Source organism: Haliotis rufescens, unplaced genomic scaffold (genome assembly GCF_023055435.1).
Source record: "Haliotis rufescens isolate VD_foot unplaced genomic scaffold, xgHalRufe1.0.p SCAF_4, whole genome shotgun sequence".
Taxonomy (NCBI): domain Eukaryota; kingdom Metazoa; phylum Mollusca; class Gastropoda; order Lepetellida; family Haliotidae; genus Haliotis; species Haliotis rufescens.
Window position 1 is genome coordinate 15,951,663 of NW_025964112.1, and position 68,794 is coordinate 16,020,456.

At 39.2% G+C, this 68,794-nt stretch overlaps 1 protein-coding gene and 1 pseudogene across 6 annotated transcripts; one reads left to right on the top strand and one right to left on the bottom strand.

Moving 5' to 3' along the window:
* Nucleotides 1-3,183: 3,183 nt before the first annotated feature.
* Nucleotides 3,184-11,465, bottom strand: LOC125372461 (annotated as a pseudogene).
* On the top strand, nt 9,705-52,942 carry LOC124140517 (nuclear receptor subfamily 4 group A member 2-like). Of its 6 annotated transcripts, XM_046508134.2 has the most exons (11): nt 9,705-9,783; nt 9,895-10,114; nt 16,624-17,066; nt 40,389-40,549; nt 42,476-43,269; nt 44,373-44,556; nt 45,222-45,351; nt 47,066-47,226; nt 47,830-48,032; nt 48,928-49,106; nt 49,928-52,942. In XM_046508134.2, the coding sequence occupies exons 4-11, from the start codon at nt 40,529-40,531 to the stop codon at nt 50,185-50,187; spliced, it is 1,932 nt and encodes a 643-aa protein (XP_046364090.1). In that variant the 5' UTR covers nt 9,705-9,783; nt 9,895-10,114; nt 16,624-17,066; nt 40,389-40,528; the 3' UTR covers nt 50,188-52,942. The 6 variants fall into 6 exon arrangements, with proteins under 6 accessions (XP_046364090.1, XP_046364092.1, XP_046364089.1 ...); XM_046508136.2 differs by lacking the exons at nt 9,705-9,783; nt 9,895-10,114; nt 16,624-17,066 and adding an exon at nt 23,573-23,721; XM_046508133.2 differs by lacking the exons at nt 9,705-9,783; nt 9,895-10,114; nt 16,624-17,066 and adding an exon at nt 27,576-27,901.
* Nucleotides 52,943-68,794: the final 15,852 nt, after the last annotated feature.

The window sequence follows — 68,794 nt, forward strand, 5'->3', positions numbered from 1 at the left end:
TTATAGTTAAATGTTGTTTCACGCGGGCTAGATAGCACGGTATGGAGATTGACATTGTTTTTATAGTTGAATGTTGTTTCACGCGGGCTACATAGCACGGTATGGAGATTGACATTGATTTTATAGTTGAATGTTGTTTCACGCGGGCTACATAGCACGGTATAGAGGTTAACATTGATTGTTGAATGTTGTTTCACGCGGGCTACATAGCACGGTATGGAGATTGACATTGATTTTATAGTTAAATGTTGTTTCACGCGGGCTAGATAGCACGGTATGGAGATTGACATTGTTTTTATAGTTGAATGTTGTTTCACGCGGGCTACATAGCACGGTATGGAGATTGACATTGATTTTATAGTTGAATGTTGTTTCACGCGGGCTACATAGCACGGTATAGAGGTTAACATTGATTGTTGAATGTTGTTTCACGCGGGCTACATAGCACGGTATGGAGATTGACATTGATTTTATAGTTAAATGTTGTTTCACGCGGGCTAGATAGCACGGTATGGAGATTGACATTGTTTTTATAGTTGAATGTTGTTTCACGCGGGCTAGATAGCACGGTATGGAGATTGACATGGATTTTATAGTTGAATGTTGTTTCACGCGGGCTACATAGCACGGTATGGAGATTTACATTGATTTTATAGTTGAATGTTGTTTCACGCGGGCTAGATAGCACGGTATGGAGATTGACATGGATTTTATAGTTGAATGTTGTTTCACGCGGGCTACATAGCACGGTATGGAGATTTACATTGATTTTATAGTTGAATGTTGTTTCACGCGGGCTACATAGCACGGTATGGAGATTTACATTGATTTTATAGTTAAATGTTGTTTCACGCAGGCTACATAGCACGGTATGGAGATTTACATGGATTTTATAGTTGAATGTTGTTTCACGCGGGCTACATAGCACGGTATGGAGATTTACATGGATTTTATAGTTGAATGTTGTTTCACGCGGGTTACATAGCACGGTATGGAGATTTACATGGATTTTATAGTTAAATGTTGTTTCACGCGGGCTACATAGCACGGTATGGAGATTGACATTGATTTTATAGTTGAATGTTGTTTCACGCGGGCTACATAGCACGGTATGGAGATTGACATTGATTTTATAGTTAAATGTTGTTTCACGCGGGCTACATAGCACGGTATGGAGATTTACATTGATTTTATAGTTAAATGTTGTTTCACGCGGGCTACATAGCACGGTATGGAGATTTACATTGATTTTATAGTTAAATGTTGTTTCACGCGGGCTACATAGCACGGTATGGAGATTTACATTGATTTTATAGTTAAATGTTGTTTCACGCGGGCTACATAGCACGGTATGGAGATTTACATTGATTTTATAGTTGAATGTTGTTTCACGCGGGCTACATAGCACGGTATGGAGATTTACATTGATTTTATAGTTAAATGTTGTTTCACGCGGGCTACATAGCACGGTATGGAGATTTACATTGTTTTTCAGTTGAATGTTGTTTCACACGGGTTACATAGCACGGTATAGAGGTTAACATTGATTGTTGAATGTTGTTTCACACCGGTTACATAGCACGGTATAGAGGTTAACATTGATAGCTGAATGTTGTTTCACACGTGTTTCATAGTACAGTTGAATGGTATTTTTTAAGTTTTACATATAAAGATGAATGCTGTTTCAAACGGGTTACATACCACGGTATTAAAGTTTACATTAATACTTCAGTGTTGTTTCACACGGGTTACATAGTATGGTATGACAGTTTACATTTATAGTTGAATCTTCGTTTACACGGGTTACATAGTATAGTATGTAGGTTTACATTTATAGTTGAATGTTGTTTCCCACCGGTTAAATAGCACGGTATGGAGGTTTACAATGATAACTGAATGCTGTTTTACAAGGGTTATACAGCATGGTATGAACTTTGATGCATGGGCACGTATATTCCTCGCCACTTGAAATAGAATCACGAAGTATCACGATGATCAATTAACGAAGATACCTGCCCGTGTGCTGATACTTTTAAAGTGGCTACAAGCCATTCCGCCGATAATGAACATTACTTACAGTAATGACAAACACTGCAAAGTGCGATTTTCAAGAAATATCCATTTTGGTCGCTATAAACATCATCATTGAGGTTTTGGTCACGTGGTTACAATCCGGCAAAAATCGACAGTCAGGGGACTGCGAGCGACTTTGTGAAGCAGTGAACTTGGCCAACAGCGCTACAAATACTATATCTGCGCGTCTTCTTCTTTCATTACGTGCTTTTAATGCCCGTACGCGACAGATTAGGCTCAATATAGTCACCTGACTGCCGAAGCTTACCCGGAGAGTGATCACGTGATCAAAACTCAATGATGATGTTTATCGCTGGCAAACCGGGTATTTCTTGAAAAGCAGACTTTGCAACTTTTGTCATACTATAAGTAATATTTCTTATTTCACCGTTGGTTTTTTTTACTTTTATAGTATTAGCGCACATGTAGCTAACTTCGTCAATTAATCAACGCGATATTGCGTGATTCTATTTCAAGAGGCGAGAACTATAGTCGATTGTTGTACGTTAACTACACACACGTAACGTGGACAGTTGAATGTTGTTGCAGGCAAATATGTAAAGAGACATGGTATTCAACTTTTACCATGCACAGTTGAATGTTGTTGCAGGCAAATATGTAAAGAGACATGGTATCCAACTTTTACAATGGACAGTTGAATATTGTTGCAGGCAAATATGCAAAGAGACATGGTAACCAACTTTTACAATGGACAGTTGAATGCTGTTGCAGGCAAATATGTAAAGAGACATGGTATCCAGGCTTTACCTTGGACAGTTGAATGTTGTTGCAGGCAAATATGGCATCTTTCACCAAGGACAGTTGAATGTTATTGCACGGAAAAATATGTAAAGAGACAATCTTAAATGCTTTTACAATGATAAATCACTGTCAAGGTTTGGTCCAGCATTAATGTGAGTGAGTGAGTGAGTGAGTGAGTGAGTGAGTGATATTCAACGTGAGACACTATAGACACATTATTTTATGGAGTAATGTTTCAGAAATCTACAGTCGTGCCAGTATTCAAGCTGAAACAAACTATTAGTTACACATGTGTATGATTGTGATTTTTAATAAATGAAAGTTTCCAGGGAAGATTAAAAAAACAACCTACTGTGTGGTGCCTTTCAGCTGCAACACGAAGAAAATACAAACAAACGTACTGTCAAGCATTGAAACCCTCACGCCATCTACACGCTGTTCTGACAAATGAAATAGTTTTAGTAAATGTAGTGAATCAGTTGTAACCTTTCCCGGTGTAAATTAATTAAATACGCCTATCAGACAACACCTAACCTAACCATACTACATACATAAAGTACTTTCTCACCAAACAACGGATTGAATACAAGCGATAAAATCCATTTTCATAATCATAATTATTAATAACAACCATAATAAAAACATCTAAAAAGGGTCCATTGTACATGTGTTTATGAATCACTATCCAATAGCGATGATACCAAGTACCAACCGGTGGCACCCGTCACAAACACATGCAAAGGCATTTCAACAGTTCACCTGAAACACTCTCATGATACAGATAACTGAAATACAGCCATCCTACAAAGAACTGACATATTCTCATCGTAAATCGGACTAAACACCTTCATCGCACAAAGGATTGAAACCTCTCATCTTACATAAATGAAAAAAAAACAACCATCGCACAAAGCCCTCTCACCGTACAACGGATTAATACACTCTTACCGTACATGTAACTGATTGGCTGTCATCAGACGAAGAACTGAAACAATCCCACCATACAACAGACTAAACACTCTCGCCATACAGTGCAATGAAACGTCTTTTCATATAATGTAATGGAACATTCCCTCTATAAGGCCCAATAGTAAAAACAACGTAGAGGAAGATATTAACCATACAACAGACTGAAACACACTCACCATACAACAGACTGAAACATTCTCTCCATACAACATACTGAAACATTCTCCCCATACAACAGACTGAAACATTCTCTCCATACAACAGACTGAAACACCCTCACCATACAACAGACTGAAACATTCTCTCCGTACTAGGTAATGGAATAATCTCACATGCAATGTTATGGGATATTCTTACCGTACGAAGTATTCAAACATATTAACCATACATGAAATACTGTGACCATGAATGGGACACTGTAACCATACAACGTAATGGAACACTGTAACCATACAACGAAATGGAACACTGTAACAATACAACGTAGTGGAACACTGTAACCATACAACGTAGTGGAACACTGTAACCATACAACGAAATGGAACACTGTAACCATACAACGAAATGGAACACTGTAACCATACAACGTACTGGAACACTGTAACCATACAACGAAATGGAACACTTTAACCATACAACGAAATGGAACACTGTAACCATACAACGTAATGGAACACTGTTACCATACAACGAAATGGAACACTGTAACCATACAACGAAATGGAACACTGTAACCATACAACGTAATGGAACACTGTAACCATACAACGTAGTGGAACACTGTAACCATACAACGAAATGGAACACTGTAACCATACAACGAAATGGAACACTGTAACCATACAACGTACTGGAACACTGTAACCATACAACGAAATGGAACACTTTAACCATACAACGAAATGGAACACTGTAACCATACAACGTAATCGAACACTGTAACCATACAACGTAATGGAACACTGTAACCATACAACGAAATGGAACACTGTAACCATACAACGAAATGGAACACTGTAACCATACAACGTAATGGAACACTGTAACCATACAACGTAATGGAACACTGTAACCATACAACGAAATGGAACACATTCATCGTAAAACGTAATGAAACACTCTCATCACACAACGTTATGGAACAACCTCATCATACAACGTAATGGAACACTCTAATCACACAATGTAATGGAACACTCTCATCACACAACGTAATGCAACACTCTCATCATACAGCGTAATGGAACACTCTCATCATACAACGTAATGGAACACTCTCATCATACAACGTAATGGAACACTCTCATCATACAACATAATGGAACACTCTCATCATACAACGTAATGTAACACTCTCATCATACACCGTAATGTAACACTTTCATCATACAACGTAATGTAACACTCTCATCATACAACGTAATGTAACACTCTTATCATACAACGTAATGTAACACTCTTATCATACAACGTAATGGAACACTCTCATCATACAACGTAATGGAACACTCTCATCATACACCGTAATGGAACACTCTTATCATACAACGTAATGGAACACTCTCATCATACAACGTAATGGAACACTCTCATCATACAACGTAATGGAACACACAAATCGTACAACGTAATGGAACACTCTCATCATACAACGTAATGAAGCACTAACACCATACAACATAATGGAACACTATCACCATACAGCATAATGGAACACTATCACCATACAGCAGAATGGAACACTATCACTGCACAACGTAATGGAACACTCTCATCACACAACGTAATGAAACACACTCATCATACAACGTAATGGAACACTCTCATCACACAACGTAATGGAACACACAAATCGTACAACGTAATGGAACACTCTCATCACACAACGTAATGAAGCACTATCACCATACAACATAATGGAACACTATCACCATACAGCATAATGGAACACTTTCACTGCACAACGTAATGGAAATCACTCAATATACAACATGATAGAACGTCACTCTCACCAAAGGCCCGTGAAGGTCCGGGGTAGAATAGGTCTTCAGCAACCCATGCTTGCCGTAAAAGGTGACTTAGCTTGTCGTAAAAGGCGACTAACGGGATCGGGTGGTCAGGCTCGCTGACTTGATTGATGCATGTCATCGGATCCCAATTGTGTGGACGGTCGATGCTCATGATGTCAATCACTGGATTGTCTGGTCCAGACTCGATTATTTACAGACCGCCGTCATATATCTGGAATATTGCTGTGTGCAGATAACAAACAAACAAACAAACAAACAAACAAACAAACACTCTCACCAAACAACGCAATGGAATACTCTCATCATACAACGTAATGGAACATTAGTAATAGAACACTCTCACAATACAACGTAATGGAAAACACTGACAATACGACGTAGTGGAACATTATCACCAAACAACATAATGGAACACACTCATCATGCAACGTAATGGAAAATTCTCATCATATAGCATAATAGAAAATTCTCAGCTTACAACAAAATGGAAAATTCTCATCATACAACGTAATTGAAAATTCTCACAACACAACCAAATGGAACCTTTGCATCGTACATTGTAATATATCAAGCTCACCGAATGTGTGTGCGTGTGTGTGTGTGTGTGTGTGCGTGCGTGCGTGTGTGTGTGTGTGTGTGTGTGTCTGTGTGTGTGTGTGTGTGTGTGTGTGTTACATCTAGGCCTTGTCGTGAAAGTGTGTGTTTGACATATACCCTTGTCGTGGAACTGGGATTTGTCACAACAGCCCTTATCGTGGAGCTGTGTATGTGTGTGTGTGTGTGTGTGTGTGTGTGTGTGTGTGTGTGTGTGTGTGTGTGTGTGTTTTATGTGTCATCCTGCCCTTATCGTGGAACTGTGTATGTGTGTGTGACATATAGGTCCTGTCGTGGAACTGTGAGCATGTGAAATGTGTGTTTTTGTGTTTGTGTGTGTTTTTGTGTTTGTGTGTGTTTTTGTGTTTGTGTGTGTGTGTGTGTGTTTGTGTGTGTGTGTGTGTGTGTGTGTGTGTGTGTGTGTGTGTGTGTGTGTGTGTGTGTGTGTGTGTGTGTGTGTGTGTGTGTGTGTGTGTGTGTGTGTGTGTGTGTGTTACATCTAGGCCTTGTCGTGAAAGTGTGTGTTTGACATATACCCTTGTCGTGGAACTGGGATTTGTCCCAATAGCCCTTATCGTGGAACTGTGTATGTGTGTGTGACATATAGGTCCTGTCGTGGAACTGTGAGCATGTGAAATGTGTGTGTTTGTGGGTTTGTGTGTGTGTGTGTGTCATCTAGCCCTTATCGTGGAACTATGTGTGTGTGTGTGTGACATATATAGGCCCTGTCGTCGAACTGTGTGAATGTGACATCTAGGCCTTATCGTGGAACTGTGTATGTGTGTGACATCTAGGCCTTGTTCTGGAATATTGCAAACAGCGGCGTAAAACCATACCCACTCACTCTTCCATGCCGTGGCAGAAGATAATATTTGTTAGCCTTCGGTGCATACGTTGAGCGATGTGAAACGTTGTTCTTATGTACATACTTTAAAACACATGTGTACAGGTTCTAAATTATTATTGATTTATGACACAATGGCTACAATAGTGCCGATGTGACTGCAATTTTAACTCGCTCACTCACTTACTCTTTGACTCGGACATCGACTATAAAACTGACCTCAAGAGTAACAGTCAAAGAGATACTATATATCAAATATTTCCTGATCATGTCATGAAGTGTTAGTGACTGAAAAATGATTAATTTGTACTTTTCAGAGCCAAAACGTTATCCAGTCAAGGGATCCACACTTTGATTCACTGAGTAATAGGTTCATGCGCAACTGTCGCCCATTATCAGATTTTTGGACATAAAATCGATAAAATGAGGTAAATTGAAAGTCGGGTGCTTAGCTATGTTTAGTTCAACCTTTCCATAAATAACGCAAACCCGCCATAGTTGTTCCGGCATAAGGATACGAAGAATTACCGCCAATAATGGCTGCAGTAGCTCCCTGATGCTGGTGTATTTATAGTCGATAATTCACTTGTTTTTGAACGATCGTTGGTGCAGAAGGTTTAAAAAAGGTCAATGTATCTTTTTTGTAATATAACAATAATAATTGTAAGAAATGATTGTAATAAATGATTGTTTTCTTATTTTCAACCACAATTAAAACTTTGGTTGTGGGTAGGTGTGGATATTCGATTTAATGTAGAAAATATCAGATTAAAAACAAGGCTTTTAGTGAAAATTGTGTTATCGCTTCGAAGTTTGTTATAAAATCCCGTTATGAAGTATCAAGAGAGATACTCCGTGTTGTTCACTTACAAAATGTCACACTGATTAACATTGCCCAGTGACCGCGTTTGCTATATCCTTGAGCGATGATATCCCTCAAATAACCGAGTAACACTCCCAGGAAACCGGCCTCAAATAACTAAATAACACTGCCATTTTAACTCACGTCCTCTGGCTGCGATCCACTGACCAAAAAAACCCGTCAAACGTAAATTGCTAAAAACTATTTATTATCTCCCCTTGGGGAGAAGTCTTAAAAACTGAATTTTTGATTCACTACTACTTACATCAATAAGTGAAAAAAACATGCATTTGCACTTAGATTTCACATATTGAAATTCATTATCAATAACATATTGTATGAAATATATAAATTTATAGTTTATGACTTGTCCTTGTTCAGAAAAACACATTTATATATTCACTGCTGTAAACATATTTGAAGTTTTAATATCTTCTTAGCTTGTCTATTGCGACATACCCTTGTCCTTAATTTAGATTGACTTATCACGATTGACATTTTACAAACCAAAAATACTTTGTTTTATGTGCGCGGGTTGTTTAACGCAGTAGAACTGCGGATGAATCATCTGAATGTCAAGTACTTCTTCATGAATTTCGTGAAATATTGACTTTTTGAAAAAGGAGAAAAACAGATTTTTATTTTTTTTCTTCACCGAAACCGTTTTCTTAATCTGATGTCGACTGACGCCAAGAAGAAGATGGCGTAACATATCTTTTCGATCAAACATTAAATATTCCACTTCATAAAAAATAACAAAAAATAATAAATTTATATAGAGAATTCCCGACAATGTCCGGTTTTGAAGACAATCAATATATCATAAGACCTTCACAATAAAATGAATATGGAATTTTACAATATCATAGATAAAAATCCATCAGAACACAATAAAAATTAAAAATAACAGAAATCCCCGCATGGCGTAATCTGAAAAAATATGAAGGTACTGACACAGGAGGTAGACTATCCAGATCGTCTACAGAGGCATCATCTGGACCAACTGGAGGTATGTTCCGATTGAGCAAGACGTGATTCGGCAGGTTCCTCCGCCGCTCTCCCTCAGCATAATGAGTTGATGTACGTCTACTCTCGGCTTTCTCCTGAAACATGTACGTCTGTAATGACGTCTGCAACCGAAGACGTTCTCAAAGTTCTAAAGTTTGAATAAGACTTAGGAGTCATTGAATGCTGCGCGTGGCGTTCAATAGTCACCGTTATGCTGGGAGTCTGCCTCTAGGTCCATCACCTCTATAGACAAACGACGCTTCTTCGAGACAAAATTAGCCAGAGATCGATCGCACTGTTTCACTAACAATCGAGTTTTACTCGAATAATAACTCGCTTGCAGAGGAGTATTCCATTTTGGGAACTCTTATGACGTCAGGGTATTGATTCGCGAGTGTCACCATAGCAACTCTCGCGTCACTCATGACGTATGGGTACAAAACATGGCGCGAATGGTAATGAAATTTTCCTCCTTTTACGCAAGCAGCTCGCACTATATATACATTATTTGAACGTGAAAACCGATTTCTTGAATTAGAAGCCTTCAATGCTTAGCAACAGACGCGAAAGCCTTGGCGCGAAACATTCAGCTCTGACGACATGTTCGGAGTGTCGTCTGCTATAGACCAACACTATACACGGTATTTCGCTGCAGTTGATCGTATTTGTAATAAGTGATTATTCTTATCTAATTCATCGTCATAACTTCTCGTTATGTCTTCCACATAAAATCTACGTTTTCTTTCAAACAGGATGACATTTGCCATGGAGGACTTTCGGGATGAGGAACCGGCTTCTCAGGACGTTGTTCCAATGCTGTGGGATAGTGTAAGGATGTTTCATAGTGTATGGACATACACAGCCTCTTTGGATACTCTTAATGAAGTATTTGTGATTGATTCGGTTGGAAGGTATAGTCAGTTTGACTATGGTTAACAGGCTGCAGATGTGGACATAGCAGATTCATTGAAGGTAAGTTGGCATCTTGTTATGTAATAATTTCTCCTTTACATTAGCTTGACAGATATCCCAAAAGTTTTTTAAAGTAATTTTCTCAAACCTGAAAGATATATCCGTGAAATACACTCAGCAAATTTCTGAATACTACCATGACATTGATGTGTCAGATGAGTTAGTATTGAAGAGGACTGGGTCTCAGACAAACATGTTTGAAAACTGTGAAAAACAGAATTGCAAACCGTGACAGTGTTTCCAATCGTGTGGGAAGGGTCTTAAATATCTGTTAACCCAGCATCGCATTTTGGAAGGATGTTGGAAGTCTTTATAACAGCTTTGATAGTGTATGCCCAAGTGTTCATTTATGGCTGTTGTCGTCTCTCTACAGGGACAGGATTCAAACATGTTATAGACATTTAAGCAAACGAAAGGACGTACCGATGAAGGACAAGACATGGATATATTGTGCTTATTACTTTGAAATGTCATACAGTTCAAATTACGTAATGCCACTTTCGTGTTAAGGATATGACAATGAAGATGGATTTATAATGGCAAATTACTGGATAAAAGGACCAAAGTGGAACATTTTCATCGTCTTATGTGATATTTTCTTTAGGACTGACATTGTTAAAGTGATGTGAAAGTCGTTTACTTATCATTGAATCTCACCTACTCGTCACAGACATGGCGCGCATCCGGGTCGCTTCAGCAGACGATTCTAAAACGACGTGTGGTGGATGTTCACTTATATGTCATGGCCACCCTTTCGTTGGAAACAAAATGACAACCGATTCAAAGGATTACATTGTGTTCAATATTGACAAATAAATTCAATGGATTCAAACTTAAATCAAACTGATTCATCAGAAGCAGACGACAACCATCCACATCAAACGACATTTCAATGGATATAGCAGCATAAATCAAGGATTACCGGCTTCTGTTCTCGTGACTCCGAATGCAGGATATCGTGCATAAAAATCATATATAGGGGACCAACGGTACCAAATCTGCTCCTACTATTGATGACGTTACGGATACTAGTATATTCATGGAGGAACCCTTAGTGTTATATCAACGATGGTACGTGGTAGTATAATAACAACGCTACAGAGAGATCTTATATGACTTGGACTGGAAGGGATACTTCGAATCTGAACAGAGTTCTACCCTTTATATATCAGAAGCAGATGCCAATCTAGCATCGCCCCACCCCGTCTTCTGCTACAATGTCCAAACATGGTCGTCTGTTTGTGGACGTGGGAGGTGGTCTCCGATAGCTGGCACTAAATGATGCAGCCTGCAGGACGCAGACGATACGATCTGCTCTATCTACATCAGCTAAAACCTGCACGACGGTCATGTGGATCTATGACGTCACAGCAAAAAAACCAGGTTCCCTTGACAAACATTTTGATGCTGCGAAGAGGCGATTGTTTTGGAAATTACGAGCCCATTATGGTGACAAAACAAGCTACGTCCAGGCAACTAAGGGCAAAACCAAAAACAACTGCCGATCCTGTCTGCAACCAGGCATTAAACAATGACCCAGATATGACCCAATGCGCCATTATACTGAGATTGTTTTGGAGTGGCGCCGCCCTCATCCATCAATATCAGGATATTAATCGCAGTATTGATTCCACTTTTTTGTCAAGATGTGCTGAAAGTGTGATTCGGGTACAGTGAATTCAATATCAATACCCCCCAAGAACCATAACTCTGCAAGAAAATATTTTGGCACTATGCGTTGTTTTGCGCAAATCTACAGAGTCAAGCAAGCGGATGTAAAAGTAAAATTCTAAATCGATACACCCTGGAGATGGAGACATAATCAATACGCAGAACCATATAATAATGTACATCCAATCCTTCTAGGACACACTGGAAAATTAACCAATTTATTTTAATGTACATAAAAAAACAAGATGGTAGCTGATAAAACTTTGCAAAGCAGGAGTTTGTGGACTGGTCATGTCGGGGCCGAAACCTACGAAAATTGCAAGTTTGCAATTTATCATTTGCACGCCCATGCAGTTATTGATTTCACTTCACTGTTATTATTGTGGGAGCAGTTAACACCATAATAGGAATGTTAGTAGGACAACTATTTTTAGGCAAAGTCAATGAAGCCGTTTTTTATCGAGGTGTCAGGAAACCCACTGTGACTGGGCACTACAATAGAACGTTTTACGTCACAAGGCGCGATTCCATATACGGAAATATACATCAGAGGGAGCTCGCAGCGTCACTGCCTACGTCATATGTTAATCAGCAGACGAGTTATCGATCGGGCAGCCGACAATCACGCAATCTGACGTTGTGCGCATGTCCAGCAATGATTGCTAGGGCACGAGGCCACACGTGTGACGTCAGCAGATTGATCAACCTTGGTGGGTCTCGCGTCATCGTTATGACCTTGTTACCGCTCTGATGGCACACTTTAACGTGTAATAGAAAAATTGCGTGGGACAACATATCCGAAAGACCTATTTTGGTCAATATCTAACAATTCTTGACCATTTATGGTAACATTTGGACAAAGTGATGCACAATGGATGAAATCATGGCGAAAATTGCAAAATATTCGCTTGGAGTCTATTTTGTAGGAAGAATTTAGTTTATTTTGACAATGATGCACACAGGACATACGTCAAAATGAAGAAATAATTTTGAATAAAGAGTCACCCATTGTCGAAATGTTCATATTGCCTATGTTCTTCTATCCTGCTCCACTAAGGACGAGAAATGACGGAGTCAACTGGTCCAAGCACATTGGGAACAAGACTGAACGAACATTCTTGAAACCTTCCTGGAATATCTCAAAATCAAGAAACAACATTCCTGTAGAACGCGAGATTCGACAGCCGGTGGAACAGCACCAGGGTGGACATTTTGAAGGATAAGCACAAGTGTCACTGAACATGTGAAGCCAGGTTTGCTCACGTGGACAAAATTTCACATCCCCGACAAGGACGTAAAGAATTTCAACAATTATTGAATCAGATTTGTGGCATTGTTTCGTCAATATGGCGACCCCCCGATGTTATCATGATCAACGCTGATCCCCCCATAGTTCCAACTCATCTGGCAGAAATGTTTTGGGGAGAACGCAAAACATCCTTCTAGCTGGGCATAAGCAAAATAAACGCAACAAGTCTGTATATTTATGTCTAGTTTGGTGGTCTGCCCGCTCGCAGATTCAACAAACACAGCTCCATCCAGGTGGGAATGGGGTGTTCAGGGTTTATCATTATTGTTTCATTAGCCTCAATCCAAAGCTGCACGCGCACTGCTCGCGGGGTCCCCGTCTTGCACGTGCTTTCACTAAACTAGGCGTGTCTGTTGTCCCCCATGCGCCACCCCAGTCTTTACGCATCAAGACATGTGCTTGAGAATCCACGATAATCGTTCGCTTCTGTTGGTTCTATATCGTCATCCGATTTCAATTTCGCATCTATTTAACAAATATTACACCATGTGGAAGAGCTACTATAGTTTCCTGGGCCAAAGTGGCAGACTTGGCAAAGAAAAATAGCAAATCTGACAATCTGGTAATAGGAAAGATGATGTGCGTGTTAGACGATACAGAGACGCCGCGGATGGCTCTACTCTTTGGAAAAATACGCATGTCGGGGCTTAATACTGGAACCATTACCATTTTTTATGTTTCATGGGGCATTCTTGGATTTCAATCCATGGTTCAGACTTAAGACAAATACACAAGCTTGGATCCGTCACTGGAATGAATTTCAACGTTTTATAATATTTGGGAATTCGGTAACATGAGTATGGGAAGGTATGTATTGACATCTCCGTGTACTTATAAGAACGGGGGTATTTACCTGACGGGTCTGTCCCTATGGGGTTATGGCAATAGCAGGACAGGATGCGTCCCGGCGAACTGTGCCCCCGTCTTAAAACAATTAGATAGGCCTGGTAACAATACGAGGGACTGTCGTAGGGAATCAAACAAAAACAAGAAACATGATAGTTTGGAAGGAAAACACTGACAACTGGTCTCACGCCCCGATAACTCCTACACGTAAAATAACATTGGAAACTGGATCCATGCCCTTTAAGCAAAAGACGCAATAAGGATTTGAACTGATACGTTTTAAATCTTCTTCAACCGATTCCATAACCTCCAACGCTACTCTGGACGAACCCCCCTCCTTCTATGGGAACCTGCAGCTGTCTGATCGAAAGTTGACAATGGTTCCTTGTGAAGGAACACGCGGACTAAGTGTCGACTTCCTTTCGGAGCCAATTGACCCTTGACCTGATGTCATGAGACATTATTGTCTATTTCCTGTTGTATAAAATTCCTCAGCAATTGAGCACCATTAGGGCGTGATGACATGCTGGAGGGTGAATATAAATTTGGTAATGTTAAATAAAACGAACAACCATGATATAGGTGAAATAATTAGCGCTGGTGTTCCCGTGCGTGTACTCGGGGGTTATGGAAAACATTGATAGGGCCGTGTAGTAAAAGGATGGAAATTTCTTTGCCCTTAACATGCTTCATTCATTAATGGTGTGGACTTCCCACGAGAGGTGCGTGAATAGATGGAGGGATTGAAGACTATCACCTGGGAAAGAACAAAGAAAATACCGACACAATACCAATTCCCGACGTTCATGATGAAGATGGGCACCCCTCCCTAACATCCCGCTCCCCCTGTCAGCGTCTTAGCGACGCCATCATAGTGCATTGAGGACGATCGCGCTCAAAAATCGAGTTCATCTGTATCTACAACTCAACCGACTCAAGAAGCCAGCACATCCTAGTCAACCGTTCCGCTTGTTTGTCCATCTGGAGTTGCCCATCCTGTAGTGATACCTTTCGCGCCATTGTCCAAAATTGGCAGAAAATGGAAACAATAAGTTGTGTGGGCTGCTACCTTTGATGTCTCCTTTCTCCCATATCCTGTGCCCTTAATTACTCCGGGCGGTAAGCAACGACAAACACATGCACCACATGAAAGCATGGACATGGTCATTTCAGCGCGATAGGACTTGGAAGTGGTACTGAGATGTATCCGACCACGTTCTGAAAAAGCAAAATGGCTTTCCTATTGTCTTAGAGGTTGGGTGTCATTCAAACGGGGCGGTATGAGTTTCTCTTCACGGAGTACTTATCGGTGAAACTAACGCATTAGGCAACGAACCTATTGAAAGTAATGGCGGACAATACCTTGCAGGTTCTCTACATGTATCAAGATGGGTGCGATTGGGTACAGTGTAGGGGAGTTATTACTTAACGGAAATGCCTTCGCTTTATTGTATAGTCACTTAGGGTATATTGGGCTAGAACAAGGGGATATGCAAGTATGATGATGATGAGGAAAAAGCCTAATACAGCCTCATTGATTTCTTCTATAATTACTAACTATAACTACAGCCAAAGGGACACACCTCACTCTAAGAGCTAATACGCCTATAAGACTACATGAACTGACGCATGATAAACCAGCATACTGCTTTCTATTAAAGATTGAATGGAATTAGTCTTAGTCGGAGAATTCTCTTGTGTACAGAACATGTTTATCTTATCGCTTTATTTGCAACACCTTAAAACATTATCTTTCTCTGTACTGTTTAACCAGTGTGTGTTACAACATAATGGTTGATCTGGTCAACATTTGTTTAAGATTCTATCATTATATAAACTTTACACAGTATTATTTCCATGGCAAGAGGAGAAATTCGATAAAATGTTCGATGGGACATATTGAGAGGGCTGTCCAAACAAAAGTATTAACTCCGGGGACAAATGATCAAATTTCAATAAGTTCCAGCCAAAACAAACACTGACAGTAGCAAATTCATATATTTATACATTATGAAGCAAGAGAAACATGTAATCTGGTTTCTATACAATGTATTTAAAGAAGTGGAGCTTTTAATGTAAACCCGAGTTTGCATATCGTTTATTTTAGCTGCGACGTTTGCAGGCTATTTACAAAACGATAACGATTTCTTTTGATAAGTATCTTTAAGTCATACCGGGACGTATGGGGGATGTCGCTGCGTGCTCCGGTATCTATTCTTCAGAGAGAGCATCGTTGCTTTCTCTGTGTATAATAAATACATTACATTTTATTGGATACGGAAACAAGAAACCATTCGTTTGTGGGCACCCCCGCCCAATTCTTGACCCAATTCCAACCCCCCTTTCTCATAAACAAAGCGTTATCATTCTATGTATATCCCAGCCCAGTGATTCGCTTCCGCTCAACTGCACCTCGGAACGGCCCGTTTGGATTCTCCATAGAGAATCAATATTTCGACCCCTCTTATGCATGGAAGGCCCCGCTTTCATTGTTATCGGGGAGAACCCGCTAAATTTAGAGCAAATCTTTGAGAAAGTAAGATTACTTAGTACGTAAAATAGCGTGCTTCGGCACCATGGACAAATTATGATAAGTACTCATCGAATTTCTCGCTGCTGTCTTGCAAACCTTCGATCAATATTGTATTGTGGCTAATGGTGGCTGTAACCATTCTATCTTTAGACTCCAATCTGGCGGACTGCGTCAGAGGGATATGTGACGTCACAGCTCTCTCCCGACCGACTTCTGACGCGGAGGCTTATTAACCAACCGAAGGGTATAGACAGGGAGAGCCAATCAGCGAGCTCGTCTCTACGCTTCCAATTACAAGCAATGTGCATTGAAAGCTGGTGACGTCAAGCGCGCTGCTGCGTGACGTCACGGCCTCTCTAGACTTCAGTTACGATGATCATGAAATATATACGTACGATGCACAAACTCTCGGAGAAGCTAGAAGCTTCCTGCGAACGTCAAGCAGGCCAACACGCTTTAGAGTCGTTTGGGTTGAGAGTTGGTTGTATGCACGCTGGCTTTGAATTATATTCTAGAGGAGAAGGACGAAGACCAGCCAGTACCATTACAAGCTGTGCCGGTAACCACTGGCGTTACAGACACGTTACATCAAGGTAGGAAAGCTTGTTTGTATATTTCACTGCACACGTGCTTTATCACTTGGTTCAATGGCACACGTAATTAGATCTATTTAATTACTAAGTAAATGTTTACATTGTGTCGTCTGCTCGATTTGTGTTTGTTAGCGAGCGCTTGTGGGGGGTCCTCGCGCCAGGTGTTTCGCATGCTACCTGGGCAAGAGGGAAAGGACGTTGATAGCGACAAAAATATTGGCTCATTAGCGCCTATCAGCTGTAATGGTATGTATTCTTAAACAAAGATGGGCAATCTCGCCGTGTGTCAACATTAACACATTGGTTGTGCTCATATTAACCGCTCTAGACTTGGATCGTCATTTACCTGTATAACACGGAAATAATAGCATGTGAAATATCCCAACCTGTGCAAATCTATGTTTATTATTCATGCCAATCTTTGACATTAGCGCTTTCTTCGACTATTAAAATAGGTTTGTTTTGAATCGAGGGATGAACATTTTCCTCTTTTGACTATAGATTGGGAAAGTGAATGACGGGTTTAATTCATTGTCTCTGCATACTGATAACGGCACAGGAGGAAATTTGTTCCATCTTCTAAAATCCGATTCTCAGTCTCTCCATCTGTAGGATATCTTGCTCACGTCGGTTTGGCCAGGGGGATGGAATGGGGGGAAATTCGTACAATTCCGTGCTATCAAATATTATACGCACTGGCTGAAAGCTATACGTCTTAGAAAACAAACGATTCCAAGGCGATGTTTTACTTGCTAGGGTCTTCCGCCATGTGTTCAAAGCAAAGTTGTGGGTTCGGGAGGAAAACCAAAATAGCACAGGCAAGACTTAAATCGCAATTTGTCTCGTATGGAAGAATTTTTCATCATTTGCTTGTAAATGGAAAACCAATTTCTTGCATTAAATTTTAAAACTCTACTTAATATAAATTCTTTGTAAATATTTACTTTTATTTTTTCAAAATAAATATTGATTAATTTTAATCTTTTCTACAAAACGCATATTAGTGGCATTATATGTTTCCTCACGGTAATTGTCTGTTCGCATGGAATGTTGTAAACCGTATTCTTTGCTGTAAAGGTGCAGCTTTTGCGTCTGTTGTTTGTTTTGATAGCTCATACACACTTAGTAAACAAACGCACACACTTATACAAACGCCAGACGCAACGCGAAGGGAACACAAAATTAAATGCATTTAATATTTATTAGCTATTTACGCACATTAGGCTAGAAGCCCGCCACAAAAAAAGACTATTATATATTTTGGTTGTAAACCGATGACAGGTAGATTCACGAACAACCGTGCTTTTCCTTCTTCAGCCGCGGAGGCACAATCGATTTTTCTTCTCTGATTTGATTTGGAGTAACTCGTAATATGACGAAGCGGACCGAGAGAACTCGCGGTGTCAGTCAATTTCACTTCTCTACACTGCCTCGTGAACGCGCGGTTATCAGTTAAAGGGAGATTATTCGGGCAGACACAGCTCTCGGGTTCACATTCACATTGATTTTTATTCAACGATTGTTTTCATACGTCATTCGAGCGTTTTAGAACAACTGGTCTTTTTATCATATATTTCTTACACCTTATACCCATATTATCGATTGACAGATAAGTTGTTTTCGGTTGATAATTGAAAATTGAAAATTGAAAGATTAGATTAAATTTGGGTTATTATTAATTAAATTCATGTCTGGAATAATTCCGTTTTCGGATTGGAATTTCTCTAGCATGTCACAGAATTAACTATTTATGGAAAATATAATGCAATCAGAAACGAGTTAGTACTGACTGTGCACATTATTGAATCCTGACACTAGATCGGTTGTTCCGTATGCTTACCATTGTCATGGTAACGGGAGTTTTAAGTGATTCCATTGTAAATGAAACCTTGGAATCATTCAAAGATAGTGTAGGGGTTTTGGCAGAAAATGGATAGAATTTCAACAAACTTCGAAACTCTGTCTTTATTGGAGTCTTACAAGCCCGTGTTTCATTTAGCCAGTTAGGTTCCCCGGAGAACCATATAGTTTGAATAAAATCGATTTTGAAGAATGTCTACCAAACCTACCAGGTAGAACTGAAGTATACGTTGAGATGTGTAAGCGATAGTTCTCAGCATATTATTAATTCAGACTTGAAGATAAGAATATAAGACGAAAACGGGAACAATTGCACGGTTTGAAATGCATAAGTATTCAGTTTCAGCTGCAGCTGAACTGAACAAGCTAACTGTACATGTAGCCATCTGGCGTTTCACTGAACAATACACGTAAATAAATTTATTGTATAACCGATATCTCTAGATATGTATGTTGAATATGAAAGCTTAGATCGATAATCACTTATGAGAATATTCATGGAATCGATTGTGAAGACTCTATAAGGAGATGTCATGCACAGACGAATGAATGTTTTAAAAATACACGAAACATACTTCATTATTAATAAATTCTCTGTCCCACAAAGAGAGAAATATCTCGGAACAATTGAAATTTCCGATTGTTCTTGTTTTGGGTGATTAATCGATACTTATCATAAACACAACTGATCTGTCATGTACCTCATTTGACTTGCCAGATTATGTATAACTGTTACATATTTTAATTAACGAAAGTCGTGAATGCAAATATTACTTCAAGCCTGCTACATATATATATATATATATATACATTGTTGGTTTTCGAGAAAATCGTGCCACCTGGCAATATCGATGTCCCAGCCGTCTTGAAACGTTAAAAGTGTAGGCGGTTGGATATAAGTACATATACATTCACCTGTAATCAAGTACCAGTTTACCTGTACGCCTCACCTGAACGCTGACAGTTGACGAAAGTGTTCTAAAATACACATCTTCGGACTAAGGATCGGAGGGGAATTAAGTCGTTTGTCGTGAAATGACAACTAACTGTTAAGACCCTACGCGAAGCAGTAGAGGCTGGTTATTCGTGCTTCGAGGCAGCCATGTAAAGGCTTGACAATCTCTCCCAGGTGTTCGATAACCGCTTGACCACAGCTCTGACCCACTGACTCCGTCTGGTAGGTGTAATATTCTCAAATTTAAACTTATACTCTCTTTAAACGTTCTTGTCTATGGTGAATATATGTTGACACGGTTAACATTTAATCATTGCTCTGATTGTATAGAGACATTGTGTGGTTTAGGGGTATTGATTTTAGAAAATATATATATATATATATATATATATATATATATATATATATATATATATATATATATATATATATATATATATATTCTATTAGGTTCATACGCACATTTAATACATTCAAAATGTCTCGCTGTGAAAATACCCCCACGTTAATGCACACCCATACTTTATTTGAAATTGCATGATTAACTATTTCCGCGTCTGTCTTTATACCTACATCGTTATGTTTGACCTATACACCGTGCGTGTGGTCTAGAGTTCTGAGAGTGTTAAAATATACATGATAGAATTTTTATGGCATTATACCAGTTGAAGTGTGTTTTCCCAGAGGAAAACTGTTCAATTTTTAATGCCTAGGCCGCGCATGTAAATGAACACTCGACAAGTTATGAAATATTCAATATGTTTGAATTTGATATTCTGAATAAAATAGCAAACATTGTGTCTTTAAAGTATTAATGTACAAACAGTCGTAGATGTTTTAAAGAAGAATATTTGGGAATGTTATAAACATTTTGATAACATGTGTTTGATGCTAGTAACTCGCATCATCTTTGAATAGTGCGGAGTATAAGGGTCACAGGGTATAATGTATCTCTGTATATGATGAATTATTGACATGACCACGTGACCACTTTGTTCTGCGTGACGATATTGCTTGTAAAACTAGAAAATTAAAAAAAATTCAGACATAAAAACAATCTTCCTGACCTGGAGGCCAAAAAGGAAAAAAAGTATTGATCCGTTTTCTAAGTCTCATAATGTAAAACTGTTAAATTTGTCAAATTTCTTTGTTTTGTTACAATACGTGAGAGTAATTGTGGTTAGACTGTCGCCAGTGTTTTATCTCTTAAGGAGATAAGCTTCTTTGTTTGGGGTCTGAAGTACCTGTCAGAAAGATAGTACGGAGAAACACTACCATCCCGGCCTTCGGGGATAAAAGAGTCATATCGTTGTGGTAAAACTGATGCTTTCAAGAGGTAATTCGAGATAGTGAGAGTGTTATTGCCCCAACGACCATTCACATATGTGACTAAAACATCTCTTAGCCGATAAGACAAATGCAATGAATTTGAGACCTGTTTCCTAAGGGCAGTGGCCAACTTTCACTGATAATTTGTAAAGAAATCCAAACAATCTACGAGCATATTGGGAGAGAACTCACTGACTTTCGACCCAATAACCGCCATATTCGTGCGCGCGTTCGAGGGAGTAAGACATAAGATGAAATTGTAAGACTTTTCGGCCGAGAAAATATTGACTTTGGTAAGAGTTCAAATAGCGGGCTGCACATGTAAGACCGATCGTGTACTATTTAACATTGCCTGTGGAGGGTTTGGTTCAAGATAAACGAAATGGTTACCTGTAAATGAAGGTATTTGTTCAAGACTGACATGGTGATGGTGGAGCATCATTAGAAAGGACGTTTCTCTCGGGCCAACTGTCAACTCTGCACACACACCAGCGCTCGGCCCCCTTCGCTAATGATATATAGATTTGTCTAAACAAACTGAATGCATTAATTGGACATTTCCGTCGTAGATTTACTAAAGAAAGGACATGAGATAGATAAAGTGGGCTATTAATCGGTCATCCAAATCAAGGAAAGCAAACTATTAAAAAAAATGAATAAATAATAGTACACGTACGATTTCCTCTTTTTGACATGACTATAGTTTCGCCGACATGAGTGGTACACAATAAATTCAGGTATGTTTTGAAAAATTAATTAGTATGTCTGATGGCGTCACTAGATTTTTATCTTGCCATGTGACAGGTCTATTGTCTTCTCGAGAAGTGAAACGAGATATGTTAAAATGACAAGACGACGTTTTGTAGAATTCATTTCATTAGTGAGACACTCGCAACAACGGGATCGTCGCGTAACGACAGACTAGGTTTTTCAGTATTAAGTCTTTCCGGTGAATTTAATCAGTCTTAACAGCCTTTGAAGTCCTATACGGCTGGCGATTCTGACAGGAATTATTACATGAACAAGCGATATTTCTCTCGTAAGGCTAATTCTCGTCTCATTTGTGTATCTCTTGAACAACGATAATGAGTTTTGTTTTGTAACTTACGAAATCAAAACATCTTCAGAACTCGACAATGAATTCAATGAACTATATGTGACTCGAATAATTTATATGTATAGGAAGATTTGTCAGAAAGAAGAATAAATTGCTATAAGGTGTTCTCTTGCTGATGCACCTTACTACCGAGACAATACATTTTCCCATCGCGCATTGTGTAAAGGGAATTGCTTGAAATCCATCGGAATGAAATCCTACCCGACTCGTTTTGCCGTGAGAGAAATAGCCCCGATTCGTACTTGGAATATGCAGTGGCGGGGGAAATAGGCCTCAAGATATCAAAAGGAGGGGTCTATTTTTCCGCGCGCAAGGCGCAAGACAATGGGAGGAATCCGTCTGGATTCTTGTGTGTGTAACTCCACACTGAGCGCGCACGTTCTTTCCTGGCAGTGATTGTTGTTTCAAGTGGTCCATACAAAATACCCCATACTAAATGACCAGCTGGGTTTTCGGCTTGAAAAATACTTTCTTGTTACGTCTGTCAAAGAAAATATTTATTTCAATTGCACAAACAGAACATGCGTTTTGGCCCTGCGTGGTTCTTGGTCAAAACTTGGAGGCATCGCCAACTACAAGATTTGTCCCTGCAGAGAGATTAGGCTCATTTGGCGCAAGTTGGTTGGTTAGGGAAATACCATGAAATGTATGGTGTGCTCTCAGAATGTAGCAACTGCGATCTTACACGATAACGTATAGATAGAGGAAATTTAAACTTGAAATTAGTTAACACCAGACATTCTTAGGTAACTATGGACCAAACAGATGGCATGGTCGAACAGGACATTATCGGTTAAAAGCCAGGTTTTCCATGAGATAAAGCCAGATTCTCGGAAGCTGTGGGAGTTTGAGCCGGACTATTGTATATCAAATAGGTGTAGATAGTCGGAAATTAGCAAGCAGCAAATATATTGATAGAAGTAGCAATTTAGCCCATGAGCGACTGAGCCGACGAGAGATAGCCGTTAGAACTGTAGAGCGTGCACTCGGGGCCGATCGATATTCTCTACCAGTTGACGGTGGTATTGAACGGTAGGTCGGGGATTCCTAGGGCTTCGTGGACATCGCTTGATGACGCACGTCGACGTCACGTTCGCACGAGACGAACAATTAAAGGGTGTGACGTCACTTGTTGCCGTAAGCTTGTGACGTCACGGTGTCACTTCGTTGTCTAGTTGTGGGCAGCGCATAACGTGAGTTAGATACCAGATATCTTTGAGGCAAGCCACAGTGCTACTCACTGTTGGCCATTAAATGCAGGTGAAAAACGCTTTTATTCAGCTAGATCTAGTATAAATGGCCAATTGACAGCACGGCTTGGCATCGTTTGCATCGTTAGAGGCGACTCTGTTAGTGGATACACCCATCTCTCCGTTGGAACCACATCCATACGGGTAATTTAATCGGACTTGTCATCAGCATCTACTCTGCAGTTTCTTTTATTTTTATTTTTTGTCAACAATATTTTTTTTTCCTGATTGCATTTAAACTTTGAGAACCAAAACCTAACCCTGCCATTTTCGTAAGAAGGATACTGTTTTCGGATTTGTTAGTATTAATTATTTATAACTCAGACAGCTAATAACTGTTATCTTTCTGTTTCGTTTGCTTGTGGTGGTTAATGCTTTTGATTTTCAGATCCGGGTTCGTTTGTGAGTTTACATTACGTTTTAGTCGTGGACTTTCAAGACAGAAATGACCCACTTTTGCAGCCTTGTTAGATAGGAATGCATCCAATATCTCGCACGTATTTCTCATTGGACTCGTGTTCTTCAATATTTGTTGAATTTCCTCGTTAGCAGTGTTTCGAGATGTGGTTTCGTCTTTCAATGTGTTGTAGTATAGAAGTTGGGAAGGCAGTCGGCATCAATCGATAAAAGCCGGCTGATTGGTCGTACGTGGTGAAGGAACTAACAATTCCTGTACTTCCATCTAATGGTATATACAGCACGTGAAACCGAACACACGGCATATATTGTATTTCACAATATCATTGTCAGCTGCTTCAGCAACTGTCTGTTTTTGACTTTACTACAGTTTCATCTGTTGAATTGTCAGGAAACGGTAAAGGAAGCAGGTATGTCACCAGAGTTGTCTTTGTGTTGTGCTTTTCATACCTTGTACAAATCTACGTTAACGTTTCCGTGTAAGAACCTTGCATACCTTCATTACATAAATGCAGCATCTTTACCATCTGTATCGATCGTGACGAGGGTAATTACACAAGGCGCATTGGGTAACGTTGTGAGTCACGTAAGTTGAACGTAAATTTCAAACAGGTGTCAGCAAAGCTATAAAGTGATTTAAATTTTTCTTAATTTAGTCATACTGGTTTTAGACGGTGCAGCGTCTGTACGGTATACCCTAACGAGGCAAGGCTTAGCTGGAATTATTGCACGGCGTTTATGAATTGTTACCCCTGTCGGTCGATGAGTGTTCGTCTGAAGCGTACGAGGGGGAGGGGGCAATTTCACCATACACGAGAAGAATGTCCCCTTGTCCCGCGCCGAACCAGGCGCGCGCTGCTTGCTCGTCGTCTCGAGCGATGTGTGGATGTCGGGACAAATCCTATCTGCTGCACGAGGGACACCAAAGCACTTGTGACTCGTCAGTTACAAAGGCTAGCAAAAGTGGAGGTATGCTTCTGATTTCGACGATTTAGGGCTAGTAGAATCTCAAGTTATGCGACAGGTGCACATACTACAACCGTGGCGTTTGGCAACGCCAACGTGCAAGTGTTTTCGCTACATGTCTGCGTCACCGCCTGCCCTAGGGTAGCGGTTCGGTTTGGAAAGCGAGACCGAGTCTCGTTTTTTTTTCTCTCTGTGAAGTATGTCGCGGACGGGTTTGCCGTCGTTTCTCGCGGTGTTGTGTGAATGTATCGCTTCCATGGCTAGTAGGCATTAGGATATGCATTTCACAACGCGCAATCTTATCAAAGTTAGTTTGTTTTCCAAATAGTTCAAGACAAATACCAACAGCCTTACCCTCTTTTAATAAACGAAAAACCTCATCTACCAACAAAGAAAGAATTCGACGTAACCCAATTGTAATTTTATTAAGAACTTATCCAACTTGATATCCATCGGCAGTTTCAGTTAGCGATCGAAGTTTCATCAAAGTATTTGGTGATTTACTACATCAAACTGGAGATAATTGAGACACGAGTATCTAATTATGAAATCAATATTAATCCTTTGACAACAAGCACGTGTATAACATAGAACGTATATGCAATAATACAGCCAGGTATTTGATAATTATAACAAATTAATATGAAATAGATTTCGGGTCCTTGTAGGATAACCAGTATTCATGCACTAGTACATTTAATACATAAGTATACAAAAGAAGCTTTGGGGCCAAGAACTGAACACGTAATAATTATCATAAAATTAACGCCACCTTTGGCGGACATTATCATATGTTATCCACTGTCACCTTTGCGCGAATAACTCATTATGGCCGAGTACGATGAACTGTTAAGACAATGTTAGTTTTGCCATCGATCTTGTTCCGGGAGTGTAGTTATGGCGTGAAGCTATTATAGCCAGAGCTGAAGATTGTGTTACGTTCCAAAGCCATTATTTCTACCTTTGCTAAACAAATTGCTCCATAATTTACTACCAGGTAAAAATTGCTTCCACGATTAAACGAGCAAGTCAAGGAAGTGGAATGCTTTTTCATATTTTCTCATAAATCATTATCATCCTGATTTTCAAAGTATTTCAAAGGCAGTAATCGGAGTTGATTTAATTCAGACGTAAGTATTAAAGCTTTTCTAAGAAATGATGAGGATAGAGGAACACGTGAATTGTATTGTGTGTAACAACGATGACATTTCTTAGTTTCTAAGAATAATTTGGAATTAATTCATATGACTGCACGTCCAATCCCACCGCCATAAGACGCAATGACGTCATACGTTGTCAATATAAATAGTCCGAAAAAGAGAACAAAAAGGCGGAGCAAAAGATAAAGTAAACGATTTCTTTTTTTAATTTCCATTTTAAATCAAAGAGCACTAGAAGATCGCGGTATTTCACCAGCTTGCTTAAATGTTGTCCAAAAGCCCAGTCACCGACATGCCGTTAATTTCTCAGAAACGTCTCAACTACTCTAGGAGTTTTTGTGGTATCGTGCTGGCCATTGAACGTATCCATTGAATTCCACCAGTGATTCTTATCATGAAATAGACACTATTTTGACTAGAGAGACGGTTTCCTCAAATCCTGTCCTGGATATCACAGTGAAACGAAGGAAAACCTATACTCGATACGAAAACAAGCATCAGCTTAGAAACGGAAAGAAGATAGGATGTGGCGCCGCAATTTCTGATACTAAGACATGGGCCCACATTTTTGCATCCAAATATTTGTGATTGGAGGAAAACATTGACGAGGGGGTAGTGCTCCCTACATTTCTGTGTGCCAACTTAACGCGATCGTGCTGCAAATCAAAAGGTATAGTTTCTTATTTCGGACAAAAATCTGCCAAGTCCTTCCGAATGTTTTCATACTATTGACGTATCGCGCGTCTATCAGTTGACGGCATGCAGATCAAACTCCATCAAATCGTTCAGAGGTGTCAAATGTCTAACTGTACTACAAAACGGCAAACACGTGTAACGTATACCTACCGTCTGCTTGTTTGCATGTGTCGTCTGCGGACGTGCGCACGTGCAAAAGATCTGCCACAAAAATCGAACTTTTCTGAAGGACGATCCATAACACGTAACCAAATCTCACGTCTTTACATCCCTAATCTATTGCCAGAGAACCCGCTTGAAACTTAGCGATTAATTTGCGACAATCACTCGTTCATATCGGAAGCTCTTTGTTGTGGATGTCGGTTCTAAATACAGAGGTGTGTGGATTATTGAGTGTTCTATGTGTTTAGTAACATGAGTAAATCTCGTGTTTAATATCTCCCTATGAATAGCTCTGTTATAATTCGTTCGCCGGTGTACTCCCTATGAATGTTGTGGCATCAATTCACAGATTTAGTGACTCCTCATCAGACCTGTGGTCAAGAGATGTCAGGACCTTCTTTAAATATGACCTTTCCCAGAAAGTTTTGATATTTGGTCAGTGAATACGTTTTCTAAAGATTTCTAACCCATTCAATCCTACTGTGTTACCTGTTTATGACATATGGAACATTTTGCTGACCAGATAAACCAAATGGACCAAGTTCGGACTTCGTAGTGTCCTCCGGTATAAGTGAGGACAGTGGACAGCGACCTTAGTTCACCCCAGCGCATGACCGACACGGCAGAGGGACGGCAGACTGCGGTGTGCTTCCACAGTATCGTCTAAACGAGCAAGCTACATGGCCCCATAAGAGTCGAAAGACGACGTTTAATTAACCGCGAGCAAACATCAATCGTTTTCGCTAGGTAGAAGCACCTGAAGCTTGTCAAATATAGCCGAGTAAGACTATCCTGCTACCTCACAGTATGTAGGTATGTTGAGACAGAGGACGTTTCCCTCGGCCCCTGCCAGTGGCTGACATCCCCCCTCATGTACATATGCCCACGGACTAAGCATGCACTTGGTGGAGACTCCGAAACTGGTGAGTTTTTTGGGGGTGGGGATTTAGGGAGGGGGTGCTTGGTTTTGGGTGAGGTGTGAAAGTTACACTTGCGAGGTGCGGGATGGGTTGAGTTGAATTGCAGAGATGAGGGGTGGTGTGTAGTGTAGTGAGGGACTGGGGTCATAGAAGTGATACCCGGACCCTCGGTGAGGGGGTGGGGTGGGGTGTGTGTCTAGGGTTGGGGAGGGTTGCTGCGTTGTGAATGGTGGGGGGAGGGGGATGGGGAAATAAGGGCAAAGGGCGATGCTTAGTCTGGGATTATTTTTAGGGGTGACGTTAAGTGTGACTGAGTGGTCGGTATTGATGGGTGGAGGGGGTAGAGAATCTTGGGTGAAACAGAATGCCATCGGTTATTACCACCCGCGCCATGAAAATATGGATTATGGCTAGGGGTGAGGTACGGTCATAATGCATAGGGGATGGACGGCGCGAGTTCAGATATCTAAGGGTTTGCCCCCGGGGTCTCATAGCGGTGTTAGACGGCCATCATTAGTGCCATGTCATGGAATACGGGCGTCTTAAACTACAGGCGTGGGAAGGGAGGTGGGGGTGGGGGTGGGGGTGTAGTAGATAGGCTATTTGACGAAGAATGATTCATATTTGATTGAATATAAAAGAAGGTGATGACGTTTAATAATATCGGGGGGAGGGTGCTGTCATTGTAAGATTTAATTTTAATATATATGTTCATTAAGAGATACATGAGACGCATTAACTGTGATGCAAGAATAAAATTAGTTGGGTGCCTCGTATTTGGTCATCTGTACTTCGAATCGAGTATTTTTTTGTCAAGAGCTCATGAATTTCTTGTGTAGACTGTGTGCAAGTATGTGCCAGTTTCAATGATACTTGTTCAAACAAGGTGCCACGTGAATCCCTTCAAACACCACGTTTTAAATTTCAAAACAAACTTTACCTTGTTAAAGTTGCCGATAGATTTTTAAGTTAAGTATACGTAAAACTAATTGAAACAAACAGAGGCATGGCTATTCATATAAGTTGTGTACATAGTGTTCTTCTCGCTACTGTGTCATATGGTCTAAAACGAGAACTCCGTTACTCCGGATTGCAATGTTACACGTATTCATTGCCGCTCTTAACCTATGAATGAATGTTGCACTTGTCAGTTCAGTTTCATGTAAACAGTACATCAAATTGTGGCCAAGCTACCTTTGATATGGAAACCGAACCTTGAGGCAAGCGGAGATCTATATTGAAACTTTATCTAATGGAGATTAAATATTTCGTTGATGAAACAAAATTTAGAATATGTTCTACGAGATACGATTGCGTCATTCCGGTGTGATGCAAATATGCGCCGATTTGCATAGATACGGCAACGCTGTAACCTAAAGGAGAGAAAATTGAAGTTTTTTACGTGAACAAAAAAACACCAGATCACGAAGCTGGTTGTATAGCTTCAAGATACTTGACTATAGACATCATTCTCGTACTAATTACGTGAAGAATATGAAACGAGTCTTGACACTTTGAGAGAGGGTATCAGTGAAACAATGATACGTGCATTGCTTTAGCCGTTATATCGTATTTCGAGTAATTACACGTCACATAGAACTGAATACTTTAGCGTAATGTCGCGGCCGATAATAAGACGCCTTGTTTCTATTGCTGATTTAGATTAATGTCATATAGATACTATTTTTATAGTTAGGGATTAAAAAAATATATTTTGAACAAAATTCAATCTGCCTAACATTAGAAAAGCTAATTTGATTTTCTGTATGAGTTTTTGAGCTGCAGTAATTTTGGATGTACACTCACTGTACTTGATACGCAAAAAGTATAAGTCTTGTGTACGAAGATTAGTTACAAAAGGTATTGGGTTACAGTATTCGTAAACATGAATAATCAATTAATCAACTGAGTTACTTGAATAAAATGTATTTTTAAGGATTACCTGAGTTCCCTTGTCGGATGAGGAGATACGTGTGTGTTGTGTTATTGATTGCTAACACACCTATGGGCTGCGTTGGGATGCTTTTTAACACTTGATAGTAAAATCTTTAGTTGCTACAGAGACCATGCTTCATTCACACATTGCGTCCGTCACATCTGCCTCACGAACGTAACACCGCACGTCAAGGTAGTCGAAAACATACAGATAAGGTATACGTCATTATATTTAGGAGTTAAGTGAATGTCACATAAACATGTGTGCACATAGTTTAGTTGATTGGAGTTTTGTCCAGCTGGTGATATTTTATACAAAGTTAACAAACGTTTAGGTTGAATTCATTTCGATCTTGATCTGGCGGTATTTGTACATGCTAAACATTTTCTAGATAAAACATGGACACATTAGTTTTAGACATTCATATCATTGTCAACAGAATCTCGCTGACTAAACGTTGTCTCTGAGGATCTCATTCATGACTACACTAACTGAGACAACTTTTAAAAAATCTTTTACCATAAAACACGTTAAACTGACGTTTTCATTTACCTGGGTTGCTACAATTTCATAAAATGTCCCTATACGGGGTGGTTCATTATCACATAGGAACATCCAACAAGACCTCTTTCCATGAGGTGCATGATATTGTGGTAATATTGCTGAGTGAGGCGTTAAACAACAAACAAACAACCTTTCCGCCGAGTCCTCAATCAAGGTACTGCATGATACAACACGACGATGAAACCCGTTTATATGATACGTACCCAATGAAATCGTAATGAATAACGAATCGTGGGTTCATGGTAATGCCTCATTCATTACATATGATGTAGCCAATAGAAATCTTCCTGATAGACAGGTTACGGGACTAACGGAGTTTCACAGTCCATGTATATAACTGTGATTAATCTATTAAGCTCGTTCGTTTGATAGTTTGCCTGCAGTTATCTTAAGAAACAACATATATCTATTAACGGTTAGGAACATTTGCTTCGGAGAAAGTTTAAACCAAACACCAAAATGTAGACAAACATTTGTTCTTCGACAAAGAGGTCGGACAAGACAAGACAAGACATCCTGTTTCGGTGTCGTTTGACCTGACCAAATCTAAATCACGAGTAAGGGTCATGTTATCGGGACCTCGAAGATGACCTGTTGGTAGCACACATTGCCCAGTTTGTATTCAGTGAGAGATCCCTCGACGTTGTTCATGACTCGGGAGGGCGGAGGCATCTTGCTGGAGGTAAGTGTTGGCTCAGTGGGGATAGCGAACACCGCCCACCACCTGCATTACAAATGAATCTGGACATCATCTGTCCTCTTGACCCTGTTCGTGGACCTTGGGCATCTACAACCGTGCATCTAGAAGCTACAAATGACTACAATACTACTTCTATCGAAACTTTGTGAAAGTTTACAACTACCTTCTGATACATCTCATCCCATTGTCTGCCAAATTTCAAGGGAGGAAACTGATAACGTTGACGTGCCACAAACTCGACATGTATGAGAACGGAAGTAGGTTTGTGGTGTGTTCCTCTTCCTTGTTTGCTCCGAACCGGCAACCGCTTCCCTTGAGTGCGTGATAAGACCGGGTATATCTCCGCAGGATATAATGCAGGTCCCCCTATCGAGCCCCTTCTGCCCCTAACGAGCGACTTTGGGTGACATCGGCTCTGAAAAACACATACATCGTTGGTAAATTGACCATCCTGGCAGATACGAATACTTATCAGAGACCCTCTCGGATTCCTGTGCTGGGCCTTGGTTGGCAGATGGAGCCGGGTGTTCTGTCTATGGCGTTCATATCGGCTAGTTACTGCCCCCCTGCACTTGAAAAATCACAAACCGATGAAGCATTGGCTGTAAGTGGATCCTGACATTGGTGCCTGGGTTGAAGTTGCTGGTCCAAGACATGCGACCGTCTCGTCCGTCTCCCCACAACGCGCAGCAATATCATGGTGCTGTGCGCGATAAAAATATGGCCCTGGGTCTAACTTAACGCCGGTGCTTACGTCACGAGCTTGAAAGTGACGTCACTGGAAGCGGGAATAGATTTCCTATTGTTGTTTAAGTCGTCACTCGGCCTCCGTATTGCCTTATTGATTGACCTACCATGAACGTCAAAACCTCAGTACGGAAGCCGAGTTACATAGATCTTAGGCGCTGAGATCGATTCTTCGCCGTGACGTCGGAATTTCTGATGCCGTCTCGCGCTCAGCGTGCAATTGTGACGTCAGTCAGACTCTAAATTTAACTGATCTGGATACAATTGGACTGCGCTGCAATGAATATAGCAAACCATTGTGTCCAAGAGACGTCAGATTTAGTCAGGGAAAACGCCGATCGGGAATTTGTTGTTTTCAAAAATAGTAGATGGCCTTTATGTAAACAACGCCCTCAATATTACAGGCTTCATTTAGATTAACAATTTCTGCGATGAAAGTCAACGGACAACCCGCATGCCTATATAACTGGCGTCAGTGATATGGCGCCTCATGAGCGTTGTCTTTGTAAGATGAGGAAGGTTTCTGGTTGACTCCTGATGCTGGTCCATTGTTTCTGTGTAAATGAAACTTGCTGTATCAGATTTCTCAAGGCAGAGGTCGCTGCTCATCCCCCTGTGACTTATTAAAGCTGTCGTTGTCGCTGCAGTCGTAGTAGTCGTAAGATGGACATCCACAAAAAACATAGAAAATTACTTTAGATTGGAAAAACAATTTCTATTATTTTCTTTTTTCAGTAAGTTATTCTTTATATTATTCATTTAACACCTGGAACGTCCTATAGAATATTTGTTTTCTATTTCCATGACGTTTTCTTAGTTTTAATAATTAAGCTCTTGAAACACTGATATGCAAAGAATAGAATCTGAGCTCTTTTTACAGATACATATATGACACAGATGTTATGAATATGTATACAAATGTGATCTTAAGACGAATCTTGGGTTATGAAGTGTTGAAGAATGAGCAATATCTCAGCCATATAGAAATCGTTATAATGTGCTTATTCATCTTCATATCGTCTCCTACGTCATGACCTTATCAGGTACTTGTTCGATTTGAGTTTAAAAAGAAAATAATGCATGAATGATTGGTTCACCATTTACTGCATAAACGTCGGGTTGTTGGGGATCAATAAATCGCCATTTTGGTAATACGAGTGAAGGCTTGGATATATCTGCTTCTCAGAAGTAATCTGCGTTCTAACGTTACAAATACTCTTTTACGTATACTTAAAATTGCTTGACACGAAAATGACAAGCCAATTCAAAGTTATAGAATTTTCATTTTAAACGTTCCCAACAACACGAATATAAACAGAGATCTCGAAATAACGCAGTGTACTTATGTCAGTTTCAAATGACGTTTTCTTTTAAGGAAACATTTACATTAATATAGATGAAAATATTTAACAACATTTATTATGTAGGGTGATATATAAATACAAACGAATTAATATATAGAGATAACATAAATAAAATAAATTAAAATGGTTATAATGTATCCGGTAGATAATAAGTCAGTATAATTTACTTATAGAAATGGCTATGCGATTTTAATGAGCATTATTTTAAACAAATGAGTAGACATTGATAACAATGTTACTATAATATATTAATGCAAAGGTTCTGGTTTACTTGAAATAGATGTTTAGATATTATTTTGAGTTCTCAAGGGAACATCGCCTTTGCTTGATGACACTAGTGTCACTTATAAACAAATCACCGGCAACAACTATCTTGAGAGGCGGTCAATCATGGTCATCTTGCAGGGAAATTATTATTTTTCAACAACGGACAGTGAGAAAGTAACAATCGATTTAATTACACCCTTGAGAAAACGTCATACTCATTTCAACTTTTAGGTCTCTTCCAATTTGAAGACAATACTCATCCTTTTTTACATATGTTTGATTAAAATTAATCTCAAACCAACAGGTTAAATAAAAGAGACAAAACCCTTTCTATAATAATATGAAGTCTCTGCTGAAGAACACCATACTATTTCTGTAACAGAAAATTAACCTTATACAGTTTCATTTAATTTCTCACATATCTTGAATAATAGCGTGAAAAATATGAGTATTTTAGGGCGAACATTGTGGTTCCTAAAAGAAGGAACCTATCTCAAAATAAAATGTTCCAAGTGCGCCGACGCGATAAATATAAGTTTGTAAACAATCGCTCCACCAACATGCCGTGCTTTGAGGAACAGCTGTTTATCAGAATGGGAGAAATGAACCAGGGTTTCTAAACAATATTGCCTCACCCACCGCACGTGCAGACCTCCTTGCACGCACAAGGTACCTTGCATCCTCCGAAATTTAAATACTTTTTTCAAAAAATATCTAGAAAGTGTGATTCACATTGACATCGCCGCCGGAAAGGTTACTGTGACACACGACTGTCGTCTACCCCGAATATGCTTGTTTATTTTAGGGGTTATAAAATGCTTATTGTTCCGGTGCACGTGACGACACTTTCATAAAATGACGTGTATTTTTAAACATATTTATGATAAAATTCTAGTCATTCTTCTTTCATCTAATGAAATTAAAGAAATGTCACCACCGTTGTTTTTTAAAAGAAATTGTTATCCTATTTGTGAAAAGGACCGATTAATATTTCAAAGTAAATAATACAACTTTCCACCATTTTTCACACCATGCATTTTGTTAAAGAATGTATGCTTTTAAACAATTGTAACGGTTAATTAGATGACTAAATATAGTATGTTCTCCGTTGATTAACTGAAATATATCCAACAGTTAAACTTGCATACACTCACCAGTGAAGAATCATCGTCCTCAGTAGCATTTATTCCAACCTTCCAATTCCGGAAACACATGTTGTTTTCGTACATTTTCACGTAAATTCACTAAAACAAACTATCCAAAGTTTAAAATGTTCAATGGGGTTGTTGATAAACAAACACGAACGAAATCCAGGCAAGTAAACATAAACAAATCACATTGAAACTTGATAACCTTTGCTTGTTGCAAGTAAACACCGTTACCAGTTATTTATGATATCCAAACAGCATAAACTAAACATAAACAAGTCTTTGATGCGATTCACAAGTAGGATATTCACACAATGGAAGCCAACAAGAACTGGTGCTGCATGTATTCCTGAATACGTATGATTCAGCCTCTCAAATGTCGCCGATAGCCATTTTGTAGTGGCATTTGCTGTATCCAAAAGGTCGTGTGTTACAAGAAGAGCCATACCGTCCCCGACACTATCCCACTGTACTCTGATATTCTATCACTGACATTTTCCTATCAATTTTTCCAATTAAAGATTCAGAAGTGAGCGAGTTTGTCTGATTTCCCAAGAATGTTAATAGTATTGAAAGGTTTTAGGACCTACACAAACCACCATGGTCAAGAATGGGCTTGGAATTCATGGTAGTGTCTTTCTGATTGCAAATGTCAGAGTGGTATTTTGAACTCCAGGTTCTGCCATGGAATATCTTGTTGTAGGAGAAGGTCTCACTTGGTTTCGGCTGGCATTCTCAGACTTTTGAAAGGTGACAAAATGTCATGAAATGGTTGGTGATATTTTGAAGGCTTATATATATCATGAACTATACATATTGCGGCACAGTTGTCGAGAGCGGGAGAGCTGCTTGCACTATTAATGAAGGCTTGGATAAGGATTTACTTGTGCTTTAACTAGCAACGGTTCATTCAGAAAAAAATGTTTTGGATTTGTGTAACACGATAGATGAAGCTGTTCTCATCCTGTTGTCATGGTGAATCGTCAAGATAGAGGATACTTTGTTTCCATTCAGTTGTCCAGGCGAACTGGATGAAATCATAAAAAGATGAAAAATATTGTTTTTGTTAATTCAAATTTGAAAGTTTACAGCATAATGTCAGAGATAAGGGAATTTGTGAACGAGGACATGCGAGGCTGTGGAATACTGTTGAGCTATCAGTTAGATGGAATGTTGTTGTCATCATACACGTGCATCGAAGCAAGTGAATGTACGTGTTTTTTCCAGGATGAAATCGTCACTTGAGAATGTGAGGTTTGTATTACATCACCTGATGGTTGGTTTGGTGAACTGAGTCGTGTGATCAAAACATTTCATTGAACGCTATTGGATATTCATATGATTTGTCATATTTGCAATGTTTGTTTACAACTCTTAGAACAAAATACCAGAATCCCGATTCCTTAAGAACAGTATTATTACTGTACATATTCAACTGCGTAAATATTTATTCGCTCTGTCCACAACCCAGTAAATAGTGTCTTTAACATATGCATGGTGTAAATGATTGAAATGATTGAAAAGATTCACGCGAAGTAACACAGGTCAACCGCTCAAAGTATAACTGCATGCACGATACGTTCACAAATCATTGTTGATATGATTTATTCAATGTAATTTAAAACGTCAATGCAATGGAATAACTATTCTTTATTATCTGCCAAAACAGATTCCATTTGGCGTAAAGGACAAAATAGCTGTGAAAATTATATGAATGGGCCGCTGAAAATCAGTGATGACACCAGGTGTTCGCTAAAAGCATTATCTTTTCTTTTTGTGTGATGAGCTAAATATAATATCAGTAATAGCTGCTACGACATGGTTCAAATTGTTGTTGCTATTTGGTATTCTATTCGAATCAATGTTATTCCATTACATGGTTTGGTTCATATACAGTTTAAGTAATAATTCAGAAAAAATATGTCTAGTTAACAAAGAATGTCGACTTCATGAAGCTACTGTTAACGAGGCGCATACGCCCAAACTACATACACTAAACGGTTAAACTAAACCGACTTCGAATACTATGATTATCATAATAGCGATGATTGTATACATTTACATATCTATAGGATCCGTGCTTGTTTTTGTAGTTTTGAAAGCGAGTCACTCTTTCCATTCGAGATCTGAGTGATTCTGAAATGTAAATACGTTCCAATTGAAAACGGTTCATCAGTTTGAATTGTTTCCGGCATGAAACGACCACACAAAAATATGACAACTTTGTGATAAAATCAGGGCGAGAAATTAAACAATGTAAGACCTTGATATGTAGATAGTTCAAAACAATGAGTAAAAGACATAGTTCCACTCGGTGCCCCCGAGGGCTTTGTTGACTCTTTATGCTCAAGTTTCATGTCAGATTTGGAGCGTTCCCAGATGGATATACTCGCCCAATATCATTTACCATCATTACTATCCTGTTGTTTAAATTTTCCCCTCGATCACGGACGTAGATTTCAGTGGCGGAGGAATACTCAGCGTAGACACAACTGACATGTTCGGTCATTCAGGGCGGGTAACTCTACTGCGAGAGCGGAAATGAGGGCGCTTGTTTCAGCCAGTTAGGTGACTAATGATCCTCTACTGGAAGCTCCAACAAGGGAGACGAGAACGATTATCCTGCCTAATTTTCGACAATCAAATCGTTAATAATTAATTGTAAACTGGTACATTTGTCATCGTTCCATATGTTATTTTCACCCTTGGCATTTCTCGAGGAAAATTGGCCCATGTGCAGTCGCAGTACAAAGTTTGTGTGTAGTTTGGACGCTTTGTAAAGAGAAGTCACCGAAATGTCATCCTGTGTATAGGGACTTAACCAATACATCAAGCTATAAAACGTGCAACTGATAAGCCCGCCGTTATGCTTTGAGATACGGGCGATGGCTAACGGGCATGCTAATTGAACGATTTAGAAAATTAGGTAGGATCCCAGCTTTCAAAATGAAATTCAGCACACAACATTTTACAAAGCCGGGCTGAGTGGTTTCAAACCTATTTCTCACTGCTACATGACGGTGTAATTCTTTTCAAAATAAACACTTGTGTATGAATATTTTCAAAAGTATTTCATTCGGTTGAAAAATTGTGATTCTTTTCTCTCAGTTTAAGTCAGTGAAGCTATTGATGAATGTATGCGTGAATGGGTATTATTTAACTGATTATGTAAATAAGAAGTTTCCTGCATCGTATGTCGACGGAATTGATTGCCATTGCAACTGGCTCTTTTGTAAGATAGAGATTTAAAACTGTAATGACAAGATGTCACAAAACTTGCCTGAGAGAGAAGAATATATGATGTGATATTATCTCTCCATTTATAACATAGTTTGGGGTTCATGCAATTGCTCCGAAGGAGTCCGTACGCGCAGTCAGTGCCTGCTCAACATTAAACCATGAGAGAAAAAAACGATTTTAGCGCATATAATGGTAAGACATTACTAAAGACATCTGTTTATATCATGTTTTGAAATGTTGAGTTAATGGAATGAAAGAGAAATGAACGCAAACATGTAAAAATATTTGAAATGAATTAAAAGTTTCGAAAGTATCCCTGTGATAGTATACTGTAAAGACAAAGCAACCAACACATTCACAGACTGAAACATGGAAACGTTGATCGTTGATCGACCGTGTGAATTGAGGCTGATATCAAACTTGATAAACCGAAATAAAACTTCGAGCTCAGAATGGCCCACTGCATTTAAGGGCTCCTCGCCATATGGAGCGTTGACAAATTGAAGTGGAGGTAATAGTGTCGAATTTCTCCAGGACGATATCCACTGCAGTGAATAACAAAGCTTCGTCCGGCGTTCTGATTGGTCGAAAACATAATAAGAGCAGTCAGGAGTTTTGCAAACTATTTACCAAGTTAGCTGCAAAATGAAATATAGAGCTTTGCTATCAACATTTTCTTCCTACAATCCGACACAAACTGCGAATCAAGGTAAGGTTAGTTCCTTTGAAAAGCTGAAGCAATATTTAGAATATTTGAAAACAAATAATAACTGTACCATGTTATCAGACCTAGCACAGCATATGTTGCGGACATGTGATGACGACGGATAGCGTGGATGTTTGTTGTCACTGATAAACGAATAACATGACTTATTGTTTAGTTATGAAGTTTATATGTATTTAATAGTTTAATTCATTTTTGCAAAGTATGATTGATGTTTTAAATTTAATAGCTGATAATTTTTAAATGAATTAGTGTTTCTTCAAGTTTGTAATTATATAACGCTAAAAAGACTATACTTACGTTTAAGTTACATTGGAAAAATGTTTTATACGCAACGATTAATGTTCATTTATTTAATACATATATCATCGTGTTTGCGTAACTCATAAAATTTAATTTTATCAGTTAGATAAGTGATGCCCAGTTTACGATTTTTAGTTTATATGTGCGTTTATCACAGTATAATCTGACGTCAAATTGCAATGTGTTTCCTTATCAAACGTCACCTATTTTTTTGTTTTTCACAAGAGTTTTAAGTGTATGTGACAGTTTGTATTTTCTTACGTTCAGAGAAACATCGTTAAAAGCCCGGGGATTTGTTGTTTTTTTCATTGACTTGTTCAAAGACGAGAGGTACACTTCGCAATTGGTATGTTAAGTGTGCGTGTTTGGTTTTTGTACATTATTTGTCTGTATACATGTCTACAATATGTACACAAGAACTATCATTTCATGTTGGTTCTTCCACAGGTTGTTTGGAAATTGGTTGTGAATAATTTAGTTTTGTCCTTTAAGCATACTGCCGTGTTGGTTTTAGTATGATATTTTTTAAATATTATTGTTTCATACTTTATATGATGCGTGTATTTCTAGAAGTATACCATACTAATATGCAATTTCGTTTTAGAGCGACTTTAACACTATCATCATTTCCCGACAATCGTTTATACCGTTCATTCAATTAAATAGCAATCGTTGAAAATTGAACTTGACCCCAGATTTATATTTAGTGTTGACACTCATTAGTGAGGCACCCGTCGTTGCCATTCGTGGTTTGCTGGGGTAGTCGACAACCCGCCCACCCGCGCGGGAGGCGCTCCCTGTAATTTTCTCGTGGTTTATAAATGAGGAATCATTCAAACGAGAAACTCCGTTCATCGTGGTAGCGCATCTCTCACAGGATCTTTCGTCAGTCGGGTTGTTTTAAGCTTGCCCCGGGTTAGCTTGGTAGCTCGGCTCTCGGTGAAACTCGCACTGGACTTTCATTTGTCATAAGCAACCATTGTGGTATGTTCTCTGCCGAGATACATTGACATCTCTGTTGAAACTTTCGCCTCGGACCAGGTAAACATCAACCCGCTAGTTCACATTCGAATTTAGATTCTGCTATTTCATTTGTTTTGATTTCATTTCAAATCATCTCTTATGTGACCCTTTTAGCCCTTTCCTTTTATATTTTATATTACGTGATATGTATGTGTTCTTGAGTGAACTGAGTATTTATATTTGATTTTATTCGATTGCAAAACATTTTTCGTTTTTGATTTTTTCGGTTGTTTGACATTTGGATTTGTTTTACTTTATTTGCTGTTTGTTTTGTTTATTTAATTTCAACTCCGTTATTCTCTTCTTTTTCCGTAAGCTACCCTTATGCATACTTGAATCTGTAGGACGGTGTTGCAACAGACATCTTGTCCAGAACATAGCGGCAGCCGAGTAGTTGATGAACACGATTTAATAATGCTGGATTTGGAATATCGTCTACAAAAAATACAGATACCATGTTTTATGATATTGCAGGTCTCTCGACGGAGGTGTCCCGAGCCTCCCCACCCTTAGCGCCACCCACACCGGTGTCAGCCACATACCAACTCCCGTCCCCACAGACGGGCCGAGATTCTACCCCCGGGACGACAACCACAGCCAGCCTTGAGAAGCCAATGCTTCTTCTACAGTCTCAGGTACGTTCTTCTCCGCTTCACCGTCCATCTTCTTATTCCGATTCAGGGTGTACTCTAGTATCATCATTTGAACATCATGTGAATATAACACTGACTAAACGAGTTTGAAAGATTTCGATACAAATCACGGTACAAAATATGCGCGCTCGTCTGTTTATGTTGTGTCGCCTTGAACAAATGTCATGGCAACTGCTATTCCAAAGGGTAAAAGTGTACACTGATGCGTGTATTTTAGGTTGACGAAAAGGAATTAATCTCGTTGTTGTAGGCTGTGTAAAGTTGGCGCGAACAACTAAAGTACAACCAACGAATGTCCGTTTACGATTGGCGTGTATTAGTTTCTGGGTCTGTTTCGTTCACTGTTATGTTTCACGTCTATGTTAAATTTCAATTTTCACATTGTGCTCTTAATTGACAAAAGTTAAAGTGCATGTTGATTTTAGGTACATGGTTTGATTCGGTATCTCACAAATATTTAGAAATAAAGATAAATTGTGTATATTTTATTACTATATCATTCTGATTTTAACAACTGCAGACATCTTGATATTACTTGATAGATTCACGGAAGGAATTAACATCATGTACTTTCATATTGTAGATTGAATGTTTCAAATTATTTAATTGAGTCAACGAAAATAGTTAATATTTGTTTCATATAAATCCAAAAAAAATATCACGAATGGTGGGAATCTGATTGTGGCATTCTTTTCAATATAAACATTACTTATTTATAGTCTCATACACTGGTAATTGTTCTATCATAACGCACTTTCGTCACGTGTCTTGGGTGTTCGTTACTCGAGAGCGTAAGTTGCAATACGTCTTTATCGCAGAAAACCAAATACACGAAGTAATCTAGCGAACGGGTAATTGCTGTTTATTGTATTTGCGGTAGCAATATGGCCTATCATAAGCTGTGAATCACTGAAGTCTGTTTATAAGACGGTTTCCCGTTTCCTATTTTAATGAGACCACTTTATTATTCATAGGGCCAAAACGTCACACACGAGAGGCTTCGAACAGATTAACAGTGCTTAATTCCTTCTCCCGATAAAATGGACTTTTGCCCAGTTAAAATTATGTTGATCCGGCTCGTGTCATAGTTGACCCCAATCACCACACATGGCATCGTGCACGTGTCGCACGTGCATCCCTGTCACCAGAACAACACGTCTCCTTTGATTGGTTGATATGAACAGATTGACTAAATGTCATGGATACCTGTCCAATCAACAGTGCCGTTGGTTGTGGCTATTTCTAACCTCGCTTTTACAACTGATACCCTGCTTTGAGCAGTTCATTGCTATTCTTTAACATATGGCAGGGTTCCGCCAAGGACCATTCCTTATTCAACGATTATTCTCAACATTTGCAATCATCGTTTATCGCCGCTGGCATCTTGATAATTCATCAAGTGAAAAACCACGACTGATGTTGCGGTAATGAATACCGCATGTCTTTTAGAATTTGGTTTTACACTCGTATTCATATCGGCAAAGTGATTCATGATTGGATCTTTTTATGCATTTCAAAAGTCATTGGCATCCTGTCGAATTTGGTAAATGCAACCCCTAATTGCTAGTTTCTTTATTGGTGTCCTACTTGATTAGAATGTGACATTAAGTTACTTGATCACACTGTCAACAACTAAACGGTTAAGTTGGAAAGTTTAATTCAGGGTAAACCGCTAACTTTATTAATATGACTCAACGGATCGAAAGCTAGGCATATTTGTAAGATGGGTTTGTTCTGAAGCTAAATAATTCAAAAGTAAGGATAATAATATTTGCTCAAGTGGAAAAAAACCGCAGAAATGATTTGAAATGTACGAGGTTGCTGTTGTTAACTTGAGATATCACAGTTGTTATGCCTCGTCTTCAGTTTCAAGGATCAATTTTTCATTTTTATTCATTTTTATTTCAGAGTAACTACGATTCCTCGCCTGGGATGGGAGGAAGCCATTTTGGCGGGGTGACATATTCCGGAAGTGTTACTCCTCCAACAACAATGGCGGATATAGGGGTATTCTCAGCCTCGTTCTCTCTACCGCTGCACGATTTTCAGTCGGATCCGGTGTATGCAAATGAGGACATATCTACGGAGACGTTTGCACCCGGATTTGAAGGGAGCCAGTCTAGTCTTGTTGGGTACCAGTCAGATGACCACACGCCTCAGTCAACCTCCACCTACCCGAACACGTACAGCTTCGAAGGCAACTTCGCGCTTCAACAGAGAGATACGACTAAACCGTCGACCTACAGCCTATACTCGGAGCATTCGTCATTAGCGCATGAAAAGTATGGAACCGCATCAGTGCCATATGAAGAAGGTTTCCAAGCTTTTGGTGGTAGTGACACAGAATATTATCAACAAAGGTTCTTGGAAAACCAGAAACCCTTCATGAAACAGTCGTATACTGACAGCACAGATATCTTCACACAGTCGCACATGAACTTTTCTGAGCTGGACCATAAGCAAGCCCTGTATCATTCTGGTTATGATGGTACTAGTCCGTATAGTACGGAAACGCCAGCATATCCAGCATTCTCGTCGCCATTCTATGGAAGCCAAGGGGTGACAAGAACGAACTCAAATTTCACCTTTTCCAGCCGTGCTGTGCCTACCACCTATAGGGGAGATATTAGTATTCAAATGAGTGGACAGCATCTTCAGCGACGTCCATCCCTCACCATCCCAACACCGCCAATTTCTGATGGGTAAGTTGGGGTAAAACAGTTCTAGTCCACCAGTAAGTTGGGGTAAAATTGTTCTTTTGCACCGACTCTACGCTGCCTGCTTGATGGCAGTATAAGACACTCCTGTCAAATATACGGAAAGGCGTTCCCCTTTAAGAGACCGATTCAGACCCCGAATCAATGTCGAATACCTTTAAAATAATTCTCTTGTACCTATGTGCGTTTTGATATCATTTTCGACCGATAAGTACATAACTTTTCTGATGATCAAATGAAAGACTTTTATGAATGGAAAATGACCCCAAATGTAAGCAAATTGTCAAAGGGCAAACATATTGCTTATAGCATCTTTACACAAATATTGCTCTTTGATGAACACCAATTAGCTTTTATAAGGTGTTTTGTCCCATGAAGGTATCAAAAATATGTTGTCACACATTTCTCCCACACCAAGTCATTTGTCGACATCACGTAAACACTGCCTAAGAATTGGTCTGGACTGTGACCGCACGAATCATCTAGCAGCTTATTGTTTTGCTGGGCTCTAAGAGGATAATGAAGCACCTAAGGCAATGTTAGGCGTCTCACAAGACATCCTTGACATAGAGCCATGTTGCTTCTGGCCACGTTCTAATCATCAACGCCAACACAAGGAAAGACGTGTCTTTACAAACAATAATATGGGCTGCACTGGAAGAGCTGCAGCACCGCAATCTTCACCATGTCAAAACAACAAATGCATTCTCTAAAAGTTCCAGACGTAATTAATTATACAATTCAATACTGGTGTATTTTTGGGACTTGGGAAGCAATCCTGTTGTATATGAATAGCTTTGATACATTATACTCATTAACAGTTATCTGTAACGACAATTCATGTCTATATAAGGATAAAAAATAGAAATGCTAGAAATCGATAGTTAAGCTGGCGCACTTGGTTTTAGTTAATAATATATATTCCCCCCGAGATAACATGTTTGGTGACTCTTAAGTTCGAAATATATTCCATATATAAACTTTGTAACTGCTTATTATTATTTCACACAATATATATTATCTAAACTTTTCAAGGCTATTGGATTTTAATTGAATATTTCATGTGTCAGTTTATTTTTTCCTTGCAGCCTAGAAGTTCAAAAGTACCAGCTTCAGTCCCCTACAACTCCCCCTACCCCAGGATCCTCAAGGTCGTCCCCACCCCGCGATCAGCCGACAAAGGAATGTCTGCTGTGCGCTGTGTGTGGTGACAACGCTGCGTGTCAGCACTATGGCGTCAGGACGTGCGAGGGCTGCAAGGGGTTCTTCAAGGTAACTGTTCTGATTTGAATAAGACAAGCGCACAAGCGCAAGACCGTGCCCGTATGTGCTCGTGACAGGGACAATCCCGGGACAACATTATTTGTCGAAGCCTGTGTGCGAAATCAATATAATCTTGAAGCGCTCGTTAAATATCCTGTTTAATCCTTGTTAAATTGCGTTCTCAAAGTGTCTGACTTATTAAACATGGTAGCTATATATCACATATGGTACCACGATTATTAACCACTTCTCCTATTCACAAAACAAGTTATTATGTTGATAAAACTTCGTTTTTTGCATACACTTAAGGACAATACTTGTTTGCATGAAAAGAGGAGCGTGGGTTTTGCAAAATAAGTCTGTCAACATCCACTAACTGTAAACAGGCAAGACAAAACACTGTTGATGTAGCCTTAGAGAAGAGATATTGTCCCTCATTACTAGTTTCAATAATTCCGGAGGCAGTGAAGCACCTTGCGGGACTCCACGTTGACGTAAAGCATACGTCACGGGCTAACCCCTACGCGCAGGAAACCAATGCAGCGATAGTCCATGTCTGATCCCCCGGGTGTTACAGTTGCTTCGGCAAGATATGAACCATCTTTAATGTTCCCCATCATAAGCCACGTTCACTTTGTGTCCCCCAAACTGTAATGACTCTGTTTGCCTTACAGCGCACGGTGCAGAAGAATGCTAAGTACGTATGCCTAGCTGACAAGAACTGCCCAGTGGACAAGAGGAGGAGGAACCGATGCCAGTTCTGTCGCTTTCAGAAATGCCTCGCCGTCGGCATGGTGAAGGAAGGTCAGTGGACTCAGAACGAGGCTTCACGTTCAATCAATCCTTTTATTGATCAACGTAACGAAAAAAAGCATCTTTCAAGGACTTGCGGAATGTAGGGCTTAGTGGTCATAAACACTACATATGTAGGTGTTGATGATCTGTGGCAGTCCATTGTAGTATACAAGGTTACATTGCGGATTGGAAACGATGCAGCTGAAATATATGTAAGAATCGTTTTGAAGGAGAACCCCGAGAAAAAGATTACAAATCAACATTGGACGTACGTATGTGTAGAGGCCAATTGATCAAATTCATAGTTTTCAAAGCATTGGAGAACATTGATACACGTGTTTATTCTGATAAAAAAGTATTGATACCTCTCGGTATTAATTTTAATGGGACAAACAAAATCTTTCTTGTCTCATCTGTACATTTATATTAATAATGACCAAATGCAGTTAACCTCCAAATGAATGCTGGTTAGGTCTTCAACATATGTGCGTCCTTATCATGAGAACGTATCGCTTAAATTACTGCAATAACACGGGAGTCTGTTGTCTTAGATCGGAGAGGCTTTTATTCCAATGTAGACTTGATAGATCCGGCAGACTACAGTCTGATACTCGTCCCGAGCGTTGAAATCAGCTCAATCCTATCAATTTTCAAAGTTGTCTCTGTTTTGTCCATAAACATGTCTTAACATAGGACATGGGATTAGATACGAAGTTGGCTCGATTGTACATGCATCTATCCCCGGTTGTTTCAGAAATCATAGAGATTCCTTTGGTCATAGTTTTTTTGAGTTAACGGCTACATCGGAATGAAATATTTGGGCTATCGTGCAGAATGGCCAGGCATTAAACGTTGTATCTATTTGTGCTAGTGGCATTTTCTTGTAAAATATTTACACTCTTTGTGACCCATCAAGTAGCTCTTGAGATAGTAAGAGGGAATTAATGAGTGTTTGCTCAAAGCACGAGCGTCAAGGAGGCCCTGTCATGTTCGTCTGTTACGCACGCGGGCACGTGCCCTGGGGCAGACGATACCTTGCGCATGTGGCGGCCATCTTCGGCTACTCGGCATTGCCCGGCTTGAATGAATCAGTGCCAGTTAGTTTGGCCACTGAGAATACATATGGCTCTCTACATGCGTTATGAAGAACATATACTCGACTACTTTCCCTCAACCCTTCGTTATCTTCTCCAGATTATGGCCGTATTTACTTCGATTGGGAAGATTCTTACGCACACAACCCATGGGTATTGTCTTGAAATTGCCAAGTAGTACATTCGCTCACAAATTCATAGAATTATGCTATGAAATGATATACAACAAAACCTACTCAGTTTATTGCCTTCGATACTCTTTGAAATATTAAGATTCCTTTAGTACACATCACTCGTTTGTTGATTTTGATAATTTCAGCGATGTATACAAAACGGTTGTATTGTTTCGCGGTATAGTAATACTATGCATCTACATATAGTACCCAATTAATGTCTCCGACTGTCAGTACTATTCACGCTACAAGAAACCACTAGATCATTAACGAGTTCTAATGTATGGCATAATGGGCCTTTGACATTTCCGTCAGGGTGATAAAACTCTAAACAGCTCGTTAATGCCGATTTAATGTTCGTAATAATGCACGGGGAAGTTAACTGCACGTGTATGGAGAATTGCAGGATATTTATAGTAAAATTACTTATTTTCAAATAAAATCCTTCTGTTTCAGTTGTGAGGACTGATAGTTTGAAGGGGCGACGTGGACGACTACCCTCCAAACCAAAGTCCCCCCAAGAAAGCCCCCCTTCCCCACCCGTCAGCCTAATTACTGCCTTGGTGCGCGCGCATGTTGATACATGCCCCGACATTCCAAATCTTGATTACAGCAAGGTAGGTTATTAACAGTTTTAACAGTAAATAATGCCTTTTAAAATAAATTAAAAAATAAGTAAATAATTTTTTGGTGAACCGAACCTCTTTGAGGATTCTTATCCAGCATTGTAACTCTAGTTATTCTAGTGGTATGTCCAAAAGTCTGTGGATTAAAACAACTTTTTGGGGCAACGCTAAACAATCACTCGCCAAGACTCATGAACGGCAGATAATGTGGTTATGGCGAACACGGTACCTCGCTTAATGCATACTTCCCAGTAAACAAAAAGCTCATAACAATAGAGACCTCTTATAAGTTGTTCTGTTTCGCTTTCTAATATGCAAGGGTGTAACTTTAGCCATTTGATACCCCTGATATAGCTGTCTGTCATTTGAACATTTTTACGCACGTTCTTGCAGTTATCACTACATAGGGGGACATTTGGTACATTTTCATCGTTACTAAATCCGCCCCTTTCAATAGTTTCAATAGATAATGTAGTGAAAAAATCCGAAGTGGCGATTTGGACGAATATTTTAGGCTCGCAGTTTAACATGAGGGTAGACTATCAACATGCACCATGCCCCATGCCCCAGTTGACATCATGTCTCCCCTTACAGTACAAAGTCCCTTCAGACGACGAAAGCCCGACCCCCCAGGACGACAGGATCCGTATGTTTTACGATATACTCATCCAGTCTGTTGACGTACTCCGGGGATGGGCGGAGAAGATCCCTGGATTCTCGGAACTCTGCAAGGAGGACCAGGAACTCCTTTTCCAGTCTGCAACACTAGAGCTCTTTGTCCTCAGGACGGCATACAGGTAAGCCACAAGGCGATGCTCAGCGAGCGAGTGGGTTATTGGGCCATTTTAAGCAATATTACACCAAACTCACGCCAGGGGACGGGATTCACTGAAATGGGCTTCAAATAGATATTTGTTTTGGGAATCGAAGAATGGCTTTTACACTATGTGTCCATCCACATCAGAAATCAAATGGACGAGGCTCCCCCATTGCCCTCACGCGTTTCTTATCAAATTACGGAATAAACTCTGATCTGATGAATACTAACTGCATCTATAGGATAATATTATGAAATGGCATGGTAACGCTGTGTTAGATTTAAGTACATGTCTCTTAGTATCACATCGCGGGGTAAACTGCTGGGCGAAAGAAAGGTATACATTTGAAATCTGGATTTGACTAAAAAAATGACAAACTTTTTCAATACGTTACCAGGCGGAAAACAGTCACCGAGACATTGCAAGCATACGGTCCAAAACACAACTATGATACCTGTATCAAAGGCATCACCATCGGATAAACATTCCTTGATTGTTTCATTTTTTGCCAACACCAAAGTTGTGTGTACACTTCTTTTGCCCGACAGTGTATAACTCATATCTTGTGGATATACTGTTAAAGTATCCTGACAGTATTTCCCAGAGAAAGCCAATTACTCAGTGCTATGTTTCATCTTCGTAAGATGATGTGCAATCATTAAAAAGAAATTCTTACAGAATTTCTGCCTGAAAATTTCATTTTTCTTCAAAGCAAACGCAAACATATAATTTGAAACATAATACTCAAGTGAAAAACCGTTTGATAATTGGTCTTTCACATACATATGAACCTCGTTTAATATCTCTGGCTGAATACACATCTACAAGAAATACCTGTGCTTATTGATCTTATACCGAGCTGCTCTTCTCCTAGAATGCAACCTGGAGAAGACAAGATAGTGTTCGACAACGGGCTCGTGCTTCATCGTCTACAGTGCCTCAGAATGTTCGGAGACTGGATCAATTCGATTGTCGACTTCGGCCTCAGCCTCACTCGCATGACGTTAGACATCTCCTCACTTGCCTGCATGGCCGCACTCTCAATGGTAACCTGTAAGTATATACCCGCCTTTTTATACTTACTCTTGTACAGTGAAACATTATCAGCTGGAACTCCCTCAACAGGCTTCATCACTGAAGCAATTTATTGGTTTCGGAATCAACATTATAGGCACTATGGTTTAATATTAGCACAATGCTTGTGTCGAACAACGGATAATTCGACATGTTCTATGCTACAAAGAACAGATGATCAAGTTTAACTGATTTGATATATGATAAAGCGTAGTCGAGACAAGTTATTACATGCTGCTTAATATCCATTGGTAGTAAGGCTAATATTAATTTATAGCCAGTATTGCAGTTGTTTTGCGTTGTAATAGAACACAATACAATAACAACCTTAGCGACACGAATATCGTAAGTCTGTTTTAAGGTATGGGAATTACGATCACCTTAGCGCTAAGATCGCTTTGTACAACGGCACCCGGGGCCCACTTGCACAAAGCGGTCATAGCGCTAAGACTTGTAATTCCCATACTTCAACATTGACTTTGTCTTAAGATCGCTTCAAGGGCTACAGTGTTTTCAAAGTTGTAAAGATTCACGGGTCTCTATGAACTACGGATATAACGAAGTCTGCTACTTCGAGTGAGTGAGTTGGGTGAGTGAGTGAGTCACTGATACCACGAAACAACGGCTTTGACCATCTTGATTCGAATTCAATGTCACATACAGCGTTAATGTTATGCGAAGGACGAACTTCGTATATAACGAACATTAAGTTATTTAGAGGGTCCCTATAATTTCGTGACATCCGGAGTGTACTGATGGCATTTTAAGAGGTGATGTTTATATCCCGTTCTTCATTTCAGTGCGACATGGTCTGAAGGAACCCAAAAAGATGGAGGACCTTCAAATGAAAATCATTGACTGTCTCCGCGATCATTGCACATATAACAGTGAAGCACAAAAGAAATCTCACTTTTTCTCGAGGATTCTCGGCAAGATTGCCGAGCTCCGGTCACTTAGTCGAGAGGGCCTACAACGCATGTTCTACTTCAAGCTGGAGGACGTGATACGAGCGCCCCCAATTATCGAGAACATGTATCTATCAAATCAACTTCCGTTTTAAGTCACGTGACCGGAAATGCCCCAAAGATGCCACCCCCACAGATTTGCTGACTTGACCCGGCTTACGTTTCCTTTTTCTGCCTAATATTTCAAGGCGGTGTGCTGTCTAATTGGTGCAAAGACTTTTTCTTTTAGTTATAATTAGAGTTTGACTTTGTTGCGGTATATTTTACTAAATTGTGCAATAGTTTTCATTATGAATGCTACCTCTATCGCCTGGTACATTGAGTCAAGAGACCAAATATAAGAATCCATTGATTATTCTACAGAAATATTATTTTAAAAAAAGGTATCATAAATTTCATATCATACATATATATATAATGTGTAATTGACAAATATTTAGTTTCTATTTTAAATATTTTCTCAATAAAAAGGATTGAAAATTGGACAAAACAGATTAAAAGAAAATAAATCATTCTTTAAAAAAAGCAAATATTGCTGGTCTTGAAGGGGTTAGAGGCTAAATGTATTCATCCGCGCCAAATGTTTCAGTTCGTAGGGAGCGCATGCGAAAAGTAGTGCGCAGGTCACGTGATTTCAGTATCATCATCTGGGTCTAGTATTTTTTAAAAACATTTTATTGATAGACGTATTTGTTTCCGTATGATTCTTTTGATAATGTTAAATGTTTTCAATCTCCCATGATGTAGTTTTATAATGCTTGTGACATTGTTGATGAAATATAGTGCCGCTTTAGTGATGGCTGTGAATTGTCGCGGACCAACATACTTATGTATTACTACGCCAGGATGTGAGTGCGATCTAGTCAAAACGAGGCAGCAAAGCATGATGGGATTGAAGGATAGTCGAGGAATTCATACTGTTAACTGTTATTTATAGCTAACCTTTATTTACAGATATATCATTCCAAAATCCACAAAATTGAACGATTTCTATAAATGACAGAAGCAAAGTACTACCAACTAGGTTTTTGAAAGCTTCTGTCTAACGTTTTGAATTATAAAAGCCAAACATATCGCGAAAAATATCGTGTCAAAATATTTGATAAAGTTTCTGCCAAAATTTGTGCCACGAACCAAAGAATACTTCAAGTAATACTTAAAGAATACTTCAAGTAATGCCTCGTTTATCCATGCTGCATTTTAGTGTTTATTCCGTTATGAAATATTGTGATAGATGACGTACTTAACTGACACATAATAAACTATTTTTGTTGCATATTATCGCCACGCGAAATGAGCAAAGGGACATGACTCTTTATGAATAATTAAACGCCGCCATTTTGTCTCGGCATCGGCCATGTAAAGCGTATAAGCCACGGTGTCTTCCTTCAAGTGGAGTCTTCATGTATAATTGACTAGCAAAACTTTTAGCTCAAATGAAATAAGAAACCTTTAGATCTTATAACGTTTGGGCAAGATGTGGTACATTTCACTGCATAATTCACGAAGCGTTTCTTCAGGTTCTTGTTAAAGAATCGTACGATTGAAATCCTAAAGAAACGTGTTTGTTGGGCGGTTTCGTCATAATTGTTTGTGGGGCGTTGTACATATTGTATTTGAGTGTAAAAGAGCTAAATATAAGTGTGAAAGAGGTACTTCTAGAATTTATCGTCTCCAAACAGACAAAGGGTTACTCTATGTTGAGTAATGAATGAGCTGCAATATGGACCTACCCATGTGAAATTGACATTGTCCCCATTGTCATACGTTTGGAGACATATACATATACATATATATATTATATATATTTTACCTATTGTCAAAGAAAGATTTAATAATGCAACTCTTTGCATGATCCTGTCGATTTCTATTATATTTATATCTCACGATCAGATTTCTATTTTTACATCTTTGAATACAAAATACATTAGGTTTGTAATTCCTAACTGTTTTAAGATCTAGTCGACTGATAGCATAGTATTTAGGGTTGGTTTTATACGTTTATACATGAATGTGAACATAACATTGGGATCATCTCAAAGGTTGATTGTTTACCGTAGGCGGGGCGTTTGTCTTACAGTGCAAATGGAACCCCTAGAAAGATTTCTACCACTTAGAGATTATTTATTCTTTGAGCTTTTGAGATGATCCCTACTCTTTAATGAGAATGGATGAAGACGCAGTCATAATGTTGTTATATTTTAAGAAAAGTTATTTATTTAAGTATAAAAGGGCTACTTACATTACTAACGTCATAACCGGATATTGTGGTATGTGGTATATACGGAAGCATGTTGCTAGGATACCACGACTTCCGGTAATGGCGGACGTTGTCAAGGTATCTTGATAATTCATTCCAACACCCGGGGAAGAGTTTATTTATTTACCGTTCGTAAGGAGTATGTACATAAAGCACTGAACGTGCATGTTGAGATCTCAATACGTACAAATGTACAAATTCTAGTCGTTAGTCGGTATATAGTCTTTGTGTTTGACACAGTTGTTTTTACAGTTTAGTCACGTGATGCAGTCGGTGCGCCGATTTGATGCGCACTGATCTGTGTAATTGTCGACGTGAATTACCTTAATTTCCATATTTGTATTGCCCGGTAATGGATTGTTAAATCTTGATATTTTACACTGTTTTCCATGACAAAGAATCGAAATTTAATGTACTTTGTATATTTGCACAAGAAATTAATGTAGTGTTTGGTCGTGACTTGTTTAATTTGTCAGTTTCTTATCACCTTTATATGCTGACTGTTTAAGCAAAGCTTAAACGCGAAAAATCTATCCTCGAAAATGATTTTTGTACAGAGATCTGGAGCTAAATAAAATGCCTAAATACTTCGAACGGTTTCCAGTAGTTTTGTGTACACTGAAGTGTGTGTATGTGTTAGTTGAGTATGACTCGGTTACTTCTGAGCGTTTGAATTTCACCCCACGGCTAGCGGATCCTCTAGCTCAGTGAGTGAATAAGTTGGGTTTAACGCCGTTTTGAACAGTATTCAAGTTGTATCACGGCGGGTCAGCTTACCTGGATAAAAATCCATCCGGTGCAGGCATTGAACGTTGGCCTCTTTTGTAAAACCCACCACCATGCGTATGATTCTGTTAAGCCAAAGAATACGTTCGGGACTTGGCTTGTTTGTTTGTTTTTTAACGCCGCACTCAGCAATATCCCAGTTATATGACGGCGGTCTGTAAATAATCGAGTCTGGACCAGACAATCCAGTGATTGACAATATATTCATCGATCCACGCAATTGGGATACGATGACATGCATCAACCAAGTCAGCGACCCTGACAACCCGATCCCGTTAGTCGCCTCTTACGACGTACATAGTCGCCTTTTACAGCAAGCAAGAGTTGCTGAAGACCTATTCTACCCCGGGTCTTCACGGGCCTCGGGAAGGGTGAATGGTTTGGGTTTCACGCTGCTATAAGCGACATTCAAGGATTATCAAGGCGGCTGCACACATAATACCAACGAGGGAATCAAACATGGACCTTTGGTGTTACAAGCGAACGCCTTAACCACTTGACTACCCTACTGACCAATAATTAGCTAACGAATATCTTATATGCATTGGTGAACTTCGTCATATCCAGAGTTCGTAATATCAGAATAGCCTTTAAGTTAATATTCAAAATAACGGTACTTCTGCAATAGTTTATTGTCGTGTTAAATTCCATTACATCGGTTATCTCGAAATGACCTCATATAACAGCTTCGAGATAAGGGGGAATGGCATTGTAATGGCTCTCGGTGCAAACGACCTCGGGCATGATATTGGCAACTGTGTTATTCACACCTTGTCTGTCACCTCGGCTTCAAAGTAGTGGCACGCTGACATTGACGTGATTGCGTCGCCATAGCAACCATGTCATGACATCAGACGACGCATTTCTATGTCACTTGCCCCTGGGGTGTTTATGTCAATGGCTCTAGTGTGAACATCACAAGGGTTGTCACGTGGTGATGTATGTGAGGGGTCTGTTTGTATAGGTCCTTACCCGGAGCAGCCTCGTTTAGTATGCCACACAGTGTAAGTTTACACAAAATGAAACGAAACGAATAAAACCTTTTTCTATTCCCTCACAACTCTCGGTAAAAGAAACAAACCCATTTTTATGTTCTTACCATTAGGAAACAATAAATATGTGAAAGTATTTATGAAGATAAACTTTGTTATCGGCTGTATTACCGCAAATGAATTTCGAATGTGCGGTTTCATAAAATATGCAAAGGAATGAAATCGGAAACGAAAGTAGCATGTGAATTTAAAAAAAAAGAATATAACTCAGGACAAACGGGTGACGAAAATAAGAATTTATTTCAAGCAAGGTGATTTGAGCGGCAAACCTCGTAAACTGAAATCAGACATGTATATTAATTGCGTCGGTTCGTTCAGTTTTGTTTACCGCCGGCTTGTGTTTCGTCCGCTTAAGGATAAAGCATGTGACCTTAATGTGGTTTTAGTTTAACAAAAGTAGTCCAAAACACACGCGATACAGCGCATACTGTTACCTCGGAACTCGGTATCTCGATATCTCATATATGTCGATGTATCTCTATGCTCTCGTCAGAATCCCTATCGGCACTGTGAATATGATCTTACATTGATACTTTGTTTGTTTCGAACTATATATTACTCGAATATATTGGACAGGTCTCAGAAACTTCGAGTAAACGAGTTAACCGTGTATTTTAATTCCTAATCTCAATCTGTTACGTTATCCTGGTTGACATCATAACAATCATTTGGAACATAAGGGTGCAACAAGTAGGATATGATTCAAGATTGAGTGATCAGCCTCGTTGTTTTGGTTGATTACATGTCGTCGTATCTCAATTGCGCGAATCGATGTTCATGGTGTCAGTCACTGGATTGTCAGGTTCAGAATCGATGACATTCAGACTGACGTCATACGGCTTGCTGAGTGTAGCCTTAAACAAACAATATTATATTATAAACAACAAGCACGATTATATCAAACAATAATATGATATTAAACTATATTTCCATATAAATGATTCAGATTTGAAAAAATACTTCATCTCGATATAATTTCAAAAATGTATGTATTTTTTGTTAATTGTCATTTGAACAATCAATCACAGGAATCGTTGGAAATATGTAATAATGCATGAACATATTCCGACCTTGTTGTTACTACAAATGAGGTCCTATGTCGATGTTTACAACCCGAAACAAAAAAAAATACCGGACCGACCAAATTTAAAGTGAGTTTTATCGAAGAGAAACCATCTTTTAATGTTTTTCTTCATGGGATTGTTCACTTACAGAGATAGCACATTCATTTTGGCTTCAAGAAAACATCACAACAGTCCTTTATATCAATTTATTCGTTTATTAATTGTGTAGGGCGTCTTCTTCGGGTCGGACCGTTGATGGGAGAAAGTTCAGAAGATGTAATTGCTACTCTTCATGAAAGTTCCTTTGCTATACTAACCAACGCGATGAATAATGGTTGGAAGTATACATATAGCACTGTGTGACATCTTTGATGTTCTTACAAGGTTTAAGTTTAAGCTGCTTAATCCGTTGTTAGCACGTTTCAACGCTAATGTCGAACACCAATTCCTCTTTTTGAGCGGTAAAATCATTGGCTCGTGAAGAAAAGCATGATTCAGTAAGTCTTAGATCGCAAGACATCGGATTGTAAGTAGATGTGCATAGTAACTGGAAGGCATATCTGACTAATCACACTCCCGAACAACATTCGTCATGTCACACTGTAATATCCCCCAATATCTTTAATAAAATGTGCGGAATTGTAACAGGCCGGACGAATATGGCAATTATGCTTTGTATATGATGTGTGTGTGTGTGTGTGTGTGTGTGTGTGTGTGTGTGTGTGTGTGTGTGTGTGTGTGTGTGTGTGTGTGTGTGTGATATGTTGGTGTGGTGTGTATGAGTATGAGTTCATGTTGTTCATGTGCTTGTACGTGTGCGTATGTTTGTGATTTGCGTGTATATGGAGTGCGTGTGTGTGTTTGTGTGTGTATGTGGTGTGTGTGTGCGCGCGTGTGTGTTAACCACATTCCTAAATGCCCAACCAATGCTCATAACCAGCGGACCCCTGTCGTTAAGTGAGTGAGTTGGGCGGGTTCAACACCGTTTTGAACAGTATTCTACTTATTCCACAACACGCCAGCTTAATTGTAAAAGCAGTTTCAAAAGACACGGGTGGTGCTTAGAAGTGGCACATATAAGGCCAGATTTTTAACTGAGGAAGAAATCTGCGAAAACCACTCTTCACTATTATCAACACGTGACTCTAAAGACCCGTGAAGATCCGGAGTAGAATAGTTCTTCAGCAACCCATGCTTGCCGTAAAAGGCGACTATGCTAGTCGTAAAAGGCGACTAACGGGATCGGGTGGTCAGGCTCGCTGACTTGGTTTGATGCACGGTCATCGATCCCAATTGCGTGGATCGATGCTCATGATATCAATCACTGGATTGTCTGGTCCAGACTCGATTATTTACAGACCGCCGTCATATAGCTTGAATATTGCTGAGTGCGGCGTAAAACAACAAACACACCAACCAACCAACGTGACTCTAAAACCTGAAGACATGTCAATTCCTGTTTTGTACTGGACCCCAAAGCTATATATATTGCTGGGTCCAGCTAATGTTCCACCAAATGTCGCAAAGATTAACCATAATGCTTCATACACTCGAGGAAGTATCTTCTGTTTATTAACAGAAAGTATTTGAGACAAGGGAAATTAATACCATGTGGATTCTCAAAAACTTAGAAAGAACCATGTTAAAGTCTGTCAAAACATTTGAATTTTTAGCTTTGTAGACCACTATTCCACACAACAAACTTAAAAATATTAATGCCTTTATCCATTGGGCATTTGATACTAAACGTGGTGACATTTGTGAATATCTGAAGTTTACTGGGAAATAAATATATGAATGATTGACTTCCTCAATGATAACATCCATGTAAAAGTCTGGCATAAGAGATTGAGGCAAGAAGTCGGCTTCCTCATGGCCACCAATTGTATTCACCCTCAGCTTCGATGATCCGATATCGTTCAATGACGCCAATTTCCTTATACATGGAATAGAAATATAGGAGATCAGTGAAACATATCTACAAAACTGTATGACAAGAGGGATGACTTCAACACTTCAATTGCCATATGCACCTTTTGTTGAGCAATATTCCAGCCCTTCCAGTCCTTTGCAGTCTCATTAAAATCTGATCTTAGTTTTCACTACCGCTAAACAAAGATCTGAGGACATCCCATTACGGGTCACGTCAGACCGACCTTTCGCGAATTTTGACCGACCAATGAAATGACTGACAAGAAATCGAGCTTTACGATACTAGTTTCAAACTGGCGACTACGCTTCGAAACCTATTTTGACGTATTCTCGATTTAAAAAAACAAACTGATAAGAAGAACACTCTGGAATGTATAGAACAATCGTATGGATATAATTATAAAACCCGTAACTGTCGTTCGGAGTACCCCGTCTTAAATATTTCGTGGTTGCATGATTATATAATACATTCCGACAGTCACTTTCATGATCTGGTAAGCGACGCTCTGATTGGTTGGATGAAAGGTCGTTCTGACGTGACCCTTAATGGTATGTCCTGAGATCGTTGTTTAGCGATAGCGAGAACTAAGATCTGATTTTAATGAGATTGAGTCCTTGGTGTCTACATTTCACAACTTTTGAGGTACAATCGAGCATGCTCTTTCTACGAAGATTTCAAAGAGCGTGATACGACTCGTGCCCCAAAGCCGTTTAATCAAGGATACAACACTGAAGGACTCAGTAAAGCTTTCAAATTTTTTTTATGGTAGACATTGAGGCTTATTTCATATTATTAGACCCACAATACAATGCGTTTGGATAGAACATACCAAATATATATTCCGTTGAGGATTTAAACATGGATGTTCCGTTTTCACAGTGTTTCGCTATACATGCTTAGACCAAAGATTTCAGAGTGACGAACTTCATGATTGTGACGTCTAGACTTCTTACTCAGTTAAAAAGACATTATCAGGTTTTGTCTGAAGCGTTATTTGCTATAACAGTCAAATATAGCCACCATCTTCGTCTAGGTGTGGGTTTCACTGTCTGGTGACACTATAATCGATGGATAAAAAGGTCACATACCACAGACACGCACATGCTGCGGAGGCATTTAAAAGAACCATGTGTTATGGTTGTTTATATGTGTATGGTATCAACAGGCCTGGACCAGCGGACCCAAAAGTCGTGTGACAAGTTTTAAAAATGTCGCTCTGTTCTCGTTCAGATGATGAGATATGAAAAAGGACCTATTTGGTTCACTGGAAAATCTCACTGCAGAGTTTAATCAACGAGATCGAGGAAAACGTTTTGAAATCATTATCAGAAGGTATCAATATTTCTTTTCAGTGCTCATATTTATACATATTACAAAAATAACTGTATGGAAAATGTTAAACGCCCGGTAATTTGAACCTTTGAAACCTCCTGCTAACGTCCTAGGTTCCAAATTCAATTTCCGGGTATCAAATACTCAGTAACACCCACAAATAAAAAACACCACATAATGTTTATGTACTCAAATGCTTTATGTTGACGTATAATGACTTTTGTAATACCAAGACCAGCTACACAAATGAAACAATGTGTTCGCTTCCGCTTGAAGCTCATGCCACAGGATACTGATTTGACAGACAACACGAAGTCCGTATAAAAGTATGGATAGGTGACTTAATTCTAAATGACTGCAGATGCATTTTACGAAGTAAGGAGACAAAAAATAAGCAAAAAAGTTGATGTTTATGAACATCTTATCAATTGGACATAGGATCATCTTCAAGACTTCAAATAAAGTGAAACATTAAACTGTTCATTTAATATCAGGGGATAAATAAAATGATATTTAGCTGCTTTAATGTTGGAATCAGTGATGTGAGTGATGAAATGTGTTTAACGCCACCTTGAGCAGTATTTCAGTTGAGTTTAATGTTAGAGGCAATCCTTAGGTAATTCAGATCGTGGTGGTTTAACATTTTGATGCTGATAAAAAAGAAATATTTGTACTGATCAGTTTGACCATGATGATATCATTTTTCTTGAAGACATATTTCCCAAATGTCCTCGCGATACAGGCTGGTCGCCGGTTGTATAATCTTCGTGACATGTACAAATGGATTTATTTCGCAATGTACTCTTGTACTATTCGCTTGCATGGTCCAAATCCTTACTTCTTTGGAATGTTTACTAATAAGGCTTCAACAAAAAAACCAAAAAACTTTTAAAACTGAGAATCAAGTCTAACCTTTACTGAACAATGTAAATACGCAATGTAAACTACAACACAGTTTGAATATTTGTGACTGAAGCTATATGTTTGTTTTTGAGACAATATGTAAAAACTAATTTAATCTGGAATAGCGGAAATAAATATCTCAAATACTCGGAACATTTTTCTGTTGCGTTTCTAACGTTTTCAGTATATGCCCATGTTGTTCGGAACAGCTGGAACTTGCTGCTGCTTCTCGGCCGCCTTCAAGACAAAGGAAACGAAATATTTTTTAATCAGCTTCAAATGTAACTAGTTTTACCCGAAATAATGATACTGTTTCCTATAATATTATAAATACAGTAAGATGTGCAACGTATCTTTCTTGTCACCCTGATAAATTGCTATTTAAAAACGTTCAAACCTTCTCCCGTTGTTGTGCATGTTCTTGGTTGTTCGAATATATCATACAGTGCACGGGTGGCCAAATAGGTATGTTTGCCAGAAATCTATGATCGTGGGTTCGAATCCCAGATTCGCTCTGATAATGTTTCTAGGTTTGTCATTTGAGACCCTTGTGCATGGGTTTCAGCAAAGTGGTAAACGAGTTAGACCTTCATCACTTCGGGCTTTCCTATAGAGAAAGTGACAGACATGCGTGGTGTCACTCGTGTCATGGCATGGTTGCTATGGCAACGCATTTGCGTCAGTGTCCGCGTGCCATAACTGCATGGCAGACAATGTGTGAATAACTCGATAGTCAATATTAAGGCCAAGGCCGGTGAACCCAAATAACGAAAATAATGAAATAGAAAAAATACGATAGCTTGTCTTTGGAACTGAAATACCGTTCAAAAGCGGCGTTAAGCCTTACTTACTCACTCACTCACTGTAAAAATGGCAAAGCTATATAAAAAATATTTAAGTACTCAAGCACTCACTCTCACAATGGCAATGCTAGAATAAATATGTACGTCTATATACAATTCATATTCGCGAGATATCTTTTGGAACATATGCATATCCGATGTCCTGATAAGTCGAAAATATCTGTGTTCAATGAATCGGCATAATATGGGAAAAGCTTATCAGTGTATTTGCTTGTGTTGGTAGATAATATATATATCAATTATTTAAACTAAAATGCAAATCAATACTGAGGGTTTATCTGCAGCTCTTTTGTGGGTAAATGACACGGCGACGAATTGCAATATTAACACCACGTGAGAATAATCGCCAAGCTATGTTGTCAACGTATTGGAACCATCCATGACTGGGGATGCAGAATATGTAGTGGGCGTCATGAAAAATGATAAATATATTATTCTTTTGGAATAGGCCCGTATACAGCCTTAGATCTAATCAGGCCAACAAACTCAATCTTGTCCTTTTTGATAAATCCAATGAAATCATTTGTATAACTGATTTTTATTAACGACATTAACCACGTGTGTGTTGCTACCCGAACACTGGAGGAACTCCATACAGTTTCCAAAGACATTGAACTTCCAAAGGGTAATAAACAAAACCATCAAAGGAAAAACCATTTCCAAATAAAACTAAATGAAACAAGGAAATATATATCCTGAATAGAATTCTGCTTAAAATTACGTTCCTCAGGGCAATCAGTGTCAAAACACCAAAAATCAAATGGAAAAAAATAAAAACAAAAAACATGAAAAGAGAAAATTCAAAATCAAAGTCCTGATTCTCTGAAGGCAATTGAAAGTTAAAGGGTTTGACAGAAGTAAAAGAAAGTGGGAACAGAAAAATAATTTCATTACAATTTAACAAACTGTTCAAATCTAATGAAAAACAATTTTACAGGCAATTAAATGCAAGGGATGAAAAGACCCACCATGAATTCCAGTAAAAGTATTTGGAAACAGGTGTGGTCTATACCCGGCAACTGAAACCGCAGGGAACCATGGGTAGAAGATGATAATGATAATGTACATAAAAAGGTCACCATTGCTGTGTTTCATTACACCTTATAGTCTGAAAAATGTCATTAAAAAGTCCAAATCTAATACGGCGCCAGAGCCTGATGGTATTCCAAATCGGTATTGGAAACTGTTTCTTTGTATCCAAACATCATCACCTAACTGTTTAAATTCTCTTGTGGATACAGGGAATGTTCCGCCTTGGTTGTCCAAAGGTCCAACAATATTTCTTCCAAAGAAAGATGATTTGACTCATCCCAAAAACTTCACCCTATTACTTGTTTACATACATTTTATATAATATTTACAGGGTGTCTTACAGATCTTGTCATGATACTGCGCTTCCAACGACATTATTTCCATTGAGCAGAAAGGGATAGAGGGGTTGTAGGGATCAATTGCTGGTTCAAGAAATGATCCTTAAAGAGACTAAAACTTACCACCGTAACCTCTCAATGTGCTGGATAGACTTCAGAAAAGCTAATGATTCTGTACCTCACGAATGGATTTTGAAGTCACTGGAATGTATTGACATCTCCTCGCGGCTACTTGTTTTAATCAAGTCTTTAATGAATTGCTAGTCAACTCAACTGGAGATGAATTCACAGGGACAGGTGGTGACTTCGGAACCCATTTCTATTATGAGAGGAATATTTCAAGGCGGTTCTTCTAGTCGTTTGGTTTTCTGTTTGTCACTAAATCCTTTTAGCTTTTTGCTTAGCAAAGAGGAAGGCTACCATCCTGGACCTCCTCAGCATAGATCACTCCCTACTCACCTCCTTTACATTGATGACCTTGAACTTATTGCCGAAGTTGACTCCTCTCTAAAAGGATAGATTCTCCTTGTCGAGTCCTTTTCTAATGATACTGGCATGTCCTTTAGTCTCAACAAATACTGCAATCTTCATCTGAAACGTGGCAAGGTAGAAGAGGGAGGATCAGTCTGTATACTTGGGGGAGGAGTTATTGGCCATTTCGTGGAAGGTCGGGCCTATACATACATATAGGGATGCAGGTTAAAGACCAACTCCAGAATAACCGTATCAAAGACAAACTTCGGGCAGAATACAATCTGGAGTTCGTAGCTGAACGCTCGCAATATAGCCAAAGCCACAAATACTGATGCTGTTTCCGTCCTTTCGTATTCTTTTGGTGTTGTTGATGGGAGGAAAAATTAAATTCAAGGTATTCACAAACTCACGCGAAGAATCAGGTCAGACAATAGATCCCATCACCCTCGCTCTTCCCACAATCTCTTATTTACCAATTCTAATGGGAGGCGTGGTTTGATTAACATGGAGGCTCTCCATGATAGAATTGTATTGTGCACTTTTGCACACAATTATTTGTCTCATGATCCTCTTGTGAAGCATGTCAAGACTCATGATGACAACAAGGCATTCCACAGTTTTCTTAAACGAGCCAAGGATGTGGGACATAATCACAATGTCAATGTTGATTTTGTTGATTGTTCTGTACTGCTGGATGGTACAGAAATGAGTGTCAGCTAACCGAAGTGCTATGTCACATCCCCCAAGACCCAGTTTGTCAAGGATAGGCTATCTGAACGACCACTGCATCGAGTTAATGTGCAGTGTGCAGAGTCCTTCACTTGGATGAAGTCGGCTGGCCTGAAAAGTGAAACAGAAGGTTTTCTGGTGCTGCTCAGGAACAGTCACTTCCGACTCGAAATCGTCAATGTGTGATTTTGCATCAAAATGTAAATATGAAATATAGATCATGCAATGAATTAAATGAGACTGACATTGTCACAAACACAGTCTTAACCGACATGATGGATTGGCTCGATCTTTTTATTACCGTTTTCGCCATGCTTGTGGTTTTTACTCAGAGGTTCATCCATGGTACGACCCAGAATATATACATGTAGATAAATGATAAATACAAAATCCTTTCAAACAGGCCCGTATACAGCCTCAACCTATCCAGGCCAACAAACACGATCTTGTCCTTTCTGATAAATGCTATGAATACCTTTATATAATCGAATAAATAAGTTACATTTTACAGAGGAGACAGCACGTTTTATGACCTCTGCCGACTACCAATTCAACTACTGCCTGCGCCCAGATTCCAGTACGTTTATAATATTTTAATTATAAATGTACGTATACTGTCTTAATTATACATGTGCCATGCTTAACTTCACCTGATTCTATAACTTTGCGTCATTGGATTTATTACAATGTGCACTAAAATGAAAATCACTCTCAGCTACATTTTATTAAGAGAGTGAGTATGTTTTTTCGCTGCTGTAAGCAAATACGCCTTCAATATCATGGCGGGGAGACACAAAATGGGCTTCACAAATTCTACCAATGGGACATGGCAAGTTAACAAGTTAACCAATATACTATCCAACTATAGTTACTAAAGCTCCCAACTGCGTGGATCGATGCTCATGATGCCAATCACTCGATTGTCTGGTCCAGACTCGATTATTTACAGACCACCGTCATATTGCTATAGCTGGAATATTGCTGAGTGCGGCGTTAAACAACAAACAAACAATACATTACTAAAGCATTGCCGGTATGTTGAAATTCATCGATGCTATTTTCCTGCAAACGGATTGCAGGGCATCTCTTTCACCTTTTAAGGTCGTTTTATTTGAAAGTCGATTTTATCTATTTCACAAATATTTAACGTGCAACAAGACCAAATTTTGAATTACCAACATATCATATGTAAGGCGATTCTACCCGTTTAAAAAATGTCCCAATGACGGGTGTAAAGATATATTGATATGGACCAGTGTTATGACATGTAATTGACCACACAATACATTGATCTGCCTTGATGTCCCGACAGAGGAATTGGCAGTTGTTTCGCTACATCAACATTTGGCTAAATTGGTCGCAGTACGCATAATGATGTAGAACAAGGGCATGTCTGTCTACTAAATTTAATACATTCTTCCACTCTTTTATTTACAGCTCAACCATGTTAATCTGAGCATGCCTTTCTTCTTGAAACCGTCCAAATGAAACAAGGCCGAGTTACCTTAAGTGTACTTTTTGACTTGCTGGAAATGTCAAAGATTAAAGTTACGGAATAATCTAAGCTCGAGAAGCTAAAATTAATGAAAAATGTCGATATTTTAGACCTAGCCTCATTTGTGTTGGTATACGTTCAAAAGATACTGTATAAAAGAACAACATCATGCATATATATCATGTATATTACTCTTCATATGAACATATCCTATAACTTCCATAAGGATTTCTAAAGGTTTTGGTCATATTTTAAATTATGCACGTTTTGGGCATACAAATGTCCTTTTTATGCCTTTTTCTTTCCGGATTAACGAATGTCCGGATAAACGAAGAGTATATTTGTACATGTGCGAACCGTCCCATTCTAATTGTCCTGAACGGGTGTTCCGATTTATAGGGGTTCGGAAAAACGGGGGTTCACTGTATCAGAATGTGTCTATGCCGTACCCAATACGATTTGTTGACAATATACCTATCGGAGGAACGAGTGACTGAGATGTGGGAGGAAAATCTGAGAGTGATGGAGATCTTATACCCCGTTCACAAGCACACCATTTACTAACGTAAGTAATTTTACACATGTGTGACTATACATACGTGTGTATATGTAAATTTACTATGCGTTCACATGGATATCAACTTAGGTGTGTAAATACAGTATGTAAATTAGGTAAGGCACACGTATTTGTCAGTCTGTTCACGACTTTCAACACAAAACAGGTTGTTTTCAAATCAAAGTTGAATGAGAACAGTGTTACTTCACCGATAATTTCGCGTGAATCAACATGTGTTTGATTTACAGTAAACTACGGTTATAACGAACTCAAAGGGACTACTATTTTTAGTTCGTTATAACCGTAGTTCGTTATAAGCATATATACAGCATAACTACAGCAAATAGTCGGGACTAAAAAGTAGGGTTCGTTATATCCGTCAGTTCGTTATAAGCGTGTTCGTTATAACCGTAGTTTACTGTAATTTCTACGCAAAGATTTGACTCCTTGAAACCCAAAGAAAACACCGTCCGCTCAACTCTGTATATACGCATAAAAGTTGTCAACTGTAGACAACTGGTTTTGTGTTGGCAAAAGAACAGATATTAATTAGATCATCCTATTACGTTAACATTAACGTTCACATTGCAACATATACACACAGTGCAAATTTACATTTACACTTGCACCTGCCCCAGACATGATGCAAATTTACTCCCGGTGTAAATATACACACATGAGTAAACACGTTCACATGACAAGTAAACTCACGTATGTATTTCTACACACGTATGCACATATACACACATATGCATGGAGGTGCATGTGAACGTGGTTTTATGATTATATCCATACAATCTAGGCCATCTATAAGCCATTCCAGAATGTTTTTCTTATCAGTTTTAAATTTTTTAATCGAGAATACATCAAAATAGGTTTCGAAGCGTAGTCGCCAGTTTGAAACTAGTATCGTAAAGCTCGAAAAAAACTGCCATCTGATTGGCCAATGTCGATTTCTTGTCAGTCATTTCATTGGTCGGTCGAAATTCGCGAAATGTCGTTCTGACGTGACCCGTAATGGGATGTCCTCAGATCTTTGTTTAGCGGTAGCGAAAACTAAGATCTGATTTTAATGAGATTGAGCGGTTTCTGACACGACAAAAGGACACAACCCGTGCTCTCGGGAGAAAAGAAACATCTCGAGGTATAATTTATCATGACTTATTGAACATGAAATATCCCTATTCATTGACTTAATGTTGAAGCTTAAGGCAGTACTTCCACAGCAATAAATCTCACATATATAATATCTCTACCTGAAAGATTGTGTTTCTAAGCTAACTAAACGTTAAATAAATGTTTGTAAATAACGGATTCGTGTAAAAAGGATCTATTGCTACGTTTGACACATTTTTTTGTAGGCTTCCCGAAAAAGGTAATGTTATGCAGACATTTGTGATGGCGAGATGATGAAACCCTTCATATTGAATTGCAATTTAACTTGAGGTTAATAGTGCTAATTGTGAAAAGACTGGAAGATTACTAGTTGTTTGATGTTATAAAATGTTTTTTATTGTTTTCCATATGACGCTTTGACCAGGAATTGCAAGGTGATTAAATCCGTCATCGTATTTCCAAATCGTAAAAGAATTGTTATGACATTTGCAAAAGAGATACTTTGTCAACCTAACATTGATACAAGTAGGTCACATACCTTTTACTTGCATATGTATTTAAAACGAAGATAATAGTATCTGGTTAAATCATCACCAAAGAAGATTCTGTCACCACTAGGTACTACGAGTGTTCACGGGCAGTTTGTCGGTAGTGATTTATGCCTTTGGAGATAAGCCTTGAATACACAGTTATTGCCCACGTCAACATTTCATCTAACGTCACATTGTGTATTTGCAGGGAGTCAAATTGTTTACGTTAAATACAATGATAAATTTAGGTGCATTAATTAAGCTATTCTTGAAAACGTATGTTTCTCTAAAGACACATATATACCCCCCATGTTAGGTGCTAAAGGAAGCCAGGAAGAAAATTGCGAAATTCACTTTGAAAGAGTAGAAAAGAAAGTCGTATCTTACACAGAAACATAATTAAAATATAAACATGTACGTACATGTTAGCAATAGTATTCAAGATCATATCGGTTCGAGATATACTCTGCAAAAAAAGAAACGCAAAAGTGATTTTTGAGTGTATATTTTATATATCATATAAATAATCAACAGATGTTAATCGATTGTTCAAAAGTAGCAAACACCATTGTCAATTACCCAGGTTCCATATGTCATACACGGAACAGTAGATTTTCAAGGTGAAGGTCATCTGTCCTCCATATCATGTATGGCCACCATTAGATTCCACAAATGACTGGCATCGTCGTCCCATGGAAGCAATCGGATGCCGAATTGCGGCCTGGGTAATGTTCACCGACTTTGCCTGCAGTGCTTCTGCCAACTGTCGGAGGTTCTGTGGTTGTTGCTGGCGTGCTGGCGTTGATCCAGTGCATCCTATATATGTTCGATTGGCTTTTAACCTGGAGACATGGAGGGCCATGGCAGGACCTGGATGTTGTGATTCCTAAAAAGGCTGTTGTCAGTCTTGCCGTGTGAGGATGGTCGTTGTCTTCTTGGAAAATGACATTCGCTTGTTGCATAATGGGAAGGACGTGTGGCCGAAGAAACTCACCCTTGTAACGTTGTGCCGTTCAATTCCCCAGAACTTGCACCAATTTTGTTATATCAGTTAGGAGATGGCCGACCACATCATCACACTACCACCACCAAATATGTCCATTTCTTATATGCAGTTTCGTGCATAACGATACCCGCGACGTCTGTAAACACGACATTAACCATCCGCACGGAGAAGCATAAAACGTGACTCGTCACAAAACCAAACTTGTCTCCATCGCAGTTGTGAGTGAGTGAGTTTTGGTTTTACGCCGCTTTTGTCAATATCCCAGAAATATGACGGCGGGAAAACCAGAAATGGGCTTCACACATTGTACCCATGTCGGGAAACGAACCCGGGTCTTCGGCGTGACGAGCCAACGCTTTAACGACTACGATACCCGACCTCCCCCATCGCAGGTGTGGTCATACTCTCTGTCACTATTGTGTCCTTGTCACCATTGACGTCACCATTGACGTTGCAGCCGGCGATGCAGGTCCGTCAAAATGACCTGTAAAACCTGGCTCTGGCCAAAGATGATTCTCCTGTATGCAGTCGGCCGATGGCGTTGCTGCGTTGGGCTCTTCGTCAGTCGTGGAATGTCTTCGCTGTTCACTTGCTGTAAAAGTGTGGTGGCATGCAAATAAAAACCTGTTTTTATAGCCCAGCAAGTGATGTTGCGCGTACATGTCATGTTGTGGTGTTTAGGCGCCAGGCTCTCACGTGGGTGTGTTTTCCCATCCTATCACCAAATTTCTGCAGTACCTCACAGATTAATCCCAATCCATGCAAAAATGACCAATTAATTTTGGTATTAAATTTGTATTGATGTCGGCAACACTCAGATATTTACGACTTTTGCGTTTCTTGTTTTTCAGAGCATATACAGAGTGGTGACATAAGATTACTTGTGATAAATTATATTAAACACAGTTTTAAGTTTACTATGAAAACGGCCATACAGTGGGTCAAATACGTGATAGCAGCAATTAGCAACAGGCCCAAGAATGTATGTTAGCCCACTCACGAATGTTCAGAATTATGTCACTGTGAATATCTTGAAACAGATCTGTCTATGTTCGTCAATCCAGAATAGTGTTGGAGGCTGGCGGGGATTCGGTGATCTATTAAAACATTGTCTCCAACATCAAAGGTATCCATGTTGTTTGTAAACACCTACTCACGTGCACCGGCGAAAAAAGTCCCACTTCCGGTTATCTAATTTGCATCAATTTGCATTCTTATGTCATTGGGGTATGA

What these genes read in the sequence shown, in the direction of transcription:
- LOC124140517 (XM_046508132.2), top strand. Translation starts at nt 38,510, where the DNA reads ATGAAATATAGAGCTTTGCTATCAACATTTTCTTCCTACAATCCGACA. An exon ending in CGTCGGCATGGTGAAGGAAG is followed by an intron (nt 45,352 to 47,065) that starts GTCAGTGGACTC and finishes CTTCTGTTTCAG; the next exon opens with TTGTGAGGACTGATAGTTTG. An exon ending in GTCCTCAGGACGGCATACAG is followed by an intron (nt 48,033 to 48,927) that starts GTAAGCCACAAG and finishes CTCTTCTCCTAG; the next exon opens with AATGCAACCTGGAGAAGACA.